Source organism: Haliotis rufescens, unplaced genomic scaffold (assembly GCF_023055435.1).
Source record: "Haliotis rufescens isolate VD_foot unplaced genomic scaffold, xgHalRufe1.0.p SCAF_3, whole genome shotgun sequence".
Taxonomy (NCBI): Eukaryota; Metazoa; Mollusca; class Gastropoda; order Lepetellida; family Haliotidae; genus Haliotis; species Haliotis rufescens.
In genome coordinates, this window is record NW_025964001.1 from 10,341,654 (window position 1) to 10,413,742 (window position 72,089).

General features: G+C 40.3%; 3 protein-coding genes across 4 annotated transcripts; 2 read left to right on the forward strand and 1 right to left on the reverse strand.

The window, feature by feature from the left end:
• Nucleotides 1–463: 463 nt before the first annotated feature.
• On the reverse strand, nucleotides 464–17,392 carry LOC124146677. Of its 2 annotated transcripts, XR_006862714.2 has the most exons (11): nucleotides 17,308–17,392; nucleotides 15,211–15,280; nucleotides 14,923–15,026; nucleotides 14,315–14,419; nucleotides 13,710–13,834; nucleotides 12,001–12,181; nucleotides 9,771–9,877; nucleotides 8,546–8,662; nucleotides 7,326–7,447; nucleotides 1,789–5,818; nucleotides 464–1,735 (listed from the first exon to the last, which is right to left on the reverse strand). XR_006862714.2 is itself a non-coding variant. In XM_046517088.2 (10 exons), the coding sequence occupies exons 2-10, from the start codon at nucleotides 15,278–15,280 to the stop codon at nucleotides 4,287–4,289; spliced, it is 2,463 nt and encodes an 820-aa protein (XP_046373044.1). In that variant the 5' UTR covers nucleotides 17,308–17,392; the 3' UTR covers nucleotides 464–4,286. The 2 variants fall into 2 exon arrangements, 1 of the variants encoding a protein (XP_046373044.1); XM_046517088.2 differs by having other exon boundaries at nucleotides 464–5,818.
• A 12-nt stretch (nucleotides 17,393–17,404) lies between these two features.
• Nucleotides 17,405–29,268, forward strand: LOC124146678 (copper chaperone for superoxide dismutase-like). Its single transcript, XM_046517089.2, has 7 exons — nucleotides 17,405–17,427; nucleotides 20,021–20,093; nucleotides 21,071–21,205; nucleotides 23,594–23,780; nucleotides 25,719–25,749; nucleotides 26,856–27,013; nucleotides 28,713–29,268. The coding sequence occupies exons 1-7, from the start codon at nucleotides 17,410–17,412 to the stop codon at nucleotides 28,852–28,854; spliced, it is 744 nt and encodes a 247-aa protein (XP_046373045.2). The 5' UTR covers nucleotides 17,405–17,409; the 3' UTR covers nucleotides 28,855–29,268.
• A 16,119-nt stretch (nucleotides 29,269–45,387) lies between these two features.
• Nucleotides 45,388–53,186, forward strand: LOC124146676 (N-alpha-acetyltransferase 40-like). The gene is made up of 9 exons (XM_046517087.2): nucleotides 45,388–45,510; nucleotides 45,774–45,818; nucleotides 46,007–46,057; nucleotides 46,704–46,756; nucleotides 47,724–47,819; nucleotides 48,297–48,455; nucleotides 50,465–50,548; nucleotides 51,550–51,627; nucleotides 52,492–53,186. The coding sequence occupies exons 1-9, from the start codon at nucleotides 45,505–45,507 to the stop codon at nucleotides 52,673–52,675; spliced, it is 756 nt and encodes a 251-aa protein (XP_046373043.1). The 5' UTR covers nucleotides 45,388–45,504; the 3' UTR covers nucleotides 52,676–53,186.
• The last annotated feature ends 18,903 nt before the right edge of the window (nucleotides 53,187–72,089 follow it).

The following is a 72,089-nucleotide window of genomic DNA, read 5'->3' on the forward strand; positions in this document are numbered from 1 at the left end:
CAAGATCTATAATGTGATAAAACGGGCCTTACATCGCGAAATGCATCAAATCACGTGAGCACCTTGATTAAAAACATGAAAAGATATGGAAAATATTTGCTGATGAGTTGGCGGTGCACGTTTTGCAAATTCTGCACGACAGTTTACGAACCAGATTTTGATTTCGGGGCGCAATTTTGATTGGACTATGCATAGACTCGTTAGTCCAGCCAAAATGTAACTCCATAATACCAGCCTAGTTCGGCAAGGGTGGAAACTGGTCTTTTATAGTCAGTGAACTCACTTGCCTCGGGAAGATGATTGATCACCTGCTGACTTGCCAGTTGTCAGGGGAACAGCACTTGGATGTTAGACAACACTTTAAAATTTTTCAGTTGACAACCAACCAAATACTAAACAATGACATTAATTGACCTGCAAGTGTTTGGCCACTGCAATAAACTAATAAGAAAACAGACACTTCTTTGTAAGAAATCAATTCATTTTCTGGTGTAGTAGTAAAATCTTTCAGTTCAAACAGACTGAGTTTATTTCTTGGTCAACCAATGCCAGGCCAAACGATAAAAAAACCGTGCTGCTGATGCTGATGCTGATGCTGTAGTAAATAATCACTGAACCAAATAATAATCACGAAACAAAAGAGAGCAAAGCTGAATTCAAATTCTGATTCTAAACTGAGACAAAAGTTGATCACCAAAGTAAACATAACACTAAGAAATTTAAAGAAAACAAAACATTCAATTGTACCCCAAGAACTAGCAGTGAGTGAGTGAGTATGGTTTTCGGCCGCTTTTAGCAATATTCCAGCAATATCCCGGCGGGGGCACCAGAAATGAGCTTCGCTTATAGGAAAGAGTAACAGGTGTGTGATATACGGGACAAATAGCTGTGTGATAAACAGGATACAGAGACATGATAGGTGTGTGATAAACCGGATATAGGGACACGATAGGTGTGTGATATACATGATGTAGAGACATGATAGGTGTGTGATAAACAGGATATAGACATGATAGGTGTGTGATAACCCGGATATAGAGACACGATAGGTGTGTGATAAACCGGATTTAGAGACACGATAGGTGTGTGATAAACCGGATATAGAGACATGATAGGTGTAGATAAACCGGATATAGAGACATGATAGGTGTGTGATAACCCGGATATAGAGTCATGATAGGTGTGTGATAACCCGGATATAGAGACATGATAGGTGTGTGATAACCCGGATATAGAGACACGATAGGTGTGTGATAAACCGGATATAGAGACATGATAGGTGTGTGATAACCCGGATATAGAGACATGATAGGTGTGTGATAACCCAGATATAGAGACACAATAGGTGTGTGATAAACCGGATATAGAGACACGATAGGTATGTGATAAACCGGATATAGAGACACGATAGGTGTGTGATAAACACTGTGGTTACAATACCAGCTGTTGTTTCATAATCACTATCAACGCCAGCATATTTGCTGAAACCGACTTAAAATATGATTGCAAGATGAACATGACAGAAACTGTTTAACATATTGGAAAGCATCTATCATAAAGAAAGACATAATATCGTAAAGGAGGTAGGATAAGGGCACTTTTTGGTCTACAACAATGTTAAATTTTAAAGTTGCTGAAAACTTTGAAACAATGGTATGAAATTGTATCACCCATGTTCAAACAGCTGACAACTCGCCTTTTTCTTTCTTACACTTGCATGTTCTGGACAGCTGACCTGGTCAAATACACAAATATGGCTAAAACGAGAGCAAGACATGGACAGCTGACCTGGTCAAATACACAAATATGGCTAAAACGAGAGCAAGACATGGCAAAGTACAAGCAAGTCTGTGACCCAAGATTACTTTTTTACCATGACTTATGTTCTTCTGCACATCTATGAAAATCACCTTAGGTCAAAGATTTGCTCATGGAAGCCTCTAAAATCAGCCTCAATAACACATTTTATCCTCTTATGAAATGACTGTTGTGAAGCAAACATGCAGTTGTTTCACTGAACAAAGTTTAGTTCTCATTCATGTGAACATACCTGATAAACTTTCATAACAATTTCTCAAGTTTTCCTCAATTTTTAAATCATGTACATCTTGTGGTCCAAAAAGGCCCTTATTCTACCCGGTCCTTTAAAAAAGGATGCATATTGTCCCAAAACTATAATGAAAATACAGCAAAGAAGTTCTGTAGCTCACCAAAATTTCCAGCTTTTTAAACATTACTGTATTTACCAAAATAAGCACCTTGGGGGGCTTGGAAAATTGACAAAGGAGTGTGTTTTTTAAAACCAAAACTAAGAAGCTCAATTTATGCTCAGCGAGTGAGTGAGTTGGGTTTAACACCGCTTTTAACAGTATTAAAAAGGGAGGAAAGCCCGAAGTGATGCAGGTCTCAGACATTTACCACTTTGGTGAAACCTACGAGCACGGGTATGGTGCTGACAAACCTAGAAACATAATCGGGGCGAACCGAGATTCGAACACACAATCATAGGTTTCTGGCGTGCCCAAGGGACACAACTCTGCACAGCGACTGGGCCACCCATGCCCCCCAATTTATCTTCAGAGATCGAATGGTAGTGAACAAACTTAGGTCCAACGTCACCAAAACTTAAAAAACTTTTTTGATAAGTCATCAGGCGATTATATATCCTTCTACACCTTCAGAAATCTGAAGAAAATACAGACTATCACAAAACTATTTACTGTTAGTAGGGAGCACCTATAGATTACTCACAGATTGGTCTAGAAGTTGGTCGGGGGCACTTATTGGTACAGGGTGTCAAATACGGAGAAAACGGCATCCATCAATACAAGAATTATTCAACATTACTTCCACGAGGGCTACAACAAATACTCAGCCATTTCCAAAAAATAAATATACTGACTGTACACGAAACTACATTGATGAAAGCATACAATATAGAAGCTGTGTAGTCGTTCAAAGCCAACTGCCATTCCGCAGGGAGTGGAAACAAACTCTTTGAAATATGTGAGAAACTTGCACAGCATTGTAAAATCATCATTGTCAACAAATATTGTGAATATTTGGACATCCTTCTGAAAATGTCAGCTCAGGAAACCCAATAGTATCACTCCGACATATCAGGAGAAAAAAGGAATATAACCGAAATATATTCAGTCACTTTAGCATTATAACACCGGTTCTAATACATGTACTTTTTCTAGGTAAAAAGATGCAATGTTTAATCTATTAAACCCTGCTCCATGAAAGACTGGACAACCTTCTCTATACATCTGCCATGGATATTTCTATATACGAAGTGCCAGTGGCAACAAAAACTGTAAAAAACAATAATGTCCAAAATTCATTTACAGGGCTTTTTAAATCTTGTTAATGTTGTTACATTCTTAAATTTACATGTATTTCTGCATGCATGCAATGCAATAATGTAAAACTTAGTATTTAAACCTTTCTTTTTCAATATAAAAAAAGAAGCGGTACCTTGCAGTAAACACAAAGAGAATAAACGACGACATCTGTCAACACACACACATCTAGCCTGTGTTTCAAGATGAATGAATACAAAATTTTGCTTTGTTTCAAAATACACAAAACACCTCTCACTGAAAGCTAGAGTCAATTATATCTTGTGTCACTGAAGTCAGAGCATTTGGCTAAATACCACATCAGCAGTTCTTGCAGACAATCCACCCAGTGGAGAAATGAAAACAAATGTGACCATCAGGAACCCTGGGTCAAACCAAAAATCTAAACTGGTTCCATTACACCATAGTTACCATGGTTACATGGATAATTTAACTGAGGCTAATTGGCAAGCAATTATATTTTTCTACACATCTTTTAATAAAAGAAGTCTTGTGCGGTACAACTACATTACCATGAACCTAATTAAAGTTTAAAAAAATAAAAACTGGTTCTCAGAATAAAACTTTCTGACTTTTGTCCTAACCTCTGGAGCTTCCAGAGGTTCAGTGTTCCCTCGTAGGTCTTACCGCAGATTACAAATGATCTTGATGCCCATGTGTTTCCCTGATGCACGAGGCCTGAGAACCCAACGGCTTTATTTCCTTATAATTATTCCCACCCAAAATCTGAGTCAGTATCAGAACTTCTAGTTTTCGTCCATGAAACAAAGTAAGCTGATGATTTTACTGTCCAAGAGCCACAGACTTGGCTGGCCTACAATTTCAAGAACGTCATCTATGTGCATATTACCATGACAACTGTAATGATCATCACTTCACTGAATAGTTCAACTATCAATGTTTCTAAAAGTTCCTGACTAATTATGAATACGATGACCTGTTTGATCTCGATGAGTTATCAGTATCAGCAAAGCCGAGCCATGTCTCGGACGGACTGTCAGTCAAGTCTATCACAACGCCTACACTGCCATGCCCTGTTGTAATCCGGCGGTAAGGCACAGTCTCGGGGTACTCCCCATCCTTGAATGGACTCCCCACGGCAATCTGTGCTGAATAGGACACCTTACCGTCCGACACGTTTCGTTGGTTCTCGGTCACATACACAGGTTCGACTATCAGGCAGTCACTTTCGTTCTCACCAGTATCACTCACATTTGAGGACAAGGTGATGACTGAGTTGGCTGCTGATGAAATACTCTCAGCATCATTCTCACGGAATCTTTTACCCAAACAGGGCGACTTGGATCGATTATCATGAGAAGTAAAGGCACATTCTAGCGACCTTCTTGAATGTCTGGGTGTGTTTGAATTACGTGACATGATGTCAATAGAGTCAATATAATCTTGGCTGCAACTATTTTTGCTATCGACAGACATGCTGCGTGTAATTCGACTGCCCCCTGTCTGAGAATCCTCCTCCCAAACAGAATACAGAACAGGTGGAGCTTCCTCACATTTTACATCTTCTCCCTTGATTTTGTCCGTCTGCTGTTTGACCGAGTTAGCTTTCACATTCAGCATGTACGGTCGGGTTGGAGGCGTGCATCGGATGGTTATTTCATCATCTATTGGAACAAGTTGAGGGGGTGACTCCTCCTTGACCTTCCCTCCGTCTGGCGGTGGCGTCTGGGATGTGGAGGGTTGAAGGTCATCCGAGTCACCCACCTCCAGATGAAGACTCCATTTGGATATATCCTCACTGTCATCCTTCTCCACTTCTTTGTAGATTTTGATCTTCTTCCCTTTCCATTTGATGGTCACTGTCTTCTTCGTGGAGTCCTCGTGTACTTCATCCACTGCACAGATCTCACTGTCACTGTCCGATGTCTGCGACACATCGTCACTATCATCCATGTAATTGAGCAAGGATGCAGAGTTGGACGACTCTGTTTCTGTTGTACCCCACTTCCTCACCTCCGTGTCTGTCACTGTCGACAGAGTTACATAATTAGAATACTTTCCCCTTGTGCTAGGAATACTCGACGAACGTGAATCACTGCTCATGGTGCCAATATGTCTTCCTATTCTCTTAGTCTGGGATCGAGATGACCGTTGCAAACTGAGTCGTCTTTTCTTCATGGCAGGAGTTTCTGAGGATGAGGGATCTTCGTCACTCCCCAAACCCTCCACGTCCACCTCAGCGTCTGTTCCTTCCTGCTGCATGACCACAACATCTCCACGTTGATCTCTCCTTGACCGCCGCACTGACCGCAGAGAACCAAGGGAGGGCGTGCCGGCTTTAGATTTAGGTGTTGGCTGTTTAGAATTGGGTGTATTCTGGTTGGATTTTTGTGTGACAAGTTCAGCAACCCTCACTTCCAAAAGGTGTTGAAGTTCGGCTTGGGTTCTGTTCCGAACTCGAGGTGGGCTCTTCTTTCCACGTTTTTTAACTCCTGTGATTGAAACAGAGAGGAAGATGTCAACAACTGAACAATGTGAATGAATGGTAATTGCTATTCAAGGCTAAAAACACTGATGGTAACTTCTCATTACAAAACATGGTGAGGAAAATAAAGTAAGTACAAGAATAAGAACATATTGGTTCGAACAATTGAAAATGCTTTTATGTGTTACTTATGACTGTGGTAATCTCAATATACATGATAAGGCTAAAAGAATAGTCTTGGTTCTCAGGCACCTCCCGCATCATCATAAAGTTCACCGCACGTTTTGTTATTATTTCCATTTAGAAAAAAAAAACACAAAAAAATTCCTGAATATTCCAAGTCCAATGGTAGTCAAATACTGTATTCCAGTATTTTACTCATCAAGGAATACATTTATGTAGGAAGGCCCTTTCCCAGGTTGATTGTACACAACTGTTTATTTGGTCACACAACTGTTATTTGGTTACATACTAGTTTGAACAAAAAATAAAATAAACAAGTATTTGTCACAGAGTGACGAAATATCCCCCGCCATATACACCATAGTACCAAATATGAAGACAATCCAGCGATTAGTTCTTGAGATATTGTGGCAACACCGTTTTCCAACTCCAAAAACAGATTTGCCTGCTGTGACCTTGAAAATGGGATCAAGGTCACCAAATCTGACAGGTGTATGCGGTGTCTGTATATACACTATAGTTCCAAATATGAAGACAATCCAGTGTTTAGTTCTTGAGATATCGCGGCAACACCGTTTTCCAACTCCAAAAGCAGATTTGCCTGCTGTGACCTTGAAAATGGGGTCAAGGTCACCAAAACCGACTGGTGTCTGCGGTGTCTGTATATACACTATAGTTCCAAATATGAAGACAATCCAGTGTTTAGTTCTTGAGATATCGCGGCAACACCGTTTTCCAACTCTAAAAGCAGATTTGTCTGCTGTGACCTTGAAAATGGGATCAAGGTCACCAAAACCGACTGGTGTCTGCGGAGTCTGTATATACACCATAGTTCCAAATATGAAGACAATCCAGTGTTTAGTTCTTGAGATATCGCGGCAACACCGTTTTCCAACTCTAAAAGCAGATTTGTCTGCTGTGACCTTGAAAATGGGATCAAGGTCACCAAAACCGACTGGTGTCTGCGGAGTCTGTATATACACCATAGTTCCAAATATGAAGACAATCCAGTGTTTAGTTCTTGAGATATCGCGGCAACAAACAGGTGGGACGTACGGACGGACGTACGGACGGTCGTGAATACTATATCCCCCGCTTCGCGCTTTCGCGCGGCGGGGGATAAAAAACAAAAGAAATCACAGACCGCTTGCACTATATTTTTGATAGCCATTGCCTGAGACCAATTCTTTTATTATTTTAAGCCTAAAAGGTCCCTCATGTTACCTTGTTTTTACATGAGAGATAAGATTACCTCCAGTATAATGCTGGTCAATGAAGGGAATATAAAAGTCATTCCATAACCACTCCAGTGAACATGTTTTGAAACTTACTTTTCTTCTCGATCTCTGCACACTCTCCACAGGCGTATTCTTTGCGTATAAGTTCCAGGCCCCGACAGGCGGCATGGCTGCCCTTGGAGCCACAGTACTCACAGACTATGATCTCCCACTTCCTGTAACCAGAAAAACCAGCACATCAGGACACATATTACTTCTTGGTATCACTGTCCAACTGATATTTAGATCAAGGTCTTATCTCATTGTGGGCAAGTTGTAAGTAACTGGGTACAATGAAACAAACCACCTGACCACTCATTGTAACCAACAAATCCTGTATTGTAAGTTTGTTGTTTAACGGGGCACTCAGCAATATTCCAGCTAAATGACAGTGGTCTGTAAATAATCAAGTCTGGGCCAGACAATCCAGAGATTGACATCATGAGCATCAATCCACGCAAGTGGGATACAATGACATGCATCAACCAATTCAGCTAGTCTGACCACACGATCCCATTTGTTGCCTCTTACAACAAGCTTAGTCATCTTTTACGACACGCATGGGTTGCTGAAGATCTTCACAGGTCAGATCCTTAATTGAGTCACTAAGACAAGCAGGAGTTAAATGAACCTATTCCGTCTCAGAAGCCATAGTGGGGAAGGGGAATAATTCCAATTTCTATAAAATAACACATCTGGAGTGAAAATGCCTTGATGCCATGCTCTGGGATGAACACTCGAAAGTATGATTTCTCCCATCTTCCCAAGGCAAGAGTGTCTACTAGACTTTTTTATGAAAGTCTTGTTTCCACCCTTGCCACATCAAGCCCACTTTCCTGTGCTAAATATGATTGGACTATTGCACATATCGATAGCCCAATCAGAGAACGTTTCACAAAATCAACATCCACGACTGGCACACCTATGTATGAAAGTGATTTACCGTTGCATGTTCCTGTTGACACGAACATGTCTTTTTTTTATCTTTTAAACCCCCTAACGATTGCCTATGTTTTTGTCTCAGGGTTGAAATCGTGAATGTTTTCTTTATTTCATTGACTAGGTCGTTGCCTATGGTAGGCGCCATCTTTGTGAAGCTATACGAGATAAGAACAGCGATCTGATGGGATATCGTGTTTTCATTACAAGGGGCAGAGGTGCCAGAGTCGAGCCAAGAAAGGTGGCCTTGCTGTGGCAAGGGTAGAAACTAGGCTTTGATACAGGCTAGTGGACATGCTTGCTTCAGGAAGATGGATTTCTCCAGGGTAACCTACGTGTCATCTTGGTCATAATCTCGCCCTTGCAGACACTTGCACTTGGCAGCATCACAGTGGGAGTATCTCTCATACAGATCTTGGTAGGCATTTGGCTCTCGCTCCCATGATGCATCTCTGGAAGCAAAGTCAAGAAGGTAAATTTTTAATCCCTATGCATTATGCATAATTCTATTTGATAGCTTTCTTTTTATCAGTAGACTAGTGCTATGTATGCAAGGAGAGCAACAGGGTTAGACATGGCAAAACAAAGAAGCTAGTTCCGAAAGTATGACGTGACTACTACAAAACGAGTTAAGGACCAGTTGGATGGCCCAGGAGTAACATGTAACAAAGATCACACAGAGACGTTGGAAATCCTGGTGTACATAGTCCAAAATATGATTCCCACTAATATTTGTCTTCAATAGCCATGATAACATTATGAATTAGGTGCTTTACAAGTCTAGTATCATGTCAGTTAAGTGACCCCCCCCCCCCCCCCCCCCCCCCGACACATACACACACACATATCACGTGACCGGACTTTTCTCTTGTTTGTAAACAAACACGCTTTTTCAGAAATCAGTATAGAACGGACTAATGCAAGAAGTTGGGGGCGCTTTACATATTGTTTTGCATAATTATATAGATATGCTACTACAAATGCGACAGTTGCATGACAGTTGCATGACAATATATTTATACATCAAAGTGACCGTATCGCTAGCCCCCGTTGGGCTTCGATGACAGCACGTGGAGCCGTACAACCAATGTAAACAAAGGATAACTACGCAAAAACAAGTAGATGTATTAGGATACTTTCTTAATGAACCATAACCATTCTTTGACATTTGTTTATGAAAATGTGTAGACTTGTCAAACATGAAACGGATGAAAAGCATATGCAATATCTTGAATGGACTGTGAAAGATGTGACGAATCGTCACATGGCGCTGGCCTGTGGCAGAGGTACTATGCTGGCTGGCTGCCGGACGCATGGAACTCTGGGAAGGAGAGTGTCTTCTAATGGTATGACACAGCCAGGTGATCGAACCACTCCGGGCAGACGCTCTATCCGCTAGGCCATGGATATACATGTTTACCCAGGACACTGGGACCAACAGCCTTTGAATTCACCGTTTAAGCCAGATTCTCAACAATCAAACAATTCTTGAACAATCAAAAAACATACAGTCCTAAGCATACATTCACATTGGCACCACCAAGAAAAGAAGACACTTACTGATCAGGGATGTATATGCCACAATGAAGCATCTCCGACTGGAACAAGTCCTTGCTGTTGCACAGCGGACATTTGAAGAAATACAGACCAGCAGACATAGCATATCTCTGAAACATCAAATAGGGAGTGAGTGAGTGAGTTGGGTTTAACGCCGCTTTTAACAGCATTCTAGTTATATCGCGGCGTGTCAGCTTAATGTGGGAGGAAAGCCCGAAGTGATGCAGGTCTCAGACATTTACTACTTCGGTGACACCCACGAGCACGGGTATGGTGCTGACAAACCTAGAAACATAATCAGGGCAAATCGGGATTCGAACCCACAACCATAGGTTTCTGGCTTGCCCAAGGGACGCAACTCTGCACAGCGAATAGCTGCGCCTTAGATGACTGGGCCACCCGTGCCCCCCATCAAATATGGATGGTGAACAGGAGGTACGGACATCGTTCTCACATTCCTGCTCCATCCTGTCTGATGTCTCTCAACATACAGCAATAACAAGGCTGTTATTGATCCCATCTCTAGCGCATCATGAGACAACAATGAGGATGAATCAGAATGATTCTTCTGCCAGTAGATAACCACCCCTTGATTCTGTATCTCTGACTGAAACTTGACACATTTTGGTCAAAATCGTAAGCATGCTTATTCAAGTTCTGCATTCTTGTCTTTCAGACATAGTTTCAGGTAGTGTTTGCATTGGCCTCAACAATAAGGGGATCCCCTTGGACACGTTAGCCATCCACACGTTAGCCATGAGCGCTGCAGGTGCTAGGCTATCTAAGGGGGTTTGGGTGCATGCCCGTCCCCCTCCCAAAGAATTTTTATCAAATGTAGACCTAAAATGGTGTATTTTAAGATATTCTGAGCATAAATAGGGTGTCTGGTTGAAATCTTGAAGTGTCTGTTTTTATGTGTGTAACACACTGACTTTTGGGACTTGAGAGAAACTCGAAACTAAACAACATAAATCATGCGTAAAGTAAACTTTTTACAAAATGAAAAGCATGTAAGGGGATGCGTGTAGGTTGTTTTTTTTGCATCCCAGTTTTTTCTGTGTCTATTTTTGGATATTGGACACTGTAAACGCAAACTCTGTTCAGGTCTCCATAGTAAGTTTGCCCTCTCTCACGCAAAGATGAACCTTTATCAAAATTTTAAATGCACACAGAAGACTGAACATACTTAAACTTAACAGAGTCATCAGGGGATGACATATCCCCCTGGTCTCTTGCAATTCGGAACTGGCGTTTGGCAACTTATACCCCACTTTTGGTTCATTGCCATTGGAACAAAAAACCACTGCTGTTCAGTATTTTTAAATACCCGAATCATCAAAAGGCACAAGCAGAGCTCCAGGTAAGTTTTTGGTGTTACAGGTATTTTACCCATGCATTTTAAAATCATTGGGTATCAGTAATTCTATCTGGGTATTCAAATTTCTGTTACCCACTAGTTTTTACACATGTGGGTATTTAAGTTAAATATTTAAACACTATTCATCTAGTCCCTGCAAGCTGGTGTCGTGTGGGTTCGAGAGCTTTACAGGACTCAAAAATACAACAATACTTCCACAAGAAATGATCATGATGTAACTGTCATCGTGGAGTTTGGCAAGGTTGACAGAATGCCCGTTTATAATTTCAAAATAAGTTGCTGATTTGCTAATCGAATACGCAGGGTTACTTCACAATATTTTGATGATACGCACAAGTTTTATTTTTGTAGTGTATCTGTAATGTTCGTTGCGTATTTGATACGCTTGGATTTTATTTTACTGCGTCTTTCTGTATTTCTGATGCGTATTTCACGCAGATACGCAGCTTATCTGGAGCTCTGCACCAGTTCACCATTAGACTGATCTGTATTGCAAGTTTCATCAAGAAATATTCAACTGCTCCAAAAACAGAAAACGAACGGTAGACAGATGGACGGACATGCTGTCACTATATCCCTCCCGTTTTTCAATCTGGGGGCATAATAATTCATTCATTATTATAATTATCACTTACGCAACTGATGTGACAACTACTAAGAGCCAGAGTGAGTGAGTATGATTTTACGCCGCTTTTAGCAATATTCCAGCAATATCATGGCGAGGGACACCAGAAATGGGCTTCACACATTGTACCCATGTCGGGAATCGAACCCCGGTCTTCGGCGTGACGAGCGAACGCTTTAACCACTAGACTACCCAACTGCCCCTCTAAGAGCCAGAATCGTCTACTGTACCTGTATGCAGGAGCGGTGAAACCAGGAGTTCTTGCAGCAGGGTGCCCTCATGGTCTCGTGGGAGGAGCGGGCTACGACAGCGTACATACAGATGCTGCACACAGTGTTCGCTGTCCCTACAAACGCCAGGCGGTCGCTGATCTGCACAGTCTGGCGCGGCCGGTGATCGGGACAGTAGGACCTACAAAAACATGAAACACACAATGTATATAATCATAGGTTAATCTTTGAATATTAGTCACTTATTCCAAAAAATTAATCCAAACGGTTTACAACATTAATCATCTGTTATCAAGCCACATATTTAAAAAAAGTTCACCCTCCATGAGTATATTTTTACACCATCATTGGTAATTCCAGTAATTCAGTGTTCCCTCAATATGACAGTGGGGACACATTGTACCTTGAGAGGAATCGAACTCTGGTATTCAGCATCACAAGCCAACGCCTCAACCACTAGGCTACCCCACCCCAGAGCTCCAGATAAGCTTTTGGTGTTGTGGGTATTTTACCCATGCATTTTAAAATCATTGGGTATCAGTAATTCTATCTGGGTATTCAAATTTTTGTTACCCACTAGTTTTTACACATGTGGGTATTAAGTTAAATATTAAAAAAAAACTATTCATCTAGTCCATGCAAACTGGTGTCGTGTGGGTTCAAGAGCTTTATAGGACTCAAAAATACCATGAAACTTCCACAAGAAAGTGTGATGCCAAATGATCATGATGTAACTGTCATCGTGGAGTTTGGCAAGGTTGACGGAATACCAGTTTATAATTTCAAAATAAGTTGCTGATTTGCTAATCGAATACGCTGGGTTACTTCACAATATTTTGATGAAACGCACAAGTTTTATTTTTGTAGTGTATCTGTCATGTTAGTTGCGTATTTGATATGCTTGGATTTTAGTTTACTGCGTATTTCTGCATTTCTGATGCGTATTTTACGCAGATACGCAGCTAGCTGGAGCTCTGCCACTGAGTGAAATGTCCTTTGGGTGTCTGCTGGTATCTGTGTTCTCAGGGCAACTTAACTGTCATGTATCAGGAATCCTTGAACAACATCTATTTAACATGCTTTAAGTCTATTGCCAAAATGAAGCAATGCAGATGACAAGCGTAGACTAAAAGTCACACCTTCAATGGCATTAAATATCTTACCAAAACCGAATTAATTCCAATCTTACAAGAGGATGCACACTGCTTATTGCAAAGCCAATGAGACCAGTGCACGAACGCTCTTTCAACTATGACATCACTGCATCATTGTAACCTTGCTGCATAATGTCATCGGTACATCAAGATGGCCGCCTCATAAACATTTACCCTTGCTTTCTGTCACCGGGGAATCGACATGATTTTGTTTGTTGTTTAACGCCGCACTCAGCAATATTCCAGCTATATGACGGTGGTCTGAGTCTTGACCAGAAAATCCAGTGATTGATTTCATGAGCATCGATCTACACAATTGGGATACGATGACATGCATCAACTAAGTTAGCGAGTCTGACCACCCGATCCTGTTAGTTGCCTCTTGCGACAAGCATAGTCGCCTTTTATGGCAAGCATGGGTTGCTGAAGACCTATTCTACCCCGGATCTTCATGGATCGTGAAGTTATAGCACTGTGTGACATCAGTGGAAAGTTGCATGAAGGAGGCTGAGGGTCTCTACAGTGACAAGGGTCTCCAAGGTGACATGTCCCTACCTGAAGGAGTCGTAGAACTGATGCAGTGATCCCTTCTTGCGGCCACAAGTCAGGTGGAATGCCTTGCGACATGATGTGACCACGCAGCCGATAGTTGCCCCCCTCTCCTTGCAGTAGGTGCAGCGCTATGGGAAGAAAAAGCTTCACAATCATTAGGGATTAGATGATCTCACTGTTTATAATTAACACAGTTGAAACCACGCTGAAAAAAACACATTAGGATAACTGACATAATAAATATGAGCTATCAGTAATTTTTGGCATTTCTCGTGTGCTGGCAGGTGAAGATGTCATTTGTTTCTAAAACAACTGATTTGACTTAATTTTTAATTCCAATCCGGGAATATTTACTGACATATGCTGCAGACTTAAGTTAGGGTGAAAAAAGAGGCTAGATAAATCCCTGTGCATATATACAAAAAATCCCCTTCCCCCCCCCCCCTCCACACACAAAATACAACTGAGAAACAATAATAGAAAAACAATATCATGAATCTCAAGCTTGTGAAACTACTTTCTTAGTTGAAGAGCAGTCTCTTTTTCAGCCCCAAATCACTAACTCGGCTTGAACTTGGTCATTATTATCATCTACTGGCTTCTCTTACCAGCCTATTGCCTCTCTTGAGCTCGCGTCGAATGTCTCCTGGCATGAAGCCAAAGATTCCTTGTGTTTCTGTCTTGCCACTCTGGCTGAGGCCACTCGCAAACAGCTGCAATGTATAGGAATATAACTCTCAACAGTATTTCACACAGATCATGAAGTGTTTGTTTCAATGAGGCAGGAGAGCCCAAGATGGTGAAAGTTTATGTGAAACCCACAAGCTAGGGTATATTACTTACAAACCAAAGGTCATTACTGATGCAAACGGCAAAGGGATGCAACTCTGCACAACAGGCTCTTGACGACTTAATTATTTCAAATGCAGATGCCAATTTTTCGATACTTTGGTACACTGATCTTCCAAAATCTGTTGAGCAGCACTATTTTTTACTTCATCTATATAGTGATCATACAAAACTGAACCCAGATTTTAATAAAATGAATCTGCTCCTTACAATTTTGATTCCAAAACTACAACTTGGCTACCATGAAAAATCACAGGCACCCTATGGCCCTCTAGGTAAATTTCAAACTTCTTGATAAAATTTTTTTTTTCGCAAATAAATACACAATGGGGCAATTTTTAAGCATGTCTATCAGCAGTTAGCTTACCATGCAGAAGTAGTGGACAGTGAAACCACATTTCTTAATGACCTTCCCATAATCCTCTTCACAGTCTTCAGTCGAACGACAAAAGACACAAGTATTCTGTGGCACTGAAACAGATAACGATGAACATTGATCCCCAGTGAGGTTTCCCTTTTACGAGGCATTAAATATACAACCCTTTAACTTTCATGCTTAGTTTCAAAGACTTAACATCCAATAAGCACGCACAAAAAACCAAAAATATACTGCTAAACCAGTAACTGCATGAATGACAACATTTCTTGAACTCACATTCGGGAGGATTGCCAGTAACTGATCTCTTCCTCTTCTTCTTTGGGTATGTCATGTTTAAGTGAGACATCTGGAAAAGAAACAAATCTATGTTCACAAATCTGAAATCAAACATCTTCAGCAACAACATCAATACAGGTCATAGTTCGAGAGACCTGTGAAGATTCCGGGGTAGAATAGGTCTTAGCAACCCATTCTTGCCTTAAAAAGATGACTGTGCTTGTCGTAAAAGGCAACTAACAGGATTGCGCGGTCAGGCTTGCTTGGTTCATACATGTCATCGTATCCCATTTGCAAGGATTGATGCTCATGATGTCAATCATTGGATTGTGTGGTCCAGACTTGATCATTTACAGACCGCCGTTATATAGCTTGAATATTGCCGAGTGCGGCGTTAAACAACAAACATAGCTTGGGAGGGTGATAGCTATAGGGTTGCATTCTCAATCATGCAGTGTATCATATCGCCACTCTATTAGGATATATCCCCTGGGTTCATTCACTATGGACAAAGTTACAGTAATTCAGTTATTAAGATGAAAAAATGCTACATGATATTATTACAATCATATATCCACAAACAGGGCAGTGTAGGTGAAATGTAAAAGCTCTGACAATTAGTTAACGTACTGTTTTTAAATCACATGTCTTTTTATCAAATAAACATGATAAATGGCAAATAAATAAATATATATACAAAGTGCAAACATCTAGTTAGCCTGCATTTGTTACATGGAAGATTGAGTAAGAGTGAGTTTGGTTTAACATCGCTTTTAACAGTATTCCAGTTATATCACTGCATGTCAGCTAAATGTGGGAGGAAAGCCCGAAGTGATGCAGGTCTCAGACATTTACTACTTCGTTGAAACCCATGAGCACGGGTATGGTGCTGACAAACCTAGAAACATAATCGGGGCGAAACAGGATTCAAACCAACAATCATAGGTTTCTGGCTTAGACAAGGGATGAATCTCTGTACAGCGAATTGCACACCTTAGACAACTGGGCCACCTGTGCCCACCGATATGAAAGATTGAACCATAGCCGGAAGGTTGACAACCAGTGATGACAACTGCTACAGACACTTTGAGGAATGACCAGTGGTTGTTTGTTGTTTAACGCTGCACCAAGCAATATTCAAGCTAAATGATGCTGGTCTGTAAATAATCGAGTCGGGAACAGACAATCTTGATTAACATCATGAGCATCAATCTACGCACGTGGGATACGATGACATGCATCAACCAAGTCATCTGTTGCATCTAACGAAAAGCAAGGGTTGCTGAAGATCAAATGTAACCTGGTTCTTCACATGTGAAATAACCAGTGATCAAAACTGAGCAATACTAAACCTGCTTAACCCAGGCAAAGGTAGACTTACTGTGCGGACAGTCCGCAACACTTTGCGTGACAATGTATGATGTTATGATTTGTCTGATAAATGATGGGTGGCGCCTCTGATCTCAACCCCCCCCCCCCCCCCCCCCCCCTCAACCCCCACATGGTAGAATGTCAAATGCATTAGAAGATGCACCTAGAACTCACTTCCATCCATAATAAAATAAGATTTATGTTTTATGTGATAATGAAGATGATCATGTTCAAAATGATAATCTTTGTGTTATCCTGGAGCTCTTCCTCCAGTTTAGGGCAAGATGTGTCATAACATACATGCCAATGTTACACAGGACGTTGAAATCGAAATACTGACACGTGTCTGCTGATGATTAGTTTCAAATCCGTTAGAATCTGGTGTGTGACAGTTTGTCAATCTTACTCTTAGTGCAAAAATGACAACATTTCACACTCACGGTCCAATGTCATTGGACATTTGACAGAGAAATAGTCTATACGCGAATAATCCGGTAGAACTAAGAAATGGCCCGATGACCATACAATGTGATAAATATTTTCATATCACAGTCTATTCGGAAAGTAAAATGCATGATGCATGATCACGGTCCACAATGAAACATCATTTGACATGAGCAGAACAAACAACGATGTCCACTTTCTGCTAGAACAATAAAACAAGCTTCCTAAGATAGTAATTCATCGTTCCGTTTGCTAATGACAGATGATTACAAAATACTACACCTTTTCTAATTGTTATTTTGCCAGCATCCACCACATTAATTTTGAAACCGCCAAGTTGTCACGTGATACACCGAACCAATTTACGTGACGTACTAAACAAAAATGGCGACTCCCACTAAAGTGTGTATATTTTATCTGTCGTGTTGTCTTTGTGTGGAAGTGTTTTGTATCTGATATACAACCAACTTAATGAATGGGTATCTGTAAAGATTTGTGTTAGGAATGCTTAGTTTTGTTTGTGAGAAATGTTATTGTTCTGTTCTGATATGAACCGATGTTTATGCGAAATCAAATACAGGTGTCCTGTTTTCGTGCACATCATTCTAAAGCCTGTTTCAAACATGCAAAGTCATTTGGCCTTCAAAATCTGAATTTGCATTTGCTGCCAGATGAACGATTCACATATTGATTTGTTAAACAATAGATACAGTAATTTAATTTTTGAGAAAGGAGAAATTAATATCTGAAATATTAATGTTGGTCAACTTTTGTTAAAGGGGCACTGATCTAACGGAATTCCCCGGACGGGTTGTTGCCTTTGTTATTGTTTTTTCCCCGTGAGTACCCGGATGATACGCAACGCAACTGAGCGTGACCAGAGACTGGGCTACCGTCTGCAAGGACAGCTAAATAAACTTGGAGGCTGGAGGCAATATTTGTTTTACGCATTTTTGCATAAACACTGATTGGTTAACTGTGATCTATAAAGATTTCGACAAAGGGCGCATGTTAATTAATTTCTTCAACCTAAACAAACAGACAAAAAGAACGGCGGAGCTCATCGGATGTCGTCATTTGGAAATACCCCAGATGGTTATAGTTTAATACTAAAAAAAAGTATCCATGCAGTGAAAGCATTTTCGGATTTCGGATTGCGTCGATAATATGATATCTACTCCCTTGTTGTCATCCACGTTTTCGCGTATAACCCCTACACTTGTGTATTTGTCGTCATTCACTTGATGCTCAGTTAATGAATTTATTACAGGTACAATTAGTGGTAGCACCACTAAGATTACCTGACAAAGGTTCCCATTTGGCATTTATTGTGTCTGGGGTAATTATTCAATCTAAATCCAGGTTTGAAGTGAGGTGAAATGTGTGTTATGTAATATGCACGTGGCAGACCAGCAAGAGGTGAATGATCAGTTGATTTACTTTTTTTGTAAATCAACGGATCGTTCCTAGTCATCAAAGGATTAACAGAAAATACGTTGATTGATTAATCCCTGTTATTTTGCACAGTGGATATGTCAAAAGTGAGTGTTTACATGTCTAGGTTTACTAAAACAAAGGGAATACACTCATATCATGGCGTGAAGTGCCGATGTAAAAACAACATGCTTTGTTCAAAGGGTTAACTGATAATACGTTGATTGATTGATCATTGTTATCTATCACTCAATGGATTTTTTAGGAACTGTGGACGTTATGAAAATAGTTGTCACGTGGGCTCTCTCAGCTGACCCTTGAGACTTGACACCTATGTGAAACACCTGAAACAATCCAAGTGATCAGTTGAGAAACGGACACGGGCTAAAATATCCCCAAACGATATATATTTTTAAAAATATGTGATTGTTACAGAGACACGTGATATCGAATAAGATTTTTTTGTACAGCTGCAGACGAGTGGGATATTGTTCCTTTGTGTGGATATTCATGGATACATTCCTCGAACAAGGAAGCTGCCTAAAATTTATACGCATAAATTTAGTAGGTTGTAATTATGGTATTTGCATTTTGTTTTCCTTCATTTGCTGTAACATTGAACCGATTCGTCCTTGTTTCTCTACGTCTTGGTTGGGAAATTCTTCAATGCGCGATAGACGTTGTTTTCACAGGCCTTTTCCTTTGTAAGCGTATATATATTACCGTCAATTTATAAAACGTGATTCTCTCAGGCAATTTATAAAATGTGTAAATATTTCAGTCATTTTGACTAAAAAATCTGTCCAGATTGATTAAGACGATTAAAAGGGCCTACAAACATAAAAACTGATTATTATGTAGAATTAGAAGCCAAACAACATAGAAATGTACTTTTCAACGTAACATTTTCAGTCTCTTGTTGATGACATTAAACATCAAAATGTTTGGAATTCGTTATCATAATAATACAGATGGAAATGTTTTTCAGTCACTTTGTAAAATAACTCAATATTTAGGCGTTTAATAAATTTGAAAATGTTACACATTTTGACAAAAATATACACACTATCAAAAAGCAATGCTCAGGTGAAACTTTGTGTTGCAAGTCAAAATAGTGTAAACGAAAATCGCAAAATTACCAAGCAAGTGACTTATCAAAACTACGTCACCATTACCGATGCTACCCACAAAGATACCTACATTTCCTAATTATCTCGAAAACTGTATTTCATTTTGTTGATCAATGTGACCATACGCCCTTATTACTATCCATAAAAGTGACTAATGCGCTTACGAATGGCGCAGAAGAGGTCGCGAACTAGTCTAGATTTCTGCCATACATCCGGGTACTCACTGGGAAAAAACAATAACAAAGGCAACAACCAGTCCCGGGGAATTGCGTTAGATCAGTGCCCCTTTAAATTGAGGTTATGAATATTTTCTTCATGCGCGATCGGTTTTTAATTCAATTTGGCGTGGTTAAATCTACAGGTTACATTACACTGAAAACATAGTATGTATGTCTAATCCATTCATAAAACATATGCCTGTTTTATTTCAGATGGAATTTGCTGTCCAGATGACATGCCAGGGATGTGTCAATTCTGTCAGAAAAGTACTGGATGGTGCACCAGGTTCGTAAATTGGGAAATGTCGACAAGCAGGATAGAGTTTGTGAGTCAGGTTTTTGCAATATTCCAGCATGACACAGCAGGGATAGTCCAAGAATAGGCTTCACACATTGTACTTTTGTAGGCAATCAAATATATGTCTTTCACTGAAACGAGCAACCACTAGGCGACTTGGTCCATGGTTTGCCTTTGCCACAGGTTCCTATCGAGTGTATGGGGAGTTACCATATTCGACGTAATAAGCGCCCCGCTCTAATAAGTGCCCACGGCGATATTTGCTAATGTATTGGCAAGTGAACAATCCCAATAAGCACCCCTTCCTATTGATCAATGTACACAAGACTTATTTATTCGTGTATAATATGCACGCTTGTGTTATATACACCCTTAATTATGGGCAATTAAATTCAGGAAAAATATATCTGTCGTATATAAACAGTTCAGGCCGTCAGCACAAACCACGAAATTTATCTTTTCCACAAAATAATATTCTAATAAGAGCCCCCTTTTTCTATTTTTGAGAGTGCCCTGGGCACTTATTACGTCGAATACGGTATTCATCATCTTAGCTGGCCGTTTTTGATACATATATCTTTCAGGTTTCAACTCCAAAATGGCTGGAAGGGTGGGCCTAAAACTTTAGGAGGACGTCTTTAGTGGTATTATGCCATGAGGAAACTCCAGTTTCTCAAGGATGTGATTTTATTAAAAAAGAAAATCAAATGAAATTGTGAAATACTTTTAAGATCCTCTAAGACACCACCAAATTTAGGAATTTGAAATATTATGTCTTAACACAATGGGATATAGCTGTGTTCATGCCAGAAATATAATATTACTCTATTAAACTTTATGATGTGTAGGACATTCAAATTAAAAAAAAATGCTGTATGCCAATGAATACCTAAGCAAAATATCAGATGTTGAAACAAAAAAATTGAGGAGTTTGCCTTTAACAACTGTGCTTGTTTTTTTCGCAGGGATAAATTCTGTTGATGTTCTCCTGGACACAGAACAAGTGATTGTTGAGAGTTCTCTCCCCTCGTCCCAAGTTAAAGACCTCATTGAAATAACAGGCAAGAGAGCAGTCCTGCAGGGCTATGGATCCAGTAATGGTATGTTGACCATCAACTCCTTCAGTCATTCATGGTTACACACAACCAAATGTTTTCCCATAGACTTCTATAGTAACGTTGTTTTGTTTTTTTAAATAACTTAGCATTCAACAGCTATTACCTGTACATGTGTGCACAGGTTGGCCTTAGAGCAGCAATAAAAACATAAAATAAGACAAGCTTAGCCAGCTCCTTTTCCGAGTACAGGAAATTAAACACACCACCCCCAGTTTCGCACCAAATGTCACCTACTTGAAAATAGCTGTGGTCACATTCAGCATAAGTCATCATGTTGAAAAAGACAGTACTAAATTTAGAAAAACATGGTCAGTTTTAATAACTGGATGGATGTACATTTAAAAGACATAAAAATCTTGCAGAATATCCTCCAATCACAGCCTGCAGATATCTCTCGATCTGCACTGAAGGCTCCCTACGAAAACCGCACTGTTCCAACTGGTTTTGATTTGGCGTAGTAGAACCTCACATCACAAGGGACCTGGTAAACTAACCCTGGACAAAATATTTCAACCTGCATTTAGATTAAGAATGAGAAAGTCATAACATAATATTTTCATAACCCTTATGAAAATGGCATCAGTGTTTTACCTAGACTTTGATACTGGGAATCCAGGGTATCAAAAATAAATATTTTCTTACAGGAAATATTAGGGTCCTGTAAACATAGTAAATAATGAAATGGTGCAGTGTACTGTACTGTACTGTACTGTACTGTACTGCAATATTTGATCATCACTTTAATTACAGGACCTTTTTGTTTCTTGTCAAGACTTTGGTATAATGAATATTATTGTGTGTCCTTCTGGATGCAATATACCTTTATCTGCATGCATTCTGTACATTTGTGCATACAGGACACACATTTCTGCGTAGCCCTGTAGCATAATGATGGGTTAGGTATTACTGGAGATTTATTCTTCGTCACAGCTGATGCACATACAATATTTTACCCAGTGTATTTGATGAACTTTCCTCAATAATGCAGGTTTCCTGTGTCAAGAAAAATATGCAAAATGACCCTTCATTTCAGAGCAATAAGGGAACCTGAGTGTGTATTTCATAAGCCACATGACATCCTTTTTTTCCAGGGAATAGGGCGCTCAACCATATAAATAAAGTATTCCAAAGAGTCTGACTAACTACATGTACATCTTTTCTAAGTGATCTGACCAAGTTTACACATTGCGGAATGATTTTAGTACTCAAAACACCATTTTCCATCAGACCACCACTGTGGTCTACTGGGAAGGGCACCTGCCAAGAGTGGGTGGTCAGTGGTTCGATCCCCGGCACATTTTCCATCAGACCACCACTGTGGTCTACTGGGAAGGGCACCTGCCAATAGTGGGTGGTCATTGGTTCTATCCCCGGCCCCAACGTACCAAAAGACGTTATAACAGTGTTCGAAATACCTGCCTGCCCGACCGTCCGAGACGGGTTGATTTCAACTCGGGCTGCCATATTTTCAAATCCCCCTGCCCGACGGTCGGGTTATATTTCATATGTAAAAATATTCTAAATATTTCCCGATGATAAGCATTATTTACATGATGTATTCTAGGATATTACACACAAATCTGACCTAAAAAGTGTTTGCTATTTCTTTTCTTGCATCACTTCATGGTCAATGAATTCGATTTAAAGTTTTAATTAAATTATCCTGAGAAACTTATGATTATAGTGGGCAGGCAGGTTTTGGTCAGGGCTGGCAAGTATTTCAGCTAGCCAGTCCTGTGGTCTGGCTGAAAATTTTGGGAGTTTCATACCCTGGTTATAAGATGGAACATGTTGTAATCCTGCCTGGCGCTCGGCATTAACTGGGTACAACAAGGACTGGTTGGCTCATATTCAGTGAAGATCCTGGGTAGAATAGGTCTTCAGCAACCCATGCTTGCCGTAAAAGGCGACTATGCTTGCCGTAAAAGGCGACTATGCTTGTCGTAAAAGGCATGAAAAGGCAACGGGATCGGGTAGTCAGGCTCGGTGACATGGTTGATGCATGTCATCGGTCCCAATTGCGTGGATCGATGCTCATGTTGTCAATCACTGGATTGTCTGGTCCAGACTCGATCATTTACAGACCGCCGTCATAAAGCTTGAGTATTGCTGAGTGTGGCGTTAAACAACAAACAAAACCAAAACCAGTATACTGTGTCTGAGTGGGGTATGTTAAACTGTGACATGTGGGCTAGCACTATGAAACCAGCATTAGTCCAGACTTGTACAATCTGCCATCCACATGTGCATGCACGTTGCTATAGGAGTGCAATAATTTCAAACACAACACAACATTAAACCTACTTCACCTCACATTTTCCATGTCAAAATGCTCCTTAATACTACTTGTAATTCTCCTGTTCCAATCAGGCCAAAGTCATTTGGGAGCAGCTGTTGCCATAATGGAGGCTGGAAGTACTTTGATGAAGGGAGTGGTGCGCCTCGTCCAGACTAATGAGATGACCTGTGTTGTGGAGGGAACAGTGGATGGACTGCCGCAGGGGACACACACTGTGTGCGTGCATGAACTGGGCGATCTCTCCAGGGAGTGCAAAAGGTACCTATACTGTACAATTTGGAATCTCTTCGGTCATGAGGGTGAGGTGTGGTAGCCTAGTGGTTAAAGCATTAGCTTGTAACACCGGAGACCGGGTTCGATTCCCCACATGGGTACAGTTCGTGACGCCTATTTCTGGTGTTCCCCACCGTGATGTTGCTGAATATTGCTTAAAACGGCGTAAAACCAATCTCATGCACTCTCTTATTGTAATCATTTCTGCATCATGTCAACTTTAAAGAAACAAATATTTGCAATAAGCTTTTTGCTGATAGTTATTAACTATTTTCAAGCTCTTTTGATGTGATTGGAACAAATCAATGACAAATTTGACCTGATATTTTCCAAACAAGTGTCATTTGACATGGGCATTAGGTGGTCGTTCATCTTCCTGAGGCAAGGGAGTTAACTGACCACAAAAGTCCAGTTATCATCCTTGCCGAACTAGGCTGGAATTGCAGAATTACATTTTGGCTGGACTAACGAGTCTAGGCATAGTCCATTCAAAATCGTGTAACGAACTAGACGTCGTAAACAACATGGATTTCGATGTGCAGATTTCGTTTGACTGCAGGATTTGCAAAGCATGTGTACCGCCAACTGGGGGTCATTAGATATTTGTGCAAATCTTTCCATGTTTATAATCAAGGTGCTGAAATAATTTGATGCACCTTACAGAGTAAGACCTGTTTTATTACAATATAGATCTTGATTATCGACTAGATCGTCTTGACAGGACGCTGCCATTTTGTTTGAAGCAAATGCAAGTAAAATGAGTGATGGAATCTGATTTGTCAATAGGAGGGAGATAGAAGGGACATAACTCGTAATAGTCACTACAATCGAGCCTGGAAATTACAGCGTAGTTCAGCAAGGGTGGTAACTGAACTTTTATAGTCAGTTAACTTCCTTGTCTCAGGAAGATGGTGGTCATTTTGACCTGGGGATTACAGGTTGATAAAGGTATTCATCCATCTATGCTTGTATGTAAGAGCTATCAAAATAGATTGGGAGGTCATGGATGAAATATTAAACAAAACAAAAATCAGTTTTGCCCAGTATGCTTGGAAGGGTGACCGTCAGAGCCCCATTCCAAAAAAGTGTCAGCATCCCAACTGTGGTAAGCTCCTTACTTCAACGTAGACTTAGTGTGAGATGTGTTGGGACGAGGAAGGGTCAACTCTTAGGTAACAGATGGTGTGGTGTCTTACCACTGGGTTGTCTTATTCAGCCTCTGTAGCTTTAACTTTTGTTTGTTTGTTTGTTGTTTAACACCGCAATCAGCAATATTCCAGCAATTGGAATGAATGAGTATGGTTTTACGCCGCTTTTAGCAATATTCCAGCAATATCACGGCGGGGGACACCAGAAATGGGCTTCACACATTGTACCCATGTCGGGAATCGAACCCGGGTCTTCGGCGTGACGAGCGAATGCTTTAAACACTAGGCTCCCTGACCGCCCCCCAGCAATTGGAATACGATGACATGCATCAACCAAATCAGCAAGCCTGACCACCCAATCCAGTTTGTGGCGTCTTACGACAAGCATAGTCGCCTTTTACTGCCAAGATAGAATATGATATATTTATTAATATAAGATAGCTACTCAATAAATCGCAAAGAACAATGAAGAATGAAGTGTTGTTTATTTCACTATAAAACATCATGACATCATTTCTGGAGATTCGAACATGCGCTCGCAACTTGATGACATTGTATATTGGACAACATTATTTTCGAGAGGGGAGTGTCAAGTGAGTTGTTCCCCATAGATGTAACAGGGCAACGCAGATAAACGCGATGGCCAAACGATCACATCCAAAAGTGTGCCCTTTTGCAGTGTTTTGTTGTACTATAAACAACTCAGTGTTTTTGTCTTAAATAAATTATGCCTTTTGTGTATTTATTTACACCATCCTTGTATTTGTTTTTTCAGCTGTGGAGATATCCTTGGATTAACAGACAAGGTGTGTGTTAATATTTACTTTTATCATATAATGGGTACGTTCCTCGGCAGGATAAAGCCAATGGATAAAAACGATATCCGTTGGGGTCATTTGCGGATAGAGATGCAAATATCAAAGGTCAAGTAGGACTACTTTCACTGTTTATAACAAACATGGCGTCCCCCTCGTCATTCGGAGATCAAATCAGAATTAATCATCGGGAATCTGGATAAACTACAGGGATAATTGCCATCATTATCAAAAGAACAGTCTAATATACTGAAAATCAGTGTCTAACTGTGACGTAGCTAAGACATTTTATAAGTTTTGGCAACTTTGGAGATATAAATTTTGAAACAATTTTGCGAGGGCACGAGGCCTAGCCAAGCGGGATCAGTAGCCATATCTGTGCTTGTAGACCTCTGCGCCTTGAAACCTTCTCCCCAATTTCGGATTTTGCCGAAATATGTTTGAATTGTTACCTTGTTTCGTTTTGTCGCTGTGTGTACATCTGACTACACTTCTTAACGTTATAACAGGACAGACAGACTGTCAACAACGTCTGACCGTGGCCGTGACGTCTCATAGACTAGGGTTAGAGTAGCTTCCCTTTGAATGACCGATGGATTAAAAACAACTGTTGTTTTGCGTATAGGTTGCTTCGCCACTGTATAAGAAACATATTTCAGTTGGAACTATATTGGCTACTGTCACTGTCCGACTGACACATCACTTACCCTGTGACGTAATAAATATTAATGCGTGCTGTTTCCTGATTGGCTGACACTAAGATAGGAGGGGCTTGTGTTGCATTATTGAGCTGAACTGTGTCACTTATTTCATAATATTTTCTACAATCTTTTGTGTTTATAGAGTTATAAGTGTAAAAATACAACGTAGGGCACACTTTGCGTCCAGACTTGATCATTGACCAGAGGCGCATCTTGGATATTAAAAAAAAATTGGTGGGGGTGGGGGGTAACTTCAGTTGGGGGGGGTTGGATGTTCCTCCCAAATGATCCCAAACTCCCAAACGCTGTCTGTAAACCAAATCAGTGCCTGCTTTTAGTCTGAATAAGGCCGATTTAACTCACTCACACCAACGTCCATGTGTTTTGTTTACACAGGTTAAAGGCATTGTCACAGAACTAAAAGTTGGGGAAGATGGCAGGGGAATATTTCGCAGTGCTAACCATGATCTGAAAGTGTGGAATCTGATTGGTCGATCAATGATCATACATCAAGGCCCAAAAGAGGGGGTCATCAAGGGAGGCAATTCTAACAGGTGAGTCAAAACACTTGAGCAAAAATGGCTAAACTGGTCAACTGATCATATTGCAAGAATCATTGTACCTGGTAATAGTCTGTATAATTAGCAGGGGCATGGGAGGCCCAGGTGTCTAAGGTACCAGTGAGCATTGTGCAGAGTTGCGTCCCTTAGAATCCTATGATCATGGATTTGAATGGGATGAAGGTTGGGTTTGTCAGCACCAGAAGCTAGTTGGTTTCACAAAAGTGGTAAATGTCTTAATACTTGCATCGCCTCCTCCCATGTTCGGGGGCAGGGGTGGCCCAGTCGTGTAAAGTGCCGCGATTCGCTGTGCAGAGGTGCGTCCCTTGGGCACGCCATAAACCTATGATTGTGGGTTCGAATCCCGGTTCGCCCCGATAATGATTCTAGGTTTGTCAGAACCATACCTGTGCTCGTGGGTTTCACCGAACTGGTAAACGTCTAAGACCTGCATCACTTCGGGCTTTCCTCCCACATTAAGCTGACATGCTGTGATATGACTGGAATACTGTTAAAAGCGGTGTTAAACAAAGCTCACTCACTCACTCACTTACAAGACCATGACTAGCCCATCAGATCGTTCGGTGTTATGAGTAATGATAAGAACTAGGGCTGGGACGGGTAACTCAGGTACTCGGGTTGGGTAGGGCCTCAGTAGGACCCGGGTACCCACAGGACTACCCGGAGTTGTGGTTAGTCATTTGATATGTTGTTTAATGACAAAACCCCACTATATACCTCAGTGGTTACCCTACATGTCGCTAATGTTCGCATTCCTTTCTGACAATACACACATTCCTTTTGACTTGCATATGTTTGAGTAAAGATAAAACTTCAGTCAACTTCTCATCGTTTGATACATGTATCTAAATAGTTTTGGCCAGAGCTGCGGTAAAACAATCCCAATCAGACGTTTTGTTTCCAACTCTTGAGTCCTGCAGTGGGTACCCGGTAGGGCTGGGGCAGGTAACTCGGGTACCCGGGTCGGGTGGGTACTGAGTAGGACCCCGGTACCCACAGGACTACCCGGACCCGTGGTCTGTCACATGATACATTGTTTAATGGCAAACATTATCTGTAACTCCATGATGACACTACAAATCACTTATGTTCACATTTCTTTCTGACTCTGCACCCATTCCTTTCTGACTCTGCACCCATTCCTTTCTGACTCTGCACCCATTCCTTCTGACTTTTCAAATGGTTAAACGAAGATAAAACTTAAGTTAACTTTATTGTATGCATTTCAAGATTGTTTGAAATATGTATCTAAATACGTTTTGCCAGGGCTATAGTAAAACAAATCCCAGTCGGACATTTTGTACCCATCTCTTGAGACCTACAGTGGGTACCTGGTAGGGTCCGGTTATAGGGGGGTGGGTACCCGGGTAGTAAATTTGGACTCGTCCCAACCCTAATAATAGCCAATCAGATCGTTCGGTTTTATGGGCAATGATAATAGCCCATGGGTTTAACCATAAACTCAACTGAAAGTCTTTCTCATCAACTACCATTTAGACAGAAATCTGTTTCAAACTGTGTTTGTGCTGTAGTGCCAATTTCGCGATCTTTATAAAAGTCTGTCCGTTTATATGATTCTTAAGAGTGGGATAACCTCTATTTTGTCCTGTAAGGATTTCAGGTTTTAAAAATGATTCAGGATTGTTGTCATGGGAATGAACTGTGATTTCAGGATGGTGTGTGGCATCATTGCCAGGTCAGCTGGTCTCTTCGAGAACAACAAGAAGATCTGTGCTTGTGACGGAGTGACGATCTGGGAGGAGAGAGACAAGCCACTGGCAGGGCAACAGAGACAGGACAAGTCTACACTATGATTGGCCAGAAATCTAATCCTGGGTCATGATTGGTCAAAACACTGATTCACTTGGTTTCATACCAATCAAATTAGATCTGGTCATATTTTTAAGGCTTAAAAAAAATAAAAGAATTGGTTCTCAGACGATGACTTTTGAACATTTAGGGCGGGCGGTGTTTTTTCTGCTTGTTTAAACTAGTATGTAACCAAAAAAACAGTTGTGTACCTGGGAAAGGGCCTCCCTACATAAACAGCATACAAACTCCTATTGCCGCCATGACCATTACTCAAGATGTGCAGTAAAGCAGTGCACATGTAAAGGGAAGTAACTGTGTGCATTTTGAAAATGGATATAAAAACGAAATGTGCGGCAGACTTTGTGATGATGTGGGCGGAGCCTGAGAACCAAGTCTTTTATTTTGTTTAGCCTAAGCTATGTTCAAGAGTATTTATGCCAAACAAAATCCAACAAATAGTGTTAGGATTTATTCACGAACATTATTTCATATGACAAAGTAATTTCTTAAGTTATTTTATTTTAATCATATTGGGATTTGTCACTATCTTCGATTTAGCGGATCACTTAAGCATAGACATGCACTCTAACCACTAAACCGGAGCCTACGTCTGATAAATGTCTTTCTATCTAGGTAAGCTTTGCTCAGTATTGCCATAATATTAAAAAATATCCCCACAAGACGAGTTCATGCCAGTAGACTGAAAAATCTTCCCACAGACTGTCATAGTTCATGCGCTGTAGATTTGACATTGCTATGCCATCAGTATGGTTTTCATCTGGTGGTATTGTGTTGCAGTGGTTAAAAACACGATTGTGAAATGTATGTGCTTCATTTATTATGACCACACAACAGTCAATATTCTAGTGCTGGAGCAGTCTCAACTATTGATGCTTATCTTGTGATTGCTGTATCACCATCAGACATAGACAAGAACATGTTCAATAGTTATCACCCCATGTAAGTCATTTTGCATTCCACATAGCCTGTAACCAAATCCCAGTTTATACCTTCGGTTTACTTATCAGATTAAGTGGCGCAATTGTTTTTTATTGCTCTTTGCTTCATCTTGACCCAGATCAAATGTATGCTTGGAAGGAGTAGAAACTGAACATCAGTTGATGTGACAGTTGGGGGAGGGGGGTATCTTTCTCGTTAAATTTTTTATTCAGAAGTTAGCAAGGCAGGGAGTTTGCTTTTACATAGTGATCTTGGCAATATTGCCACAGCAGAAGCACTCCAAGTGTTGCAGGGATGCAAAAAAAAGTGGCCCATCAGTGCTAAAGCTCTAGAAACAGTGGCAGACTAGTCTAGCATGAATTCTTTTATTTTAACTGGCCTCATTTATGTTCCCACAAATCAAACGTGAAAGGAAAGTCACACAGAAAATGATGTAATGTCCGTGTACTTTGGGACATTCTAACTGTAACAGAGCTCGAGATAAGCTTTTGGTGTTGTGGGTATTTTACCCATGCATTTTAAAATCATTGGTTATCAGTAATTCTATCTGGGTATTCAAATTTCTGTTACCCACTAGTTTTTACACATGTGGGTATTTAAGTTAAATATTTAAAAACACTATTCATCTAGTCCATGCAAACTGGTGTTGTGTGGGTTCGAGAGCTTTATAGGACTCAAAAATACCACGACACTTCCACAAGAAAGTGTGATGGCAAATGATCATGATGTAACTGTCATCATGGAGATTGGCAAGGTTGACGGAATGCCCGTTTATGATTTCAAAATAAGTTGCTGATTTGCTAATCGAATACGCAGGGTTACTTCACAATATATTGATGATACGCACAAGTTTTATTTTTGTAGCATATCTGGAATGTTCGTTGCGTATTTGATACGCTTGGATTTTATTTTACTGCATATTTCTCTATTTCTGATGGGTATTTTACGCAGATTCGCAGCTTATCGCGAGCTCTTTTAAATATGAAATTGAAAAAATGGACCATGGCTGATCCAAATGGTTCAAATGGTCAGCATGAAGGGCTGTCTATTTGTGTCAAATCAATCAATGTCTGTGGAAACAGTTAAATGTGGTTGCCAGGAGTATGGAATAATTATGCCAGTATTTAAATATTGTGCTGTCTGTATTCAGAATCTATACACTATCTGTGTTGAATGTGTGGTGTTTTGTTACATGTGAACAGATGTCCCAATAATATGCATGATGTACCGGTGACTAAAACAAGGGAACATAAACTACTGTGTTAGTTATGGTTGCTCTTGTTTCCAATGAAAGTGTTCCTATAAATATTCACTAGTCCTAAGTTATCTTTAGTTGGCTTTCCAAGATGTCATGTCAGACATGTGTTCGGGTAGAGCTAGTACCTCATTCCTCATAGGTGTATTGCCAAAAGTATTTTGCGATGGAGAATGAATCAATGAATATTGCTTGAATCATGGACCTGTTATTTAGGTCTGTGGTATAATATAAGATTGGAAGTATTTCTCTGGCATTAGCCCCTCACTTTAAACATTGACCTCATATACACCTGTCATTTTCATTGCCAGTAACATTGTTAAAAATTCCCTCCCATCTTGTCAAGCATACTCTGATATCCATAAAATTTAATGCTTGACAAACTGATGTTATATTAAAGGGCTGAGTTTAATGTGTACCCATTTGTGTTTAGTTTGTTGGTAAGAGAGGGGGGGGGGGGGGGGGGGCAGCAGCTGTGATCACTTTGGGTTTTAATAAATAATTATATTATTGTCTTACTGCCCTCCTCCCTTTAATAATGTGCCTGTGACGGAGATTTATCATCCAAAACTGGCTCCAACAGGAGATATCGCTTGGATGAGATCAAGCGATATCTATACTGTAGATATCGCTGCAATGAAATTACATCACAATGCTTTGCAGACCATTGTGACGTCACTGGTTACCATGACGTCACAATCAAATGACATCACTAATGGCTCTGCTACTGAAGCCTTTTTCAGTACTTTTTACACTGAAGACACTGCTAATTACTGTCTACAAATTGAAAAAGTTGAAAGAATGATGTTGGATGATAAATAAAATCTCATCCTCGTGTCTTTTGATATCAAATATATCAACACTCGTTGATAAAAGTGGCAAAAATCCTCGGCAAGCCTCGGAATTTTTCCACTTTTATCAACTTGTGTTGATATATTTGATATCAAAAGACACTCGGGTGAGATTCTCTATTTATCATCCAAAACTGGCTCCCACAGGAGATATCGCTTGGATGAGATCAAGCGATATCTACACTGTAGATATCGCTGCAATGAAATTACATCACAATGCTTTGCAGACCATTGTGACATCACTGGTTACCATGTCGTCACAATCAAATGACATCACTAATGGCTCTGCTACTGAAGCTGTTTGCAGTACTTTTGACACTGAAGACACTGCTAATTACTGTCTACAAATTGAAAAAGTTGAAAGAATGATGTTGGATGATAAATAAAATCTCACCCTCGTATCTTTTGATATCAAATATATCAACACTCGTTGATAAAAGTGGCAAAAATCCTCGGGAAGCCTAGGATTTTTCCACTTTTATCAACTCGTGTTGATATATTTGATATCAAAAGACACTCGGGTGAGATTCTCCATATAGAAACAATGCTTAAATCTGTGATAATTGTTGTTTCTTTTAATTATGATGATGTTTTGTGTGTTGTTCAGAGTAAACATGTAATCTGGTATTCTCTCTGGTATGTTCTTTTCTTGCTGTACTTTAGCACACTTATTTTCAGAAACATTTGTTACAGCAGGGTTCTATGAATGATTTCATATAGATCTGGGTTAGAATAGGTCTTCAGCAACCCATGCTTTCTGTAAAAGGTGACTGCTTGTTGTAAGAGGGGACTAACAGGAATGGGCGTCAGGCTCGCTGACTTGGTTGATGTCATCGTATTCCAATTGCGTAGACTGATGCTCGTGATGTCAATCACTGGATTGTCTGGTTCAGATTCCATTATTTACAGACAGCCGTCATATAGCTGGAATATTGCTGAGTGCGGCGTTAAACAACAAACAAACAAACAAAATCATATCGATTCCCTGGTGACAGAAAGCAAGGGTAAATGTTTATGAGGCGGCCATCTTGATGTAGCAGCTGACATGCATGCAGCTTGGATGTATCAGGGTTAGAGATGTCTACCACACTAGACTGTTATGTTTGCATGCTTATGTTTGTAATGTATTTTTTTATTAGGTATGATCAGCTGATTCATTTCTTCGTGGTAACATGATTTTTACAATAAAGTAAACAATTGTACTTTTTCATGTTTGTTTTTTGTTGTTTAATGCTGCACTCAGCAATATTCCTGCTACATGACGGCGGTCTGTAACTAATGGAGTCGTGTAAGACAATCAAGTGATTGACATCATGAGCATCTATCCACACTGATACAATGACATGCATCAACCAAGTCAGCGAGCCTGACCAGCCATTAGTCACCTCTTGGGACAAACATGGGCTGCTGGAGACCTATTCTAACCTGGCTCTTCATGGGTCTGTTTCTCGTGCTATCATTTATTATCTCTTTAGATGAAGCTGTATGTCAAAGGGTGTCTCATTCCCATAGAAATAAAGATAACATGTAGTAATTAGACGTAGACAACTCTATTCTGTGGAATTGATCTCCAGTAAGACAAGATAAGAAAATATGGAACTGTTTTTACAACAACAACTCGTTTTAGGGGTGGTCAGGTAGCCTATTGGTTAATGCGTTTGCTCATCACACCGATTCCTGACATGATTACAAAGTGTGAAGCCTATTTCTGGTGTCCCCCGCCGTGATATTGCTGGAAAATTGCTAAAAGCGGTGTAAAATCAAACTCGCTCACTCACAACTGGTTTTATCGCAGTAAAGCATCTTTTAATCAAATGCATTCTCGACTCAGGACATATATCATCTGACACATCATCTGATCAGATCTTGATTAGACTGTGGTACATAGGCCATTACTTTGGTTCAGAATGTAATGGCATTTGGCATATGTGTCATAGTTAGTAGTGGGACTCAAGGCATATGTTCCTATGTTGGATATATTTTAAATTTTGATCTCTATTTGACCTTTGGACTTTGGAACCTGCTCTTCAATGGCCTCAAAGTGCATTTCCTTACCTTGTAAACATCTTCTCAAAAAACAGCCAGCGATGCAATCTGAATTTCAACAAAAGGTTTGAATCTGATTTTCAATATGACAGTGATATAAAAAAAAGGATATTTATGTCCTCTGTTGTTGTCATTTCCACGCAAAATATAAGGTAATGCTATTAAATCTCAAAATGTATTTTTGCTCTGTAAATGTCTCTGAACTTGGCAAACAGAGGAAGCTAAACTTTGGCATGTATGTATGCCATGAAATGATTTTTTTGTCTGATATACGGATGCCAATATTTCAGTGTTCAAATATGTTTTCGTCTTTCATTTTCTTGCAAAGCGTGACACAACAAACCACATATTTAGCCCAAAGTGAATGACATCTTCCAGAGGATAGTGGGTTGACTGACTATAAAAGTCCCGTGGAAACTGGACTTTTAAATTCAGTAACTCTCTTGCCTCGGGAAGATGAGTGAGTGAGAATTGTCTTATGTTGCTTTTCCAGCAAAATCACAGCTGAGAGAGCTGCACGGTGCTATGCATCGATATTTTAGTCTCGACCAGGCAAACAAATCAAACATCAGCCCAGTGCAGGACATAGTTAATAATAATTTGTAAGTACAAGTAAGTTTAACTTAAATTATAAGGAAACAAATTAACAAATGATCTATATACTAGTATGTGTTTCCCTGGTACTAACATATTGCTGATACAAACAAAAATACAGACGAGGGATCTCGTGTTTCAATATAACTCCATACCTGTGGATGTTAGACATTTGTGTGTCGAAAGAAGTTACAAACGTAAGATCCCTTGTGTCATATCATGTGTGTCAACAAAACTCCATATAGACGAGAGTTCTCTTGTGTGTCGTTAAAGATCCATACAGATGTAAGATCTCATGTGTGTCAACAAAACTCCATATAGACGAGAGTTCTCTTGTGTGTCGTTAAAGATCCATACAGATGTAAGATCTCATGTGTGTCAACAAAACTCCATATAGGCGGGAGTTCTCTTGTTTGTCGTTAAAGATCCATACAGATGTAAGATCTCATGTGTGTCAACAAAACTCCATATAGGCGGGAGTTCTCGTGTGTGTCGTTAAAGATCCATACAGATGTAAGATCTCATGTGTGTCAACAAAACTCCATATAGACGAGAGTTCTCTTGTGTGTCGTTAAAGATCCATACAGATGTAAGATCTTATGTGTGTCAACAAAACTCCATATAGGCGGGAGTTTTCTTGTGTGTCGTTAAAGATCCATACAGATGTAAGATCTTATGTGTGTCAACAAAACTCCATATAGACGAGAGTTCTCTTGTGTGTCGTTAAAGATCCATACAGATGTAAGATCTCATGTGTGTCAACAAAACTCCATACAGGCGGGAGTTCTCTTGTGTGTCGTTAAAGATCCATACAGATGTAAGATCTCATGTGTGTCAACAAAACTCCATATAGGCGGGAGTTCTCGTGTGTGTCGTTAAAGATCCATACAGATGTAAGATCTCATGTGTGTCAACAAAACTCCATATAGACGAGAGTTCTCTTGTGTGTCGTTAAAGATCCATACAGATGTAAGATCTTATGTGTGTCAACAAAACTCCATATAGGCGGGAGTTCTCTTGTGTGTCGTTAAAGATCCATACAGATGTAAGATCTTATGTGTGTCAACAAAACTCCATATAGACGAGAGTTCTCTTGTGTGTCGTTAAAGATCCATACAGATGTAAGATCTCATGTGTGTCAACAAAACTCCATATAGACGAGAGTTCTCTTGTGTGTCGTTAAAGATCCATACAGATGTAAGATCTCATGTGTGTCAACAAAACTCCATATAGACGAGAGTTCTCTTGTGTGTCGTTAAAGATCCATACAGATGTAAGATCTCATGTGTGTCAACAAAACTCCATATAGGCGGGAGTTCTCTTGTGTGTCGTTAAAGATCCATACAGATGTAAGATCTCATGTGTGTCAACAAAACTCCATATAGACGAGAGTTCTCTTGTGTGTCGTTAAAGATCCATACAGATGTAAGATCTCATGTGTGTCAACAAAACTCCATATAGACGAGAGTTCTCTTGTGTGTCGTTAAAGATCCATACAGATGTAAGATCTCATGTGTGTCAACAAAACTCCATATAGGCGGGAGTTCTCTTGTGTGTCGTTAAAGATCCATACAGATGTAAGATCTCATGTGTGTCAACCAAACTCCATATAGGCGGGAGTTCTCTTGTGTGTCGTTAAAGATCCATACAGATGTAAGATCTCATGTGTGTCAACAAAACTCCATATAGGCGGGAGTTCTCTTGTGTGTCGTTAAAGATCCATACAGATGTAAGATCTCATGTGTGTCAACAAAACTCCATATAGGCGGGAGTTCTCTTGTGTGTCGTTAAAGATCCATACAGATGTAAGATCTCATGTGTGTCACCAAAACTCCATATAGGCGGGAGTTCTCTTGTGTGTCGTTAAAGATCCATACAGATGTAAGATCTCATGTGTGTCAACAAAACTCCATATAGGCGGGAGTTCTCTTGTGTGTCGTTAAAGATCCATACAGATGTAAGATCTCATGTGTGTCAACAAAACTCCATATAGGCGGGAGTTTTCTTGTGTGTCGTTAAAGATCCATACAGATGTAAGATCTCATGTGTGTCACCAAAACTCCATATAGGCGGGAGTTCTCTTGTGTGTCGTTAAAGGTCCATACAGATGTAAGATCTCATGTGTGTCAACAAAACTCCATATAGACGAGAGTTCTCTTGTGTGTCGTTAAAGATCCATACAGATGTAAGATCTCATGTGTGTCAACCAAACTCCATATAGGCGGGAGTTCTCTTGTGTGTCGTTAAAGATCCATACAGATGTAAGATCTCATGTGTGTCAACAAAACTCCATATAGGCGGGAGTTTTCTTGTGTGTCGTTAAAGATCCATACAGATGTAAGATCTCATGTGTGTCACCAAAACTCCATATAGGCGGGAGTTCTCTTGTGTGTCGTTAAAGGTCCATACAGATGTAAGATCTCATGTGTGTCAACAAAACTCCATATAGACGAGAGTTCTCTTGTGTGTCGTTAAAGATCCATACAGATGTAAGATCTCATGTGTGTCAACCAAACTCCATATAGGCGGGAGTTCTCTTGTGTGTCGTTAAAGATCCATACAGATGTAAGATCTCATGTGTGTCAACAAAACTCCATATAGGCGGGAGTTCTCTTGTGTGTCGTTAAAGATCCATACAGATGTAAGATCTCATGTGTGTCAACAAAACTCCATACAGGCGGGAGTTCTCTTGTGTGTCGTTAAAGATCCATACAGATGTAAGATCTCATGTGTGTCAACAAAACTCCATATAGGCGGGAGTTCTCTTGTGTGTCGTTAAAGATCCATACAGATGTAAGATCTCATGTGTGTCAACAAAACTCCATATAGGCGGGAGTTTTCTTGTGTGTCGTTAAAGATCCATACAGATGTAAGATCTCATGTGTGTCAACAAAACTCCATATAGACGAGAGTTCTCTTGTGTGTCGTTAAAGATCCATACAGATGTAAGATCTCATGTGTGTCAACAAAACTCCATATAGACGAGAGTTCTCTTGTGTGTCGTTAAAGATCCATACAGATGTAAGATCTCATGTGTGTCAACAAAACTCCATATAGGCGGGAGTTCTCTTGTGTGTCGTTAAAGATCCATACAGATGTAAGATCTCATGTGTGTCAACAAAACTCCATATAGACGAGAGTTCTCTTGTGTGTCGTTAAAGATCCATACAGATGTAAGATCTCATGTGTGTCAACAAAACTCCATATAGACGAGAGTTCTCTTGTGTGTCGTTAAAGATCCATACAGATGTAAGATCTCATGTGTGTCAACAAAACTCCATATAGGCGGGAGTTCTCTTGTGTGTCGTTAAAGATCCATACAGATGTAAGATCTCATGTGTGTCAACCAAACTCCATATAGGCGGGAGTTCTCTTGTGTGTCGTTAAAGATCCATACAGATGTAAGATCTCATGTGTGTCAACAAAACTCCATATAGGCGGGAGTTCTCTTGTGTGTCGTTAAAGATCCATACAGATGTAAGATCTCATGTGTGTCAACAAAACTCCATATAGGCGGGAGTTCTCTTGTGTGTCGTTAAAGATCCATACAGATGTAAGATCTCATGTGTGTCACCAAAACTCCATATAGGCGGGAGTTCTCTTGTGTGTCGTTAAAGATCCATACAGATGTAAGATCTCATGTGTGTCAACAAAACTCCATATAGGCGGGAGTTCTCTTGTGTGTCGTTAAAGATCCATACAGATGTAAGATCTCATGTGTGTCAACAAAACTCCATATAGGCGGGAGTTTTCTTGTGTGTCGTTAAAGATCCATACAGATGTAAGATCTCATGTGTGTCACCAAAACTCCATATAGGCGGGAGTTCTCTTGTGTGTCGTTAAAGGTCCATACAGATGTAAGATCTCATGTGTGTCAACAAAACTCCATATAGACGAGAGTTCTCTTGTGTGTCGTTAAAGATCCATACAGATGTAAGATCTCATGTGTGTCAACCAAACTCCATATAGGCGGGAGTTCTCTTGTGTGTCGTTAAAGATCCATACAGATGTAAGATCTCATGTGTGTCAACAAAACTCCATATAGGCGGGAGTTTTCTTGTGTGTCGTTAAAGATCCATACAGATGTAAGATCTCATGTGTGTCACCAAAACTCCATATAGGCGGGAGTTCTCTTGTGTGTCGTTAAAGGTCCATACAGATGTAAGATCTCATGTGTGTCAACAAAACTCCATATAGACGAGAGTTCTCTTGTGTGTCGTTAAAGATCCATACAGATGTAAGATCTCATGTGTGTCAACCAAACTCCATATAGGCGGGAGTTCTCTTGTGTGTCGTTAAAGATCCATACAGATGTAAGATCTCATGTGTGTCAACAAAACTCCATATAGGCGGGAGTTCTCTTGTGTGTCGTTAAAGATCCATACAGATGTAAGATCTCATGTGTGTCAACAAAACTCCATACAGGCGGGAGTTCTCTTGTGTGTCGTTAAAGATCCATACAGATGTAAGATCTCATGTGTGTCAACAAAACTCCATATAGGCGGGAGTTCTCTTGTGTGTCGTTAAAGATCCATACAGATGTAAGATCTCATGTGTGTCAACAAAACTCCATATAGGCGGGAGTTCTCTTGTGTGTCGTTAAAGATCCATACAGATGTAAGATCTCATGTGTGTCAACAAAACTCCATACAGGCGGGAGTTCTCGTGTGTGTCGTTAAAGATCCATACAGATGTAAGATCTCATGTGTGTCAACAAAACTCCATATAGACGAGAGTTCTCTTGTGTGTCGTTAAAGATCCATACAGATGTAAGATCTTATGTGTGTCAACAAAACTCCATATAGGCGGGAGTTTTCTTGTGTGTCGTTAAAGATCCATACAGATGTAAGATCTTATGTGTGTCAACAAAACTCCATATAGACGAGAGTTCTCTTGTGTGTCGTTAAAGATCCATACAGATGTAAGATCTCATGTGTGTCAACAAAACTCCATATAGACGAGAGTTCTCTTGTGTGTCGTTAAAGATCCATACAGATGTAAGATCTCATGTGTGTCAACAAAACTCCATATAGACGAGAGTTCTCTTGTGTGTCGTTAAAGATCCATACAGATGTAAGATCTCATGTGTGTCACCAAAACTCCATATAGACGGGAGTTCTCTTGTGTGTCGTTAAAGATCCATACAGATGTAAGATCTCATGTGTGTCAACAAAACTCCATATAGACGAGAGTTCTCTTGTGTGTCGTTAAAGATCCATACAGATGTAAGATCTCATGTGTGTCAACAAAACTCCATATAGACGAGAGTTCTCTTGTGTGTCGTTAAAGATCCATACAGATGTAAGATCTCATGTGTGTCAACAAAACTCCATATAGACGAGAGTTCTCTTGTGTGTCGTTAAAGATCCATACAGATGTAAGATCTCATGTGTGTCAACAAAACTCCATATAGGCGGGAGTTCTCTTGTGTGTCGTTAAAGATCCATACAGATGTAAGATCTCATGTGTGTCAACAAAACTCCATATAGGCGGGAGTTCTCTTGTGTGTCGTTAAAGATCCATACAGATGTAAGATCTCATGTGTGTCAACAAAACTCCATATAGGCGGGAGTTCTCTTGTGTGTCGTTAAAGATCCATACAGATGTAAGATCTCATGTGTGTCAACAAAACTCCATATAGGCGGGAGTTCTCTTGTGTGTCGTTAAAGATCCATACAGATGTAAGATCTCATGTGTGTCACCAAAACTCCATATAGGCGGGAGTTCTCTTGTGTGTCGTTAAAGATCCATACAGATGTAAGATCTCATGTGTGTCAACAAAACTCCATATAGGCGGGAGTTCTCTTGTGTGTCGTTAAAGATCCATACAGATGTAAGATCTCATGTGTGTCAACAAAACTCCATATAGGCGGGAGTTCTCTTGTGTGTCGTTAAAGATCCATACAGATGTAAGATCTCATGTGTGTCAACAAAACTCCATATAGGCGGGAGTTTTCTTGTGTGTCGTTAAAGATCCATACAGATGTAAGATCTCATGTGTGTCACCAAAACTCCATATAGGCGGGAGTTCTCTTGTGTGTCGTTAAAGGTCCATACAGATGTAAGATCTCATGTGTGTCAACAAAACTCCATATAGACGAGAGTTCTCTTGTGTGTCGTTAAAGATCCATACAGATGTAAGATCTCATGTGTGTCAACCAAACTCCATATAGGCGGGAGTTCTCTTGTGTGTCGTTAAAGATCCATACAGATGTAAGATCTCATGTGTGTCAACAAAACTCCATATAGGCGGGAGTTCTCTTGTGTGTCGTTAAAGATCCATACAGATGTAAGATCTCATGTGTGTCAACAAAACTCCATATAGACGAGAGTTCTCTTGTGTGTCGTTAAAGATCCATACAGATGTAAGATCTTATGTGTGTCAACAAAACTCCATATAGGCGGGAGTTTTCTTGTGTGTCGTTAAAGATCCATACAGATGTAAGATCTTATGTGTGTCAACAAAACTCCATATAGACGAGAGTTCTCTTGTGTGTCGTTAAAGATCCATACAGATGTAAGATCTCATGTGTGTCAACAAAACTCCATATAGACGAGAGTTCTCTTGTGTGTCGTTAAAGATCCATACAGATGTAAGATCTCATGTGTGTCAACAAAACTCCATATAGACGAGAGTTCTCTTGTGTGTCGTTAAAGATCCATACAGATGTAAGATCTCATGTGTGTCAACAAAACTCCATATAGGCGGGAGTTCTCTTGTGTGTCGTTAAAGATCCATACAGATGTAAGATCTCATGTGTGTCAACAAAACTCCATATAGGCGAGAGTTCTCTTGTGTGTCGTTAAAGATCCATACAGATGTAAGATCTCATGTGTGTCAACAAAACTCCATATAGACGAGAGTTCTCTTGTGTGTCGTTAAAGATCCATACAGATGTAAGATCTCATGTGTGTCAACAAAACTCCATATAGGCGGGAGTTCTCTTGTGTGTCGTTAAAGATCCATACAGATGTAAGATCTCATGTGTGTCAACAAAACTCCATATAGGCGGGAGTTCTCTTGTGTGTCGTTAAAGATCCATACAGATGTAAGATCTCATGTGTGTCAACAAAACTCCATATAGGCGGGAGTTCTCTTGTGTGTCGTTAAAGATCCATACAGATGTAAGATCTCATGTGTGTCAACAAAACTCCATATAGGCGGGAGTTCTCTTGTGTGTCGTTAAAGATCCATACAGATGTAAGATCTCATGTGTGTCAACAAAACTCCATATAGGCGGGAGTTCTCTTGTGTGTCGTTAAAGATCCATACAGATGTAAGATCTCATGTGTGTCAACAAAACTCCATATAGGCGGGAGTTCTCTTGTGTGTCGTTAAAGATCCATACAGATGTAAGATCTCATGTGTGTCAACAAAACTCCATATAGGCGGGAGTTCTCGTGTGTGTCGTTAAAGATCCATACAGATGTAAGATCTCATGTGTGTCAACAAAACTCCATATAGGCGGGAGTTTTCTTGTGTGTCGTTAAAGATCCATACAGATGTAAGATCTCATGTGTGTCACCAAAACTCCATATAGGCGGGAGTTCTCTTGTGTGTCGTTAAAGGTCCATACAGATGTAAGATCTCATGTGTGTCAACAAAACTCCATATAGACGAGAGTTCTCTTGTGTGTCGTTAAAGATCCATACATATGTAAGATCTCATGTGTGTCAACCAAACTCCATATAGGCGGGAGTTCTCTTGTGTGTCGTTAAAGATCCATACAGATGTAAGATCTCATGTGTGTCAACAAAACTCCATATAGGCGGGAGTTCTCTTGTGTGTCGTTAAAGATCCATACAGATGTAAGATCTCATGTGTGTCAACAAAACTCCATATAGGCGGGAGTTCTCTTGTGTGTCGTTAAAGATCCATACAGATGTAAGATCTCATGTGTGTCAACAAAACTCCATATAGGCGGGAGTTCTCTTGTGTGTCGTTAAAGGTCCATACAGATGTAAGATCTCATGTGTGTCAACAAAACTCCATATAGACGAGAGTTCTCTTGTGTGTCGTTAAAGATCCATACAGATGTAAGATCTCATGTGTGTCAACCAAACTCCATACAGGCGGGAGTTTTCTTGTGTGTCGTTAAAGATCCATACAGATGTAAGATCTCATGTGTGTCAACAAAACTCCATATAGACGAGAGTTCTCTTGTGTGTCGTTAAAGATCCATACAGATGTAAGATCTCATGTGTGTCAACCAAACTCCATACAGGCGGGAGTTCTCTTGTGTGTCGTTAAAGATCCATACAGATGTAAGATCTCATGTGTGTCAACCAAACTGCATACAGGCGGGAGTTCTCTTGTGTGTCGTTAAAGATCCATACAGACTTTAATAATAGCTTCATATAGACGTGAGGTTTCTTTATGTAGACGTATATTGGGATATTGCTGAATGCGGCGTTAGGGCTCAGTCACACATTCAGGATTTTTACTGCCTTCCTTGATAGGACCATTCCCGATGAAAATTTGTCAAAAGTCTGATCAAGATCCTGTGATATTCAGATACTGTTCAGGAAGCGTCCCGATTCAGACGTTTCCAGCCGAATTCGTCCCGATTCTCCCGTTCTCAATCAGAATCTGATCCGATGTTTATCTTCCGCATGGTATAAAACGACCGAATCAGTCCCGGTAGCGTCTTGAATGCGATTCGACAGAGATCAGACAGTGACCGGACAGTGAACCGACAAAGACGGTTCGCATTCGGCAAGATCTGGACGCAATCTGGACTCAATCGACAAGAAACGACAATGAATAATGCATGTCCGTTCATCACGACAGCGTCCCGATCCACAGGACACGGTCCAGACAACACAGGACATTGTTACGATTTTGATCCGATACAGCAGAATCTGTCACGACATAGTCGAGATTGTAATCCGACTAGACAAAATTCGCTGAGTTTCCCGAATGGGACGCACCATACTGTCGGGAGTGCTTGGCCGACCTCTCTGGACCTTTCCCGATCCGTAGGACCCCGTTACGAACGGCTGCGTTCAGACAATGATAGGACATTCCAGATCATTGAGGAAAGTAATCCGACTTTTTCACTTTTCGTGTCGTAGCGCTGTCTGAGTGAGTGAGTTTGGTTTAACGGTGCTTTTAAAAGTATTCCAGTTATATCGCGGCGTGTCAGCTTAATGTGGGAGGAAAGCCCGAAGTGATGCAGGTGTCAGACACTTACCACTTCGATGAAACCCACGAGCACGGGTATGGTGCTGACAAACCTAGAAACATAATCGGGGTGAACCGGGATTCGAACCCACAATCATAGGTTTCTGGCGTGCCCAAGGGACGCAACTCTGCACAGCGAATTGCGGCGCCTTAGACGACTGGGCCATCCGTGTCCCCTAGCGCTGTCTGATCTCAAACGGGAGCCATAATCGGCACTATGTGAACCTGGCCTTAAACAATAAACACGATGTTCTTGGCAGTCACAGCTGTATTTCTCTGCCTCCTGTCGTATGTTCTCCCATCGAGCACTAATGGGACATTTTGGAGCATAGAATACGTGCGAGAGATCTACCAGAGCAGATTGTCAATGAACTGGATGCTGCTTTACATCAGGAATGGCAAAGGATTCCGCAACGTCAAATCCAACGGCTGGTCCAAGGAATGCGTAAACGTCTGGAATCAGTCGTCCGGGTCCTTGGGGTTTACACTCGATACTGCCATTTCCGGCATCTTCTCGTTCTGGACCTGTCCCTATATAGCATCATCTGCTAACTTCTTTCAATGTTTTTATTATTGTGGCAGACCAGCAGTAGATCAGGTTATGTTTCTGTGTGAAATCCATGGTTTTGTCTACATGTTCACATCTTCCATTACACACCGTCGTTTTGTCATGAAGGCTCTGTTCTTCAATCTTCATACTCCCCGACTACAGACATACTCAGGGAACACGTTTATCAGTGAGTGGGTGAATATGGTTTTACGCCGCTTTTAGCAATATTCCAGCAATATCACGGCGGGGGACACCAGAAATGGGCTTCACACATTGTACCCATGTCGGGAATCGAACCCGGGTCTTCGGCGTGACGAGCGAACGCTTTAACCACTAGGCTACCCGGCCGCCCCGAACACGTAAATCGGGCGTGTAACTGTCATATAATGATACCGGTATGGTCTCTGTTGACATGATCCATTTGGTGATAACTGGGGGCGCTTAACTAACTTCCATGTGTTAGTATGTGGTTGTTGTCGCTAAGTTAGAAGTTGCAAAATAATCGACCTATCCTTATTTGCTTCCGGTGACATATCCTGTTTTGCTTGCAAACGGTACAAGGATCTATACCGAAACGTCGCCCTCGCAGTTATTAAAGAATTTGTTATCCATAAATTGTGTCCACTTTGTCATCCCTCAACTTCTAAGTAATGCCTATCAAAGAATTGATATATCCTGTTTTGTTAGCATGTTCAGAAACAAAAAATCATAATCGGGAACAGCTTCAAAACATTTTTTTTCTTCTGTGAATGAGGATGCAAACAATCTGATTTTCTTTTTTAGGGACATCAGCCATGCCGATTTCTATTTCTCGGTTCTGAAATAATTAACAAATAAAACTTCGTTATTACAGCAAAATAGTGAAGTTGTTATCCATATATTGTGTCTACTTTGTCATCCGTCAACTTCTAAGAAATGCCTATCTTACAAAACAAATAAAATACTACCCTGAAAATGTACATATCAAATATATGAGAAAAGGGTCACTTTTGAATATTGAAAGTTTCGGGAGGTTTTCTATTTTTTAAACAAGGGCTCGAGCTTGGCATTTCTCGATCACAGAAAACACTATTTCACGCGGTCAGTGAAACGCATGACTGGGCGAGTTAGGTCCCCTTTGCACGCATGCGCTTTTCTTCGCCCCGAAATACCGCGGGAAATAGTAGCATTCATTGTGCTTGTCTTCTGAGCGTATTTTGAGTGAAACGAAACATGGGTGTAAGTTAACTTCTTTCATCTTTACGTTTTTTTTCTAAGCCATTGATATTCTTATTCCATCATTAAGCGAACTACTGTGTAAGTGACAAGGGAGAAGTTTTAAACGATCGTACATTTGTAACATATTTTGTTGGCACGAAAAAGACAAGAAGTAACCTACACGTTAGTACTGCGAGTAAAAGTTACCAGTCAAGCAATTACTCCTAAATAATGCAGACATAACAGTGGTATCAAAGCATATCTCACTTACAATATTATTGCAGAGAAAATCAGCTAAAGGGAAAGAGAAGAAGTTGAGAAGAAAGGAGGTATGTATATGTTTGTTCGTGACTGATCGTGAGTTGATTTTATTTCATGTAAACTGTTCTTTCAAGCAAATTACAATGTGACCGTCTTTACAGAAAACAATTTGTCACAGTCATCAATAAATGCCATTATTAAATATAAATCCATATCTTGTAAGTTGACGTTTCATCAGTTTTCATCTCTTTTTCAGGAAAATGCTAAACTGGCTGTATCCGTTCAGAAGGTTGAAACTGCAAATAAGGTAGGTTTCTTTAATGAATTGCTTTCACGCCCAAATCAATGAAAACATCACCCTTTGGTTATTTACTGTAGGTTGGAATCCTTGCCAAATTTGTCAATATATCAGAGACATATGCCATGATATGCAACACCCAACTTTGATAGCAAACTAATTTATGATAGAGGGCATGTTGAATCATATTAAATTCAAATATTGAAAGTGCAGCAAATTCAATTATCTTAGCGTACTGTGTTTTCTCCTTGCGTGTCAAAGAACAATCGCAATACACTAAAGTTATGTCTTTCCTCTGAGAACATTTATTTCTGTTTACATTTTGATAGTCAAATGACCACATCTTGTAGATTTTTATCGTGATAATGCCTCACAAAGCGGGATGAGTCAATCAGACGCTATCTTGTTACCGTCAAATGATTTCAAGCCACTCCATGACTGCCAAGTTAAAAATAGATGCACAACATGATCTGTCACATTCGGTATAATTCATCAGAACTGTATTGGAAAGGATTAAGGGTGAACATGGTAAAGGTCTTACTAGATGTGGTTTATGCCTGATGACTTATTGACTGATTCTAATATTTACATTCCTGAAAACCTTATCCCAGAGATGTATTTTAATGTCTAATAAGAACTTGCTGTCTTCCTTCAGCTTGGGGATCCACTGGCACCATTTCCTGTTTTCACAAAGTATGAACGAAATGGGTAAGTGTCATGGCCATTTTGAATTATATTCTGCACACTCTCTTTGTGTAAGGTATGTATCCTTACGTTTAATCCAAAGTATTTTCAGTTGAAAAGGGAGACTTTATTTGTCATGTTATAAAAAGTTTCATTGCCAATAGGGGCGGTGGGGTATCCTAGTGGTTAAAGCGTTCGCTCGTAATGCCGAAGACCCAGGTTCGATTCCCGAACATGGGTACAATGTGTGAAGCCCATTTCTGGTGTCCCCTGCCCTGATATTGCTAAAAGCGGCGTATAACCATACTCACTCACTCATTGCCAATATCATATGACACTGGACATTCTTTGTTGGGTTTTTACTTTGAGTGGAGACATCAGGAGATGGTTAAGAAACATAAGTTTCAGGTTTAGTGTTGAGAAACAAACAAATTTGTGTGAGGTTATGAAACTAGTTTCTTTACTGTTGAAATATTGGTTATTGTGAAAAAAAACAAGGTGGGTTTCTTTGCACACTGTTAATGGCTTGCCACTCATACTATCACATCAGCCATTCCTATAATGTTAGAGTCATGTAGTCGACATACCGTATTCGACGTAATAAGCGCCCCGCTCTAATAAGCGCCCATGGCGATATTTTCTAATATATTTGCTAGTGAACAATCCCAATTAGCACCCCTTCCGATTGATCAATGTACACAAGACTTATTGATTCGTGTATAATACTCACTCGTGTGTTATATGCACCCTTAATTGTGGACAATTAAATTCTGGAAAATATATCTCTCGTGTATGATACGTACATACTTTTCTTTTGAATCATTTCAGGCTGTCAGCATAAACTACTGTACGAAATTTACAATTTTTCAACTCTGTTTTTGTTAAAATTATATTCTAATAAGAGCCCACTATTTCCAATTTTGAGAGCGCCCTGGGCGCTTAATACGTCGAATACGGTACCTGGGATTACCTGGAGTTATGTGTCCTGCAGGGTGAGTGTGAAGATCGAGTGTAAAAAAGTGGCAGATTTGGACCAAGAGACCGTAGAATGGATCTTCCAGCTGACCAGAGAGAACATGCAGTCGTTGTAAGTTTTCTACAGTTTCAGAAATGAGCTCACTTTAGATAAAAGTTGTGCCTAACATTGGTTAGTTATTAGTTCATATACATTATTCTGGCTGTTGATAATCAATTTCCTATTCCATTATTCCATTTAGTCACAATTTATGGTCTCAGAATGTACTTTTAAAGACTAGTCACGCGAACTAGTTGAAACTAAATTTCACAAGTTGTAAGACTTTGTAGCTAGTCCTGCTTCAAGGAGACATAAATGTTTATAATGTTTACATTGCCTGTCAGTGTTATTGAGTTCCAGTTTGTAGCAAAATTGAAGCATTGAGAACTGGTTCAGAATTATAGTCCCAAAATGCTACTAGCCTATGAGGACTACCATCATTATTTTGTTACTTGCCCTCAGCACAATTTAGTAGTCTGAGGCTAGCAGACAAGCGTGAATTTTGAGGGCTGAAATGGAATGTTAGTTAAGTGTTGCATTCTGTTTCAGATACGAATCTTGTGAATGGGGCTGGAAAGATAGAGAAAAGAGGGAGGAGCTTACAGAAGACAAGGCTTGGTATTTGTTAGCCCGAGACCAAGAAAATAAACCAGTTGCTTTTGTCCACTTCCGATTCGACATTGAGTGTGATGATGAAGTGTTGTACTTGTAAGTTGTCCCTCTAAGACCCAGCAGAGGTTGTGGATGAGGCTGATGTTCAGATTGGTTACGCCACACGAGAAACATTTCTTGTTTGTCTTTACTTTTTGAAACAGTTTGGGTAGTTTTTAGGGCTGCAACGAATACACTATGAGGTGAATACGATTCGTATCATGAATATAGGGTAACGAATAAGAATATTTATTCACGAATACAATAACAAGTCAGCAGTTGATGTACAATTTATTATATTCAGTGAAAAATAACATTAATTATTTGACATGGTTGGTTAATTATTAATATATTATACATTCATATACTGCATTTATCCAGGTACTAGTATCTGCTCAAATACCACAATGACCGATGACCACAATACTGTCAAATTATTTATATGAGTGTTGTCTTTAAAGAAATCTCTGCATATAATATGTTCTTAGGGATATTTTTAGGTACAGGGTATGTAGATGCACATGACTGCATATTCATAAATATTTGATTCTACTGACCATGAATAATGTTTTCGATACATGAATGGATACGGTTTGATTCACCAAATATGCGAGTGAATCGTAACAGCCTTAGTAGTTTTCTTTAGTAAAGCAACTTTGTAGTGCAATGCATGCTAAAATATAGAAACAATTTTAGTGACCACAAATTTGTTCAAATCTGATGGCCCATAAACCCCCCCCACAAATCATGGATCATGCTCCATTGAAAAAAAGTTTCAGCTGAAAAGGAACATATCCATTCTCATCCCTGCCTTATGTGAGCTGATTCCCAAGAAACACTTGATGAAATAAGTCGCTGCATGATTCATTATGATATTCAGCAAAATGAGAGCAAATAGCACAACTCGTCTTGACAGTGATAGTTATTAATTAACTGATGTTAGCGATGGGGGTTATGGTAGTACCAATTATTGGTGTCTAGGTGTGAACCTCTTGACCTCCATAAAGAATTCATGGCTTTATTTGACCTTGTGTCAATCTTTACACATCTGCCATTCCTTAGGCTCACTGGGGTGTTCGGGTAGCCGAGTGGTTAAAGCATTCACTCGTCACGCCGAAGACTCGGGTTCGATTCCCAACATGGGTACAATGTGTGAAGCCCATTTCTGGTGTCCCCAGCCATGATATTGCTGGAATATTGCTAAAAGCGGCGTAAAACCATACTCACTCCCTAGGCTCACTAGACTGCTTGGGAACTGGATATTTTAAGGTGTCTCTTAATATCCGAAATAGATGCACACTAATTAATATGTGTTCAGTTAAAGCAAATGGTATTGTGTTCACTGGGAGTTTGATTATTCATAATTTTCAACCATTTATGTATACTTTAAAAAGAAATTAAAGAACCCCGATTCTATTTTATTGTAGTTAATATGTCTATCATGCTATAAAAGCCATAAGTAGTCCAGCATTGTATCAAGCCTTGCCATAAACAGCTCTTAGATCAACAGTTTATCCCAGTAACTCCAACCAATTGACTATGGGTCCATAACAAACTGAAAGCTGTCATACAGTATAGTTTACCTGTATGCAACCAATTGACTATGGGTCCATAACAAACTGAAAGCAGTCATACAGTATAGTTTACCTGTATGCAACCAATTGACTATGGGTCCATAACAAGCTGAAAGCTGTCATACAGTATAGTTTACCGGTATGCAACCAATTGACTATGGGTCCATAACAAACTGAAAGCTGTCATACAGTATAGTTTACCAGTATGCAACCAATTGACTATAGGTCCATAACAAACTGAAAGCTGTCATACAGTATAGTTTATCTGTATGTGACATCGGGTTAACAGTTTTGTTCATGTTTAAAAAAACATTTTAAATATCAGTAACAATATTTGTGACATAAAGTGTGGGTACTAGAAATCTGTTGCCTGTAACCATGGCGATTGTCATCTGTGTTTGTCCATGGCAAACATATCTTGGGATTTTGTAAATATTACGTGATTTTCTTTATAGATAAAGATGTCAGCTTGAGGTCCCCCTTCTGTTTCAGATATGAAATCCAGTTGATAAAGGATGTCCGCAAGAAAGGTTTGGGTAAATTCCTAACACAGATCATCGAGTTAATGGCAAACAAGTGAGTAGTATGTATTTAGATTGTACACTTGTCTGGAAAATAGAATAAACAAGATAAAATCAAGGAGTTTGAAGTATATTTCCCCACCTAGAAATACATACAGTGCTATTGGCCAGTAAATGGTAATACTGGTATTCGTTATTCATTGGCTGTCACATGCTCAAGTCACAGAATGAGGACAGCCAAATATGGTTATCATGAACACAATGAATGTTGTCTTGCAGTTTGAACAGCCTCAAATATTCGAGTGTAGAATCAACCCTGTGGGGATCCTGAGTCCGAATGGGTCCCCAGTACCTCATGATTGTAATGAGAACAAACTAATATGGAGATCTGGAGGTCACGTGACTTAGAGGATTGTATGTTGACGTACCCCGATGGCTTTACTCGTAGCTCATGCTGTAATGTGCCTATCAATACTTACAGATTGCCATGGTATGGCTTGAATATGGCTACCTCAGAACTCCAGATAACTTTTGAACAATTGAGTTTTTACCCAAAGGTTTCTATTTTAATGTTGGGTTGTTATGTTACTTTTTCAATGGGTAACCAATATTTCTTCACTTATCTATTCATCACTCTATTGGGTTTTTCTCATAATGAGCTAATATTTTGAGGTTTAAAAAAAATAAAATAATTTTTCAGATGTATATATTAGGGTTCTAACTAAAGGCTTGACTCGGAAAGTAAATTAGCTCGTAATTGTGTTGCAGAAATTAGGTCCATTGTACGCATGCTGAAAAAGCTTCTTTGGATATTTACGCATGCCGTTGTTATACATTTGGGATTTTCATTTTAATACATGCGTTTCTATCCGCAAGTTAATTGATAGAAAAAGGGTTTTGAATATTGTTTTGGGGTATTTTACGCAAATACGCAGCTTGTCTGTAGCTCTGTACCTGCAGCAATAAACATTCACTAGCTGTTAAGGTACAAATTTCCTATTTGTTAAATGATTGTCGTTTCGTATCGTGACAAGTTGACTACATCTTGGTCTGCAGGTATGAAATGAGGAAAGTGATGCTGACAACGTTCAAACACAACCTGGAAGGATACAACTTCTTCACAAGCAAGCTAAAGTGAGTTAACTTCAATAGTTGTGATAAATTTTGGCTACACCCCACCTCCCCCTCATTTGCAATGTCATTTTCTTCACGACCCCACCCTTATCTCACCAGCCTCTTCTCCCCCCTCCCCCAGGCCCATGCGAGAACCAGCTATGGAAGATTGGGCATGGTACAACACAATTATAAGAATAACAATTTATAATTAAGGCCAATACGATTGACTACATGTCGGTATTTCTGGGTTTGAATAGGCCCCCAGCATGTTTTGCCTGTTGTTAGAGGCAACAGAATGGATTGGCTTGGTGACTTGATGCACTTTATGCAAGAAAACCCCCATGGGCAGTCAGGGAATTAATTGGACCCCAGCAGCCTGTACTGGTTGCAAGAGGCAACGTATTGAATCAGGTGGTCAGACTCATATATTTGTTGACTGCGTGTCATCGTACTCCCAAAGTGTGAATTGTTGCTCACAATATCAGTCAGGGGGCACGGGTGGCCCAGTCGTCTAAGGCGCCGCGATTCGCTGTGCAGAGTTGCGTCCCTTGGGCACGCCAGAAACCTATGATTGTGGGTTTGAATCCCGGTTCGCCCCGATTATGTTTCTAGGTTTGTCAGCACCATACCCGTGCTCGTGGGTTTCACCGAAGTGGTAAATGTCTGAGACCTGCATCACTTGGGGCTTTCCTCCCACATTAAGCTGACACGCCGTGATATGACTGGAATACTGTTAAAAGCAGCGTTAAGCCCAACTCACTCACTCACTCACAATATCAGTCACTGTATTCTGGTATTGTCTAGTCCAGTTTCAATTACTTACAGGCTAGCATCATAACAACAAACACACACCGTACATGAAACATATTTATTATTTTGCAGATATGAAGTAGACGAGACTTCACCAGAGGATCCTGTGTTTTACGAGAGCTACTGTTACATAATTCTCAGCAAGTATACAAAACTTGGTAAACTTTTGAAAATCAAGGAAGAGAAAGAGGAGGAAGCTAAAATGGCAGCTAACGGAGGAGCTGGAGACGTACTCCGAGATGCAATCACAAGTTGATGTACTAGTGCAATGACTGAGTGAACATTTCATCCACAGAACCTTCATCAAACAATTGAAACATTCAAACGAAATGTTGCTGTTATAAATATGCCATTTTCTGATCCTCAAGTGATCGTAGGAAAATTCTGATTTTTAAAACGTTTTACCATTGATTTTATGTTTTTGTGAGTGTACAGAATACTCTTATTTTTTTTATGAATTGGAACAGCTGTTTTGATTTAGAGGTACGGTACTAGTCTGCTAGTTACCTTCAGGCTTAATTAAAGCCAAGTCTTATTATGTTTCGTAGCATGGTTTATTTTGTGTAGATAAGTTAGTCAGTTGCTTATCAGTTGTCACACCTGTGGCTTCCTTATCAGACATTGGTTCAGAAATGAAGGCAGCGGTCAGGTAGCCTAGTGGTTAAAGTGTTAGCTCGTCACGCCGAAGACCCGGGTTCGATTCCCGACATGGGTACAATGTGTGAAGCCCATTTCTGGTGTCCCCTGCCGTGATATTGCTGGAATATTGCTAAAATCGGCGTAAAACCATACTCACTCACTCACTCACTCACTCACTCAGAAATGAAGATCAGATTTGACATTTTCATGGAACTGACTTTGGAGAGTACAAACAACGGAATGGATGCCAACGATAACCAAACCACTTAAAGTCAAATTAATCTGTCACGCCTATACAGAATATATGTTTGATAATTCATATGTTTTGTTCTTCTGATTCTTGTGTTCCGATTTGCCATGATGGAACATGAACTATCTTGTTTGATATGTTTAAGAATTGTAATTTTGTATATTTCAGACTCGAAGTATATAATTAGCTTTAATTTTTATAAAAGGAGGCAGTTAAGTTGTTTATGATTTTTTTTAGTTCAGTGACAGGTTGATTGAATATTCTGCCTTTATTTGTTTAGTTTTAACAACTACATTGTTTAGCCCAAAATATTTCATGAAGGATTAAGACACCTTCACAGGCCATGTCATGACATACTTGGCATCGTCCATGTATTTTTTGTATTTTGAAAATGTAAAATTAAAATATTTTTCTATCATGACAAAGAGTCATGTCTTGCTTTTCTTGAGTGGGAAAGGGAGATAGTGGAACTTGTGGAACCGCTTGTCAGACTTGTGTTGAGATTAGAAAGACCCACTGTTTCATGGCATTGTACCACCCGAAATCAACCATTGCTCACAAGATACTATAGTAAATCACTGGTTTGTCTGGTCCAGATTGTTAACAGGTTGCCACCATACACCTGGAACATTGCTGACTGCTTTGTTTAACAACAGGGGGCACGGGTGGCCCAGTCGTCTAAGGCGCCGCGATTCGCTGTGCAGAGTTGCGTCCCTTGGGCACAACAGAAACCTATGATTGTGGGTTCGAATCCCGGTTCGCACCGATTATGTTTCTAGGTTTGTCAGCACCATACCCGTGCTCGTGGGTTTCACCGAAGTGGTAAACGTCTGAGACCTGCATCACTTGGGGCTTTCCTCCCACATTAAGCTGACACGCCGCGATATAACTGGAATACTGTTAAAAGCGGCGTTAAACCAAACTCACTCACTCACCCAATTGTTTAACAACAAACAATTATGAAGCTTTAACGAGGAGGGTATCAAGTTGCTTCTTCCCAGAAAGAGCTTGTTATAACAAACAACGAAAATATTCCATAGCAGGATGAAACTGCAAAGATGTTGTCACGTTTGTATGGCATCGTAACCGGATGGTACTGGACATCTCTCATACTAATAATCACCTGTTTTTCTGGTCCAAATACGGGGGCTGGTCAAGAAGACTTGAATTTCTTTGGTGCGAAAATTTCTAAATTCTGATCTTAAGAAAAAACGAACTGACATTGTGAGAAAATTTAGAGCTAACTGAGGAAGATTTCGTCAAATTCAAAAAGAGATTAGTAACAGGTGATGAAACATGGGTCTACCACTATGATCCCGCGTCAAAAGGTCAATCAATGGAATGACACCATTTCACTTCTCCGGCACCAAAGACATTCAAGTCTTCAAGATAAGTGAAGATAGTTATGGCCACTATATTATGGGATGCAGGTATTATCCTTGTTGATTACCATTTCAGTTCAGTTCAGTTTATTTCTCTGAAAAACCACCAACGGTGGATCAAGATGGTAACACGCCTTATAATTGATTTAGACAATTTAACGTAATAATGTGTCCAAATGTACAATGAATCTGGACAGATGTTTCAAAGTGGATATATTTTTAGGTAATAGCGTTTCACTCAGTTTACACATATTTCGCCAGATATAACAATTCTTTGGGATGTAAAGAAGTCACACCTCAAAGATGGTGAAATTCGTCCCCCAACTGCAGATAAATTGCATAGTGTGCAGACACTTCTCTCAGTAACCCTCGCCATCGGCCGGTTTCAATGGGCAATTGATGATTGGATATGCGAAATTGTAAAATTGGCAAGTAGATAGTTTGGGGAAGTAATAGAAAATTTTCGAATTTTGGTAATTCTTCTAAATGCTGCTAATATAAACCTTTTGAACCTTGTATGATACATTCTCGCCACTGTTGAATAAATTGGTCTTTAAGAACTCTCTTGTCCGATGCCTACTATGCTGATTTGCTTCATCGCCTGAGAGATTCTATCAAAGAAAAATGGCGAGGAACGCTGGAGTTCTTCTATTTCATGACAGTGCCTCTTCTCACACCTCTCGACTGTGCGACAGTGTGGGTTCGAATAGCTTCCTCACCCTCCATACACGCCAGACCTGGCCCCAAGTGATTTCCACCAGTTTCCTAAATTGAAAGAACACCTTCGTGGAACGCGCTTTGACGACGGTGACCCCAAAGCTACCGTGAATGTTTAATTTTTCAGGGTGGGTTCAGAAAACTTATTTCCATAGGTTTTGAAAAGCTTCATTATCGATATGAGAAGTGTTTTGAAAAGCAGGGAGAAAAATAAAATGACAAACACTTTCACAATTGTTGGTTTTGTTTGTTAGGCTTAGAACTTTTTGACCAGCCTTGTATTTACCTGCGCCCACAATAGAGCTGGAATATTGCCCAGTGCGGCGGCAAACGAACAAAAGCTTTTTCACAGGTGGTATCCTGAGTAAGTTTTAGAGACTAGTGGTGAATGTTGTTTACTCCGTCTGTTTCACGGCGGCTTGAAGTTATCGAATGCCGGTTTGCCCGGCACCCTTCTCGTGCTCGTGGGTTTCACCAAAGTTGTACTTGCATCACTTCGGGCTGTACTCCCACATTAAACCGACATGCTGTAGCATAGCTGGAATACTTGTCCATAGCGGCGTTAAACCCAACTCACTCACACTCACTAAAAGTGTTGAAAAGGATTACCAACGACCCACGCCTCGTGGTATGAGACAGCCTCATTGCTGGATCTGACAAACAGAGCCTGAATACTCGATCTTCAAATTAGTGGGCTCTTGTTGAGTGTGGTTTTAACATTCCTCGTGAGTCGAATATAAGAAGCTAGTTATTAGCTGCTAAGTATGGACTGATATACCCTGGAAGGACGAACACTCGACCCTGACCTGACTGACTACAGTGTCGTGGCATCCAGTGTATTATTTCTCCATTCTGTTGTGATGAAAAACCTGAAACTATTCTCCACCATAGCTTCGTTTCAAAAGTGACTTGGGCACGGGTGGCCCAATCGTCAAAGGCGACGCAATTCACTGTGCAGAGTTTGCACGCCAGACACCTATGATTGTGGGTTCGAATCCCGGATTGAACGGATTGTTTCTTGATTTGCCTGCACCATGGCTATGCTGTACGGTTTCACCAAAGTGGTAAACGTCTGAGACCTGCATCACTTCAGGTCTTCCTCCCATATTAAGCTGACACCCCGGCTAACTCTCCCTCACTGGAGTAATTTGATTGGACGGCAATTTTAGCCTAGTTGCAGCTATGATACACTGGATAGTAGTAAAGGCATGTGACGATGCGTACAGACGGGATTATCGACCCCGTTCGCATTCTTCTTTTTCCTACCAATCAGATTTGAGCACAACTTCCCATTCGCTTCACTATTGGTTTGTTTGTTTAAGGCAGCACTCAGCAATTTTCCATCTGTGTGACGGCGGTCTGTAAATAACGAATCTGGACCACACAATCCAGTGATTGACATCCTGAGCATCGATCTACGTAATTGGGATACGATGACATGCATCAACCAAGTCAGCGAGCCTGACCACTCGATCCCGTTAGTCGCCTCTTACGACAAGCATAGTCGCCTTTTACGACAAGCATGGGTTGATGAAGACGTATTCTACCCCGGATCTTCACGGGTCATTGATTGTTTGATTGATAATTCACATCCCTAATGTCGACCCAAAAACAAAACATTTATTGGGGAGTTGTTATGGTGTTGATGCCAACCATATTTGACCTGTCACATTCTGTGAACATCTGCTTGTCAGGAATATCCACAATTTGGCTCAACTAAAGTCAAGTGAAAGAATGCCATGGCCTGTTTGTCGGTCGTACGTCGATCTTTCCTCAGAAACCAATGGACCAATGAAGCTACTTGCTTCCACCAACGATGACACCCTAGTTTGGTAAAAGTTGGATTCCTTTTTTCAATATGGCCGCCAGCCAATTTAAAACTGTTTTCAATAGCCATTTAAAATTTGGGGAACGATTTATAGGCAAGAAGTAGGCATCCCCATGGGCACCAATTGTGTGTTTTTTGACTTTGCCAATCCGAGTAGAAATTCCAGTCGCATCTGCGTCACAGAGAGAACACAGTTGTATGTCACACCTGCGTCACAGAGAGAACACATTTGTATGTCACATCTGCATTACAGAGAGAACACAGTTGTATGTCACATCTGCGTCACAGAGAGAACACAGTTGTATGTCGCATCTGCGTCACAGAGAGAACACAGTTGTATGTCACATCTGCGTCACAGAGAGAACACAGTTGTATGTCACATCTGCGTCACAGAGAGAACACAGTTGTATGTCACATCTGCGTCACAGAGAGAAAACAGTTGTATGTCACATCTGCGTCACAGAGAGAACACAGTTGTATGTCACATCTGCGTCACAGAGAGAACACAGTTGTATGTCACATCTGCGTCACAGAGAGAACACAGTTGTATGTCACACCTGCGTCACAGAGAGAACACAGTTGTATGTCACAGAGAGAACACAGTTGTATGTCACATCTGCGTCACAGAGGGAACACAGTTGTATGTCGCATCTGCGTCACAGAGAGAAAACAGTTGTATGTCACATCTGCGTCACAGAGAGAACACAGTTGTATGTCACATCTGCGTCACAGAGAGAACACAGTTGTATGTCACATCTGCGTCACAGAGAGAACACAGTTGTATGTCACATCTGCGTCACAGAGAGAACACAGTTGTATGTCACATCTGCGTCACAGAGAGAACACAGTTGTATGTCACATCTGCGTCACAGAGAGAAAACAGTTGTATGTCGCATCTGCGTCACAGAGAGAACACAGTTGTATGTCACATCTGCGTCACAGAGAGAACACAGTTGTATGTCACATCTGCGTCACAGAGAGAACACAGTTGTATGTCACATCTGCGTCACAGAGAGAAAACAGTTGTATGTCGCATATGCGTCACAGAGAGAACACAGTTGTATGTCACATCTGCGTCACAGAACTATGCATACCCCCCCACGAGTTTGAGAATAAAGTTTAAGTTCACACTGATCCAAAAGCCTAGTTAAAAAGATTGGCGTGGTATGAATATTCCCTCGTAGAATGGAATCTAGCGCATTAAAAATGGACAGTTCTAGAACATATTACATCGACAAACTACATACGTTCTCTTTTACGTGTTTGTTCGTTGATAAACATCCAAATCCATAGGAACCTTCTGAAAGGAGAAGAAGAACGTCCATTAGTCTGTGTTTGCAAATCGCTCTCCCGACTGATGTAAAATGCAGCGTACACATAAGTAATTGATTCAAGGCAGTGGTTCAAGTGGGATGCAGAGAACTGGCCTAAGGTACATAGTCAAACAAAAGATAATGTATGGATTATGCATTTTCACGACATCGCTGTGACTGAGGTTATCTTGTGTCAATGATTACTAAAGTTTGCTAAATGCCAAAAAATGACAGTTATCATCAGTGTGACACCGTTGATATGTTCTAACGCCATTTCCCCATAATAGAATAATGTATGCGAGTCACATAGATATCACACCAGTCTTTCTCACTGTGACAGTGATCGTCAAGCGTAAATAAGAAAATCAGCAAATAGCAAACAATAAAGACCTACCGTAGATTCGGACCAATCAGAACACAGGATTCTAAAATGCCTTGTAGAGCCTATATGTCAGCTTGGTTCTCCCTGGGGTCAAGCTACGATTTATATGCTAGGGCATTATGGGAAAAGTACTACCGTAACCAAGGCTTCTGCGAGGAGATATAATGTCAGACATCCATCATTCTGGTGAACCTGTGAACAAATGGTATGATCACAGATGTACCAAACAGCATGGCTATGTTTTTCATCTACCAGTGGCGCCATCCTGCTGCTGATACTACCGTGATATTGCTGGAATATAAAGAAAGGCGGCGTAAAACTCACTCTCATGGCTGTGCTCTTGGTATGTCAATAACACTATAAGGAATATCTTGACATACATTGCAATGGAACACAGCTGTTTTGGTTCGTTTTGTAATAGGAATTCTTTTATTATCCACTCGCTAGCTTACGTATGTCAGCTCTGTATAGAGCAAACAGATTTTATAATATACAGCAATCAGTTGTTTTTTCATTTTTTTCTGGAACAAATTATTTTTTAAACTGATTATTCTCTGGCGCCAGATATGATGGCTTGACACTCTATAGCACATGTCAGAGTAGACAATAAAGATGTAGAAATCCTAATGGTCTTGTTTCAATTCGGTAAGTTACATTAAAGGTCCATCGCCGTTTTCAGGACTCGTTTGTACATGACGTCATGGCTATTTTCAAAGACAGTACCACATTCATTACATGATGGCTTGTTATCACTTTCTTTACCACTGACGTCACGGAAAGTGACAACATGCCATCCTGTGATGAGTGAGGATTTGTCCGGAGGACAAAATAACCCTGGAATGTCATCACAATCTGTATAAAACATGTAAGCATCATTAATGGTGCCAAGAACACTGTTTCTGTGTAAAGCCTCGGAAAGATTCATTTATTAAATGCTTGAAGAATAATGTTTGTTTCCGTGTAATAAAACATATTACTAGTATTACATCTAACTGCCGTGTTGAAAGCTGCTCTCGAAATGAACTAAATGTTGCACAGTGATGAAACTGAAAGTATGTGTACACTCGATGACTGTGAATTAAAATTTCATAAGAGCTTTTAAAGTCGATTCTTGTAAATGTCAGACAATCGGAAAGCAAAGCAAATGGGCCATGCAGTAAACACTAGACAGAACGATTTCTTTAAAAATCTGCAGAATTTAAACGTGCTTGAAATCTAATGTAGCTGTAACATATTCCCTGTAATTAAAGATGTGCATGTACATTTTCTCTCAATAGGTATCACAACAGCGAGTAAGTGGTGAGCTTTAATGGGTCCTGCCACTGAATATTCCCAAGGACAAATGTATGATCAATACACCCGGGACGGCTGTCTACATTTCTGATGTATCCGGTTTTTTTAAGCCAAGCGCAGCCTCGAATCTTTCACAACAAAGACTGATGTTTATCAGGTGCAGCTGCATGTCACACTTATCACTTTTTTAGATTTAATATTGGATTTGTATGGAGAGATATTGATCTGGACTTAGCAACCTTGTTATTCTCGAAATAGTCGATGTGTATATTCGTAAATGCCATACTCTTTTTTTCATAAAGCCAGCTGATAAGAATTGTGAGTGCGCATGGATAGACTGTATACGTAGATACCTTCGTCAGTCTGAATTTGTCTGAGGCAGACTTTCTCTTGACCTTCCTAGATTAAAATATTAATATTATATATGTGTGGCAAAACCGAAGTGCAAACTGTATGAATCTGCGAAGCGGATTCTTACAAATGCTTGCACATCGGTTTTTCAAATTCATACCTCAATGAACCGAAAAAGATCCACAGTCAATCCTTAAAATTTAATTCGACTACGCAAACATGTGTCATCTATAATAGTTGAACCCCAAACTCGAGATTTATAAATATTCCAGGTGTAGTAATACATACTGTGGCGTGACATGAATCAGTTGATTGTTTGATTTATGCACATAACTTGACACGCCTACAAAACCAGTAGCCAATCAACGGAGAGTAGGAGCAAAACAAGGTTCATAGGACCTGTCAGTTAAGGCAAGAGGGGAGTAGGATTGTAACAGTAGGACTGTAACAAACCGGAACAAATATGTCCGGGAGAAGGCGTATGTTTCAAATGACATGGCCAGATACCGCCAGATTCAAACATTAGTTTTCTGAGAACGGAAAGACACAGTTAGAAATGAAACCCGAAGAAATGAAATTTGTGAGCGGAAAAACACAGACGAGCGAGCCTGCACGTTTGCTGTTTCATTCCTTCTCGGCCTTCGGTCTCAAAGGGTAGTTTGGACAATGAATATGCATGGAAGTCGCTAAATGTCCTGTGCACGACGATACACGTGAGCAGAAAGGGAATTCCCTCAACTGAAACATTGGGATTCCCCAATAATTCGTTGTAATAAAAGTAGTCCGCTACGATGGGGGAGGCTTAATTTTTTACATTCATTGAGAAATGAATGCAATAACACGTGACCAATTCAGCTAATCAGAATGCAGGAATTGCAATGAACACAACGAACATTTGATAATAGAAAACTATCCACAAAGTGCCCACGTATGACAGAAGACACCGAGCATCCTCTGCACGAATAGTGCCATCGAATCAGTAGAAAAAGGAATATACATGAAGCTCGGTATGGAATACATGCAAAATATGTGTTATTGTCTACAGTGAGTGGATGTTGCTCTTGTGTCTATCGAGTCATTATCCTATCAATATTCATCCATGTTCACTGAATGAGTGATCAAGTTGAACGAATTCATGTTTTGGACTCCCAGTAATGTTTTACATGGATCTTTTGAACATAACAACCAGACATAATAAAACAAAATACTTTATTTCATAACAATCAATATTGCTTACGCTATAAATCAGTCTGCGGTGTTATGTCAATTATGTAGTTGACATGGTGTACTATCAATTTCCTTCCTAAGAATGAATAACACTTTATTTATTGGCCTGTTGGTCTCAGTGTCTTTCATAATATAGGAAATGTCAATGGTTGATCGCATCCATAATTTAGGATATGTGCCCACTCCTGACTCGAAGTTGCTCTGTGTTGCTTCATAGTTTGGTTATTGTACAGCAGAACCACTCTCCTGTATCACCAACAAAAAACCCACTGATGTACATGGTTCACAGAGCAACAATAGACAAGAAGACATGAAGTACAAACACTGTGTAAACTTACTATTGTCCAGTACCAGTTTTATTCGTCACTGAACTGAACATGCTTTGAGAAACAGTGTTTTATTCTGAATATTCATATGGAATACTAGTAATTCTACCATGAATTTGGAATTTACTCGGTTCTGATTGGTCAATCAGAGGCTATTAAATCAAAACAAACCCCCTCTGATTGAAACAGCAGGGCCCACTTGCACAAAGCGATCTTAGCGCTAAGATGATCTTAACTCCCATACTTTAACATAGGCTTACAATAGTCGTAGCGCTAAGATCGCTTTGTGCAAGTTGGCCCTGGTTTGACGGCCGCATCACCGCGGAAGCTAATATTCATAGAATAGTACTATTTTCAGTCATTGTCGGTAGGCATATTTAAATAATTATATCTACAATTACAGGTTATAAAATGCACAGATGCGGTTACTACAATATTCAAAGGATGTGTGGCAATACATTTCGTGCAGAAAAACACGACAGAAATCAACAAAGGGAATGTATTTACGTTTTGGAGACAACAGAGAGCTTGAAATTTTGGCGCTTTTCTATATACGACTGTGACGTCATATATTTTGCGTCACAACGAGCGATATGACGTCATAATGGTGACGTGAGATGTAGAGCGAAAGCCTTGCAAAGCTTGCTTTGTTTTCTAAGGGATGGCCACCTCATGTTAGCTTACCAAGTTGCCGTGCTTATATGCTTTCAATGCCTGTCATATGTTCGAGTGAAGTATTACGGAGTAAACAAACTGCTTGAGTATATACAGCACCATATTTTGTTCGGTGATTCCGTAATTCAGATCGATAACCCACTCAAAACACTGAACTCAACCCATGCCGATTCACTCAGTATATTTGCTAACACCAAAGAGTTCGCGTTTTATTTAGTCATGGTAGAATGGAGATAAACATACTGTGTTTTCAATGTAGAGCTAGGTTACCTGTAGATTTAACCGCGCTAAATTTAACATTTGAAACCTCACGCGGCGCGTTCGGTTCCAAATTCAATTTAGCGGGGTTAAATCTACAGGTAACCTAGCTCTACATTGAAAACACAATATGTTTATCTCCTAATTGTTTTTGTTTACGCGCTTTGATATTATGTTGATATTCCTGACATTAACAGTATTTTGCACAAGCCTGAAACCACCTAAGACTAAGAGGTCTTGAAATTTGGGCAAGTTAGTTTTCATTGACATTGCTGGCAAACGCAACATATAAGTATAATAAAACATTTGGACTGACATACTTTCATTATAACCATGCTAATTTAATGGGTATTCAGTGTTCGAAATTAGATGTGTGTGTGTGTGTATGTGTATATTTGTTTGTGTGTGTAGTATGTGTGTGTGTTTGTGTGTGCATGTAATGTGTTTGAGTGTGTGTGTTTCTACGCGCGCGCGTGTGTGCGTGTGTGTAATGTGTGTGCGTGCGTGCGTGTGTGTAATGTGTGTGTGTGTGCGTGTGTGTAACGTGTGTGTGCGTGCGTGTGCGTGTGTGTGTGTGTAAGTAATCACTTCCTATCAAGGTTATTGGATCAACTATTGATTGATTTGTGACGCTTTGCCTTTTTAAAAGAAGTAACCATAAATGGACAAGTTTCACACATTTGGATATTTTAAGCATGTTGAGAGGACCGTTATTTATTGAGTATATATTATTGATGGGATCAGTATATTTACAGGACTAAAAAAATATATTTGGCAAGCAATAACCAAAGTATGTTACTTCTAGAAAATTAAAATTGGTCCATTGAAAATCCAAGGCTTCAGAAGACACACAAAAAGGCCAGTTTTGTGCAAAGTATCTTATTCTACACAATCATCAAAATGCGTCAAACTTGGAATGTCCTCTAAGTTAAACTTCTGGATATATTCCCTTGTTCTAACTTTGCCAATACGAACAAGAAGGGGAGCACAACTGGTGGCCATGAGATGCCTACTTACCTACCTAATGTCTTACCCCCCAATTTTACATAGATGTTATCAATGAGGAGGACTAGAATTTCACATATTGTTTTCTTTATCAACATCAGAGGACATTTGCTTTCAGTTTTGACAAGTCGGCATGAACCTCTGAAGATAGAAGTGGAACTATACATTGGTCACCACGTCACCATCCGGATTTCTTATTGCATCCACTGTAGTCAATTACTCTTTCTATCTAGAAATATTTAGAAAATTTAGAAAATTTAAAAAAGAAACAGCAAAACATTTATAAAGGATATTGTGTCACAACAATGGCTATTTGAAGCGATCAATCATCTGTCAGTTTTGCATATGGCCATATGGTGTTTATTATGAAAGAATTCTAACTCTTTCTGTGAGCCCTATAATAATGTTCGCGACATAAAGGAACTTTCTAGAAGTTAACATGGATAGAATCTTGTTAATTATGAGTACACTTAATGCTGAGCCATGCCGAATATGAAGGATAAACCCATGACTGGATTGCAAGCTTCTGTAATCTAACCATTAAAATGACAGAATGTCAAATATTCAACTTAAAAAACCCGTTTTAGCATATTTCCTTATTAACGATTTTCATGTCAATGAGAAAGGAAAAAAAGATCGAATGTTTTCTTCTGAAACATTAGCCGTGCGTACGGATGCGTAAACATACCCATCTATCCACCTGCAAATACCGACTTTTAAAGCTTTTCCTGTGATATTAATGGACCCATTCCGGTGTCTCTTTAGTGTAAACTTCCTGTGACGGTCTGTTAAGAAGATTGCCGTGCATACATAATTAGTTTCAGTTGATATCAACTTTAAACCATGGGGTCTGTAGTAATATCACGAGGGACAAAGAATATATTTGCATATATTTAAAACACACAACTAATACTGGGTGCATATATATACACGGGAACAATACCTCATTAAGTTCATTTAGAGAGCAGCTTTCAACACGGCAGTCAGATGTAGTGTCATGTTATATGACACGGAGTAACATTTGTTAAAACATTTAAACGAAGGTTCTACACAGGCACAGTACTATTGGAGTCATCAATGATGTTGACAGGTTTACAGATTGTGTTGACACTACAGGGTTACTTCCTGTCCTCCGCACCACAAGGCTTGATGGTTGAATCACGAAGTGAATGCATCTCCAAGTGTTACTTCAACACGACTTGCCACTCCGTATTTTACCAGGCCTCCTCCAAGACGTGTTACTTGTCAGATGCAGTTTACACTCAGGATGACCTCGACGGTTCAGCGGACATACAGTATCTGGAGTGGAAACGAGGTACCATTTTCATTTCCTATTTGATAGTATTTCAATGCACTGAGCGAATCCAAAAATCATTATTAAAACAAAGTACAGCTTCTAAAATGTTGAGTGAGTGAGTGGGTTTAACGCCGCTTTTAACAGTATTCCAGTTATATCACGGCGTGTCAGCTTAATGCGGGAGGAAAGCCCCAAGTGATGCAGGTCTCAGACGTTTACCACTTCGGTGAAACCCACGAGCACGGGTATGGTGCTGACAAACCTAGAAACATAATCGGGGCGTGCCCAAGAGACGCAACTCTGCACAGCGAATCGCGTCGCCTTAGACGACTGGGCCACCCGTGCCCCCTCTAAAATATTGAAATATTTTATCTACTTAACATTAATTTTACAAGCCACATATTTGTGAAATTTCACTTCCCTTTTGAAAGAATTTTAGCAAATTAAGTATTACAAACTATATCAAAATAGCTATGTAAATAATCCAATGTGGGCCGGAGCAGCGAATAATGTCGTCAGTACCATTCCACATTGAATTGAGTGAATAGTACTGTAAGGAAGATTTTGTCAATCCCTCTGATTTCAACACAGTACTGGTATTTATTTTCTTTTGAAAATATGGACACTACCAGTGAGTGTGTAAGTGAATTAGCGAATGGGTATAGATTTACTTAGTTCAGCTAGATTACTTTAATATTATAAGCGGGTAGTTAAGCGGGTTAACTAATTCTCAATTTGTGTGAGACCGTCTCCGTAGTCTAGTGGTAGAGCGTCCGCCTGGAGAGGGGGAGGTCCGGTGTTCGATCCCCGGCCGCGTCATACCATAAGACATTAAAAAATGGTACTTGTTGTTTCATTTCCTGGTGCTTAAAATGCTAAAACAAGGAGTCAGTCTACCGTGTCTGAGTGGGGTATTCATACAAGCACTAGTATAAGCTTCCACACACACACGTGCATGCACGTCGCTACATAAGTGCAATAATCTTGAACGCGATGTTAAACCCTATTTCACCTCACCTAACTATGTGAGTGAGTCGATGACAGAATCTTGTCTAGCGCAGCGGTCAACACTATTCACGGCGGGGGACACCAGAAATGGGCTTCACACATTGTACCCATGTCGGGAATCGAACCCGGGTTTCGACGTGACGAGCGAACGCTTTAACCACTAGGCTACCCGACAGCCCCTGGGCCAATACGATGCTACACAAAAGCGAATGAATAGTTCTGTAAGTTTTTTGTCAATCCCTCTGATTTCAGACTTAAAACAATACTGGTATTAAGCATGCTTAAAATGTTCTGCTCTCTGACTTTTGAAAATATTGATGCTGTCACTAGTATCAGTGAGTAAGTAAGAGAGCGAGCGAATGGTTACAGATTTAATCGTTCACTATATTACTTTAATATTAAAAGCGGGTAGCCCATGTATTGGTTAGCTAACATAGTGTGTGAGTCGATGAGTAAATGTTGTTCATATGAAGTCAGTTCTATTCCAGCTACTCTCTAGTGGCATCAACATGATTGTATCTGAACTAGGCAAATCAGTAACTTAAAGTATGTGCATACCATGATATATTTGTTGATATATTTGCTATAATAATATACGAGGGTGAGATTCACTCCACTCCAGATTTTCCACGCTCTCATTATTTCAATGTTCTAGGGTGTTAATACGACCTTGCTATATGCCTCTGTGTTCAGATGGCTGTGACAATGGATACAGCTGGAATCGGACTCTCGATCTGTGCTACAAAGCCTACACAGACTCAACCAAATCATGGAGGAATGCAGAAAACTCCTGTATCCAAAGTGGCGCACATCTTCTCAAAGTTGGCAACCTCGAAACAACTCTATTAATGAACCACATTGCCGTAAGTCACAGTAAGTATATATTTATATTAATATTTATATTTATAGTAGTATCCCAGCTGTATCATTGGCATTCTGGGATGTGTTGTTACCAAGTGCCAATTACCACTCCATTACTACCACCAGTCGTGAAGCGAAAGGGAATGTGTGCAGCATACTGATTGGTTACCAAAATTCATATGACTGGATACCGGAAATCTTTCGGATTTTTCATGACGAAATCTTTTCTCAATCTCAAATTACGAAAACACGTGCAATAACCGTCTTGGGGATGGAATCCACATGACTCTAATATCAGGTTTTATAAATATTTATAAGAACAAAGAAAAGAAAACAGAGAATAGTTTTTTCTACATTCAGTTACCATGGAAATATACTCAACAACAAAAGTTCCTGTGACACCAATATTTTAGTGTATTTTTCAAACAAGTAAAGTTTGGTTTTCAGTATTGTAGTACATGTATGGAATCAAGTCACAAAAACGCAACTGCTACAGAAAAGCATGCATTCCATGCAAAAGTTGACCTTGATGCAAGCCCCATGCATTTCACTACCCAAGAATGGGTATAAAAACATGTGCGTTAACGGGATTCCATATGCATTGTTAGCATCTTGATGACAACCACTCAGAAAAACAAACAAAATTACGCAATACTTCAACATTACGAAATGCCACGCCTGTCCGAATATGAGCGTCTGCGAGCCATTGGTATGCTTGAAGCAGGATCGAGTCAACGTGATGATGCAAGATAATTTAACATCCACAGAAAAATCATTTAGTGTTTATGGCAAAGTTGGCAACAGATGAATGCAGTCAGAAACCATCGTCGGAGTGGCAGCCCACGCGTAACCAATAATCGACAAGACAACTGGATTCAACACACCAGTCAGCAACAGTGACTGCAAGAAGCATCCCTGGACTTCGACGAATATCTTCACAAACCGTACGTCGTCGCCTCAGATGAGCAGGGATTGTCGCCAGAAGACCCACCAGACGTCCCATTTTGACAGGAAACCACCGTCAAGCACGTCTACAGTGGTGCAGAGAGCGTCTACGCTGGACTGCCATGCAGTGGGGACAAGTTCTATTCACTGACGAGTCTCGTTTTCACCTCAGCCACAGCGGTGAACGGATTCGAGTGTACCGACGTCGAGGTGAATGTTACGTCAATCATTGTATCATGGAAGAAGATCGGTTCGGGGGCGGCAGCGTTATGGTATTGGGTGGGATTACAGCAAGACAGAGGACCCGTTTGATAGTGGTAGAGGGAAATCTCAATGGACAGCGCTTAGCGACAAGATCATCGGCCCTGTTCTACCGTTTTTACGTCGTCATGGCCCAGGCATTACCTTTCAACATGACAACGCCCGGCCTCGACTTGTTCAGGATTCTCTTCAACAAAACAACGTGAATGTCATCCACTGGCCGGCTCTCTCCCCTGATCTCTCCCCAATCGAGCACATGTGGGATGAGATGGATCGGCGCCTTCGACGTCAACCACTTGTTCCACAGACACGCCAAAACTTCGAAACATGCACCAGCAGATATAGACAGATATCCCACAGGACTTTGTGCGACGCCTGATGTGTTGCTTGCATCGCAACCAGAGGTGGACACACACGCTATTGAATTGTAAATTAACATTTTGGCATGTTCATGTGTGTTATGAAATCACGAATTTTCTGAAGTCAGTATGGCAAATTAAACCATTTGAACACTTACAGGAGTCTTTGATCTGTTGCAAACCGAAATTGTTTCAGATTTAGTAAAAAACATAACTTTCCAATAAATCTTATTCAATGTCATAGGAACTTTTGTTGTTCAGTAAATATGACCATGTATATATACTGTATGTACACTATATCACGAAGTCATAGCATTCCAGCATTAGGTCATTGCTCCCAGAGTGACGTCATACCTTTCTCACAACTGTGAGAGTTCAAGTAGAGCGACTGTTAATGGTAACAAGTATATTCTACAACGTGGGTAGATACTATTGAGATATTGACGTTTGAAATTAAATTTCCCGCCATCTAATGTCCATTGCCTAAATAGGTTAAGTATGTAGTTGTAGACGTGGCTCAAACGTGCCAGATCATTAGACCGGACATGTGTATGACATGATGTTGGCGTATGCGTCCCAAAGTAATATCATCAGTTCACACACAATTTCTCATAAAAATAACTAGACACGGGTTACTCGTTTGGGTCACTCATGAAAGAGAGGTGATGAGACGACTACTTTTCTTGAGTGTACTTTCAACAGCTTGATAATAAATTCCATCCCCATGGGCAATTCTTCTGATATTCAAGTATGGCCTTACCACTTCTGACCAAATAACATGTGTGACTGATTAGGTAATATATTTATTTGCTACAAAAAATAGTAATGACGTTTAAGTCTGAAATGTTCAATGCTATTGTGTAATTCTAGGTAGATCTCTCTGGCTTGGTGGCACTGACATCCAAGAAGAGGGAACATGGGTGTGGACAGACAACTCCACATTTCAAACCGAATGGTGGGATACAGACACTGATCGACCTCATACAGGCGAAAACAGCAATGACTGCCTCGTGGTGTACCCCTGGTCTGATGAACCTGTGAACAAATGGCGTGATCACAGCTGTACCAAACAGCATGGTTATGTTTGTCAGCTACCAGTGGCGCCAACCTGCTGCTGATTGTATATACGGGAAAAAGCGCACCGAGTATAGTGTATTAGTGTGTATAAGTCTCATAATTGTATTTCGTGTGCCCCCCCCCCCCCCCCCCCCCCCCCCCCCCAGTGATATTGCTGGAATATAAAGAAAAGCGGAAAAGCGTCAGAGTAGACAATAAAGATTTTGAAATCCTAATGGTCTTGTTTCAATTTGGTAAGTTACATTAAAAGTTACCTTGTGGTATTATCGCAACCGTGTTTATTCCAAGAAGTTGAATATGGTTGAGCTACCCCATTACAGGGATCCTTAGATATAAATCACACCTCTCCTGAACACGATACACTTGATAACAGGAATTTCTAGAGCTCTGGAACTTGAATCCATCAAGAAGCCATGGCAACTTCAAAGAGTGTAGTTATTACACAGACACTTCTAATGTACTGGGCAGTAGTGTTATCTGAACTTTCCCGTCAATACTAAATCTATTTGTACAATGTCAAGAATCGGTCTAGCCGTACCATACGGCTGACGCGTCAGAAAAACGCAATCAACCGAGCCTGTCCACCGAATCATTTAGTCGCTGCTGCAACCAACATAGGTTGCAGGGGAAGAGGTCTGGAGAAACAGCCGGCTATGGCAGTACAACACTGCCAATACAAATCTTTTACAACACGTGCAATCCGTGGGCGGGCATTATCCTCATGCAACGTGACATACATCCCTGAATTTGCACAAAGGGTAGAACGTGATCTCCAACGATGTCGTCCCTGTAGCGTACGTCATTCAAATTGCCATAGACAATGTTGAATTGTGTTCTCTCATGAGTCGTGATGCCTCCCCACACCATTACACTTCCATCCCCAAACTGATGACGTTGAGTAACGCAAGCATCGTTAAAACGTTCCCCTGGACGCCTGTAGACCCTTGCAGGACCATCAGAGTTGTCCAGGTGAAACCTGGACTCATCTTTCTGAACCTCAGATGCTGTCTATACCAAGGTAGGCTTGCCCGACGGTGACGTTGAAGCATGAATTGGCCGTATCGCTGGACGTCGATGCCGGAAGTTGTGCCATTGAACCAGTTGCGAATAGTTCTGCCACTTTTAGGTCTCAACCAAGAAATTTTCTGAGCTGTTAATGTGGCAGTTTGGTATCGATTCTTTAAATGAACCAACCAAATATGGTTGTCTTTTTGACGTGACGTCACACGTGGACGACCGGCCCGTGACAAGGCATGATTATTGCCCTGCTGTAGATAACGTTTTCAAAGAGTTGATATTGTGTTTTGATGAACTCTGAATTGCCTGGCGTTTTGTGTCATTCCTGTTTGCAGCATACCCAAGGCTCGAAGACGTTGCCTATCGCAAGCCATGGCATTGCGTGTTCGTTATTTTTGCGGTATGGAAGATTTTACATTTTGAATACAAATTGTACATACTTTACATAATGTTTTTAAGACCATAGTTTCTTACATTAAAATAGGTGTTCAAATTGTAAATATTCTTCAAAACAGATTTGAGAAATAGAATTCCGTATTTGTTTGGAATATTAGCGTTTGAAAATGTAAGAGAAACACAATTGTTACACAAGTTGCAATACTTTCCTCATCATTTACTGGCCAGAGAGAATGGTAATGAGGGGCGCATAAAACCCCATGTACCCCGAATGACCCTGCTACAACGAATTTATCTTACCGACATGTTTTAATATGACATAGTCAAAGAATTCAAATACATTCAAAATTGACAGAAAACAGCTGTTCGATTGAGCTGAGGTTAACTTGCGTTTTGTCAAGTGACTTCCATTGACTCAGAAAAAGCGTGCGGCTTAAGGGATTTATACTGCCTCCCAGAAATCCACGTACAGCCTGTCATCCTGGTGGCGGGGTATAAGAGATTTATACCCCCGCTGAGAAATTCATTCCCTACCACGATGGGATACACAGTATTTTATCAAGATCACGTGGACAGATCTCCTCATTCTGACATGGAAGTTAAGTTCGCTTTCTTGAAGGTCCATCGCCGTTTTCAGGACTCGTTTGTACATGACGTCATGGCTATTTTCAAAGACAATACCACATTCATTACATGATGGCTAGTTATCACTTTCCGTACTACTGACGTCACGGAAAGTGACAACATGCCATCCTGTGATGAGTGATGAGTCCGGAGGACAGAAAATAACCCTGGAATGTCAA

What these genes read in the sequence shown, in the direction of transcription:
- LOC124146676 (XM_046517087.2), top strand. An exon ending in AGAAGTTGAGAAGAAAGGAG is followed by an intron (nt 45,819 to 46,006) that starts GTATGTATATGT and finishes TCTCTTTTTCAG; the next exon opens with GAAAATGCTAAACTGGCTGT. An exon ending in ACAAAGTATGAACGAAATGG is followed by an intron (nt 46,757 to 47,723) that starts GTAAGTGTCATG and finishes TGTGTCCTGCAG; the next exon opens with GGTGAGTGTGAAGATCGAGT.
- LOC124146677 (XM_046517088.2), bottom strand. Translation starts at nt 15,280, where the DNA reads ATGTCTCACTTAAACATGACATACCCAAAGAAGAAGAGGAAGAGATCA. An exon ending in CTGTCCACTACTTCTGCATG is followed by an intron (nt 14,420 to 14,922) that starts GTAAGCTAACTG and finishes TATACATTGCAG; the next exon opens with CTGTTTGCGAGTGGCCTCAG. An exon ending in GGCATATACATCCCTGATCA is followed by an intron (nt 8,663 to 9,770) that starts GTAAGTGTCTTC and finishes CTTTGCTTCCAG; the next exon opens with AGATGCATCATGGGAGCGAG.
- LOC124146678 (XM_046517089.2), top strand. An exon ending in GGGCTATGGATCCAGTAATG is followed by an intron (nt 21,206 to 23,593) that starts GTATGTTGACCA and finishes TGTTCCAATCAG; the next exon opens with GCCAAAGTCATTTGGGAGCA. An exon ending in CTCTCCAGGGAGTGCAAAAG is followed by an intron (nt 23,781 to 25,718) that starts GTACCTATACTG and finishes TTGTTTTTTCAG; the next exon opens with CTGTGGAGATATCCTTGGAT.